Source organism: Ziziphus jujuba, chromosome 2 (genome assembly GCF_031755915.1).
Source record: "Ziziphus jujuba cultivar Dongzao chromosome 2, ASM3175591v1".
Classification (NCBI taxonomy): domain Eukaryota; kingdom Viridiplantae; phylum Streptophyta; class Magnoliopsida; order Rosales; family Rhamnaceae; genus Ziziphus; species Ziziphus jujuba.
The window spans coordinates 33,691,676-33,752,623 of NC_083380.1; the positions used below are offsets into that span (position 1 = coordinate 33,691,676).

General features: G+C 35.8%; 6 protein-coding genes across 20 annotated transcripts; 5 read left to right on the top strand and 1 right to left on the bottom strand.

The window, feature by feature from the left end:
- The first annotated feature begins 26,576 nt into the window (after positions 1 to 26,576).
- On the top strand, positions 26,577 to 35,187 carry LOC107419691 (putative disease resistance RPP13-like protein 1). 13 transcript variants are annotated; one of them, XM_060814850.1, is made up of 4 exons: positions 29,792 to 30,010; positions 30,361 to 33,754; positions 34,090 to 34,226; positions 34,327 to 35,187. In XM_060814850.1, the coding sequence occupies exon 2, from the start codon at positions 30,865 to 30,867 to the stop codon at positions 32,662 to 32,664; it is 1,800 nt and encodes a 599-aa protein (XP_060670833.1). In that variant the 5' UTR covers positions 29,792 to 30,010; positions 30,361 to 30,864; the 3' UTR covers positions 32,665 to 33,754; positions 34,090 to 34,226; positions 34,327 to 35,187. The 13 variants fall into 13 exon arrangements, with proteins under 13 accessions (XP_060670840.1, XP_060670833.1, XP_060670838.1 ...); XM_060814855.1 differs by having other exon boundaries at positions 34,090 to 34,210; XM_060814852.1 differs by having other exon boundaries at positions 34,090 to 34,195.
- Positions 35,188 to 37,137: 1,950 nt separating this feature from the next.
- On the bottom strand, positions 37,138 to 42,686 carry LOC107419710 (pentatricopeptide repeat-containing protein At2g13600-like). Of its 3 annotated transcripts, XR_007241262.2 has the most exons (4): positions 40,490 to 42,685; positions 39,525 to 39,595; positions 39,284 to 39,336; positions 37,138 to 37,955 (listed from the first exon to the last, which is right to left on the bottom strand). XR_007241262.2 is itself a non-coding variant. In XM_048474577.2 (2 exons), the coding sequence occupies exon 1, from the start codon at positions 42,306 to 42,308 to the stop codon at positions 40,509 to 40,511; it is 1,800 nt and encodes a 599-aa protein (XP_048330534.1). In that variant the 5' UTR covers positions 42,309 to 42,686; the 3' UTR covers positions 39,615 to 39,858; positions 40,490 to 40,508. The 3 variants fall into 3 exon arrangements, 1 of the variants encoding a protein (XP_048330534.1); XR_007241261.2 differs by lacking the exon at positions 37,138 to 37,955 and having other exon boundaries at positions 39,115 to 39,336; XM_048474577.2 differs by lacking the exons at positions 37,138 to 37,955; positions 39,284 to 39,336; positions 39,525 to 39,595 and adding an exon at positions 39,615 to 39,858 and having other exon boundaries at positions 40,490 to 42,686.
- Positions 42,687 to 42,981: 295 nt separating this feature from the next.
- LOC107419688 (uncharacterized) lies at positions 42,982 to 45,251 on the top strand. Its single transcript, XM_048473089.2, has 3 exons — positions 42,982 to 43,128; positions 43,665 to 44,153; positions 44,690 to 45,251. The coding sequence occupies exons 1-3, from the start codon at positions 43,020 to 43,022 to the stop codon at positions 44,887 to 44,889; spliced, it is 798 nt and encodes a 265-aa protein (XP_048329046.1). The 5' UTR covers positions 42,982 to 43,019; the 3' UTR covers positions 44,890 to 45,251.
- A 1,430-nt stretch (positions 45,252 to 46,681) lies between these two features.
- Positions 46,682 to 47,913, top strand: LOC132800599 (17.6 kDa class I heat shock protein 3-like). The gene is made up of 2 exons (XM_060814677.1): positions 46,682 to 46,830; positions 47,327 to 47,913. Exons 1-2 carry the CDS (start codon positions 46,722 to 46,724, stop codon positions 47,734 to 47,736), a joined length of 519 nt encoding a protein of 172 aa, XP_060670660.1. The 5' UTR covers positions 46,682 to 46,721; the 3' UTR covers positions 47,737 to 47,913.
- Positions 47,914 to 53,119: 5,206 nt separating this feature from the next.
- LOC107419728 (17.5 kDa class I heat shock protein-like) lies at positions 53,120 to 54,277 on the top strand. Its single transcript, XM_016028506.4, has 2 exons — positions 53,120 to 53,212; positions 53,752 to 54,277. Exons 1-2 carry the CDS (start codon positions 53,164 to 53,166, stop codon positions 54,141 to 54,143), a joined length of 441 nt encoding a protein of 146 aa, XP_015883992.3. The 5' UTR covers positions 53,120 to 53,163; the 3' UTR covers positions 54,144 to 54,277.
- Positions 54,278 to 59,443: 5,166 nt separating this feature from the next.
- Positions 59,444 to 60,629, top strand: LOC107412281 (uncharacterized). The gene is made up of 2 exons (XM_016020025.4): positions 59,444 to 59,592; positions 60,086 to 60,629. The coding sequence occupies exons 1-2, from the start codon at positions 59,487 to 59,489 to the stop codon at positions 60,547 to 60,549; spliced, it is 570 nt and encodes a 189-aa protein (XP_015875511.2). The 5' UTR covers positions 59,444 to 59,486; the 3' UTR covers positions 60,550 to 60,629.
- Positions 60,630 to 60,948: the final 319 nt, after the last annotated feature.

The window sequence follows — 60,948 nt, forward strand, 5'->3', positions numbered from 1 at the left end:
TCTTGTGATGTAATTTTGAGTTGACTCTTATATGGTTGTAAAGTACTCGTCGATACGAGTTCATAGACTAGCGGCACGCTTAAATTGGACATTTGGTTAAAAAGTTACGGACGTTTGAAATTCGCCGGGTACCGTATTATTTTAATATATCTGACTTAAGTGCACAGTAATGCCACGTGTCAGCTTTTTATTGGTCCACGTGGCATGAACAGTGTCATGCAGGGTTTTATTTGTTAAAACACTCGGGGAAGAGAGAGAAAGAGAGAGAGGAGAGAGAAAGAGAGAGAGGAGAGAGAGAGAGAGTCATCGGCCGCCGGTCATTTTCACGTTTTCCGACCTAGTTACTGTACACACACTGGCCAACCAGGTTGCCCACCTCATTTCCGGCAAAACCTCCAAATTTCACGGCGAACGGCCGCCGGACGCGCCCGGATCGGACGTCCGAAGTTTGGCGGCGATTTTTCCCCCTCCACCGCCGGCCACCGCAAATCGGCACTGTTCCGGCCATTTTCTGGCCACACGCGCCTGACAGCCTTGATCCTCTCCTCAAGTCCGGCCTACCCACCAAAAATCACGGCCATCGGACCACCGACGCGCCGGATCGGAGCATTTTCCGGCGAGGGGTCGGAAATCTTCAAACGGTGATTTCTCCGCCGTCCGACCTCCGTTTTGCTCACCGCCGGTCCCGTTGGATTGCTCTCCTCACGATCTACAAGTCTACAAAATTTCACAGCCAACGGCCACCGCACGCACGCGCCGCCGGCGACGGTTGCCGGTGACCGCGGCAGCCCGCCGAAAAATACTGTTCCGGCGAGTACCCGAAATTCCGGCCAGCTCCAGTCCGCAGTGTTCGACCTCCTGAACCCAAATCCGACTTTCGTTTCCGCCAATTCGCGACGGTTTGGGAGAATTGCGGAGCCGAAACCCGAAAAGCTTCCCGATAAAATTCCGACCCCGTCGGGTACGATCATCGGAAATTAAGACCGGATTTGTGATTAGCATCACTCGAGCTTCGATTCGGTATATAATTCGTAAATTTTAGTTATCGTTTGGTGTTCGCTTCCCTGGTACCCATTTAGGGATTACCCGAATAAAATATTAATATTTGTGGTTTTGGTACTGTGGATGTTTTAGGTGCACGTGCGAGTAGCGGAGTCAATCCTGCGAAGGATCTTGATTGAGATACGTGCACAAGGTGAGTGACCCACCTTCAAATTAATTTTGGGAATTTAATTGGTGAATATATAATGTGTGATTTAAATATTTGGAATTTAATTTCTATGTGCCAAATATTTATTTGAATTATTGTGGAATTATTTGTGAATTTATCGGATTTAAGAAAATGTGTATTTCACCAATTTATGCCATGTGAAATTAATTTATGCTTTTGAGGATTTTGAAATTGGTGTGGTTTTAATGTTAAATTGGGCACGATTTGAATTTCAAATATTTCAAGGAAAATATTTGGTTATGTTGGTGATTTCAATTTTTATAAAATATGCCCGTGGAATATTATGAAATTTGATTATGATATTTCGAGAATTTATTTATGCTTGGAAAAATGTGAATATTTGAATTGATGGATTTGGGAGTTGGTGGATTTGAAAATCATGAAATTTATGGTGTTGATTATAAAGAAATTAAGGAGAATTTCCGGGTTCAAGCGGATGGACTATGCCCGCTATGTTTATGAAAAATGTGAAATTTGTTATATAATTTAAACATGTGGATTTTATGATTTTTGGATGCACCGTGCACGTACTGGTGTTCTGTTTATATGTGATATGGTTAGTGTGCACACGGTTGTGATTAGCGCGCAGGTGATGTGATTAGCGCGCAGGTGGGTGTGAGTAGCGCGCGGTTGATATTATAAGGTTGTCCTGTGGATGCCATCGGATGAGGGTAGGCCACCCCCCATGGCCGGGACACCTGGTTAGCAGTGGCGCAGTGGGACGCCATGCGACCGTATGCCGGTTTCTCTCTATAACCTCCTGTCTGGCGGTACCTTGGGACGCTGGGTACTGTTGGCGCCACTGGTATATAGTGGGTGCATCAACTGATTTTTGGAACTGTGTTTTAAAAAAAAAAAAAAAGTTTTAAAGCTGTATTGGAATTAAAATTTATTTATTACTGTTCGGATACTCATTTGATGTCTTGGTTTTTGGGGAATATGAATAAGGGTTTTGTGAAAATGTTTTAAAAAGGGGAACCTTTCCAACTGAGAGAATTGTAAGAGTTTTGAGAGAAAATATTATTTCCAAATAATTATTATTTATATACCTATTACCGTGGTATTATAGTGTATAGTAGTAGGGTCGCTCACTGAGATGATTAGCATCTCACACTCTTAAATTCCGTTCCTCTAGGTACCAGGTTGTCGGTGTTCACTCGGAGCGGACTTGATCTTCCTCGCTGTATTTGTTCGTGCAGTGCCTTGTTCTTCTTTTACTGCAGTTGTAATATTTCTTTCACTTTTGCTGTATTCTGTATTTTGTAGTACTTCATAAAGCTCTGTATACTGTATGGGACACTTATGTATTTGTATTGCACTGGATTACTGTATTTTTATTTTGGAGTGCTGAAATTTATGGAACCAGTTCGTAGTACCGTGGGAGGAATAAGGGGACAATTATAGAAGTGTGTTTTCAGTGCAGGGAATTTTGTGGTAAGTCCATCCCTTAGGGGAGGTTCTGCCGGATCTTCCACAGAAGGGTCCGGTAGGGTTTCCCTGGGATCAGGGCTTGTCTAGGGTTTCGGTGGGGAACTTTGGACGGGTCCTGACATCATCTGTGAAGAAAAGACGTGAAATGATGGAGCTGGTTCGACCAATCTTGATACCATGAATCTTTCCTTCTCTTTCTAGTTTAAACAGGAACCTTGACAAAAAATTATGCAAAGGGGATAAATAAGTGTGGTGAAATTGGATCTCTTTGACGTAAGCTTCTTTCCGTTTTACACTCCCATAGATGCTCCCATTGAGTAAAATTGAAGCACCCAAAAGAATAGCATTGACCTAGAAGTCCAACCAACCTGGCCGAAAAACCAAAAATTATGAGAATGTCATTTAGCATTCCTCAGTTAACATGGTCATAGACTTTTTGCGTGTCGATCTTGATTTCTAGGAGGCTGTTTGCACCTTTAGCCTTTTTCATAGAGTGAGTAATTTCATTAACTAGAATGGAGTTCTCCTCTATCCACCTTCTTTGGATAAATGCCACCTGGTTAGGTGAAACCAACTTGGCAAGCAAAGGCCAAATCCGATTGGCCAGGACCTTCGAGATGATTTTGTACACTTTGTTTCAAAGGCTTATCGGTTGGATGTGATTGAAGTGAGAAATTGAATTCGTCTTAGGAACAAGCACAGTAACTGTTCTATTGATGGCTATCGATATAAGCCCAGAAATGAAAGCATTCTTGACCATTCACACTATGTCATTACCCACAATGTCCCAGTATCGTTGGAAAAATAATGCTGGCATTCCTTCTGGGCCTAGAGATTTTGTGGGATTCATGTTCTTTAAGACCTTCATAATTTCAAATTCTGAAGGTAAAGCTGCTATGGAATTGTTTTCCTCTTTAAATACCAGAGGCTGGATTAGCTCTTCTAAAATGGACAGGGACTCACTTCCTCTTCTTTGAACAGCTCTGAAAATTTCTCTAAAAGGAAGTTTCCTATATTTTCTCTGCTCTCAAGCCAAGTCCCAGTGTCATCCTTAATAATTGCTATAAATGTTCTTCTACGGTTAGGCAGAGTGGATGCATGAAAAAACTAAAAGTTTCGATCTCCAGGTTGAAGCCTTAATTCCCTCGACTTTTGTCTGCTTGTGAGTTCAAGTCTGTACTGCCATTTAATGAGCTGCTGCTTCACTTCATTCTCAAGGGATAAAGTCTCATCCTAGGGGTTTAGGATTTGTAGGAATGCTAGATGGTCCTCTAACTCCTTTAATTTAGAATTAAAAAAAAACTAAAGCTATCTCTATTCCACACCTTTAAAGCTTTCGCTACATAATGAAGCTTCGCATAGTTAGGGAAAGTCTTTTACCCTTTCATTCTCATCCTAAGCCTTATAAATTACCAATTCGCATGATGGATCACGGGTCCAAGCTTCCAAAAAATGAAATAGTCTTGGGGCTCTTTCATGGTCCAAAATGAGGTACAACATGATAGGAACATGGTTCGAAATGATTGTTGAAAGATGGAATACACCGGCACTTTCAATAAGAAATGAATTAGGTGCCATTTCTTTTTCCTTACTTTTCGGTTTTTTTAATCTTCTGTATTGAAAAAAAATGAATTGGTACGTCTATAATTACTAAATGCCAATAGTTTAATTGAAAGTGTAGGGACAAAACCCTTTTTTTGTTTTGGGGGGGTGGGGGGGGGGGGGGAATGTAGTGACCAAATTGACACAACCTTACAAAATGAACTTACGTGGCATGGTAGCCAACCTGTATAAAGAGAATTATATATTATTATATTGAACCAACAATCCATCAAGAACCGATATAGGTAGAGAGAAGATGGATTGCGGAAAACATAGTGGCAGCACATGAATTGGCACATAAAGTTCAAAAGCACAAAGGGAAGAATGGGCTAATGCTGATCAAAATTGATGTGAAAAAGGCTTATGACAGTCTAGAATGGACTTTCATCACTAGGGCCTTGAAACTGTGGGGTTAGAAGACTGATCTTCAACTGCATAAGCTCAGTGGAGTTTGATTTACTCATTAAAGGCAGTAAGGCTAGCACAATCGTTCAAGAAAGAGGGATTCGTCAAGGAAACCCTCTCTCCCTGTTCATCTTCATTCTATGCTTTGAAATTTCTTCGAGACTCATGGAAGCTAATAAAAACATCCAAGGTAACAAAGTTAGCAGAGGAGCTCCGACAATATCCCATTTCCTTAATGCGGACGACATCCTAGTTTCCTGCCAAGCCAACTTTCAAAATGCCAAGGAGATTGGAAAAGTGCTAAATTCCTATAGTCTTTGGTTGGGCCAAGCTCCAAATTCAAATAAGTCCAAAATTCTTTTCTCTAAAAATACTCCTGGATTTACTAAGAAGCTTATAAAAGATACCTTAGGCTTTAAGGAATTGAAAGCAAGTGTCTTATATCTTGGAAACTCTCTTATCGTTGGAAAGCATAAGCATAAGGACTTTTATAAACTCAAGGAAAGACTACAGGGCATTTTAGAAGGCTGGCCAAGTAAATTACTTTTAAAAGCAAGCAAGGCCACCCTAATCAGATCAATTGCATAAGCAATATCGGTGTACACAATGTCGACATTCAAGGTTCCTACGAGCATTTGCAAGGATTTAGATGCTATGACAAGAAGATTTTAGTGGAATGTAAAGGCAAATAAGAACCGATATTTAGCGTTAAAGGAGTGGGGGAGTATTTGTAAGCCTAAGGCTCTTGGTGATCTTGGTTTTAGAAAATTCAAAAACGTCAATATGGCCCTCTTGGCAAAACTAGGGTGAAAAATAGCCAAAGGAGAGGACAGCTTGTGGACACGCCTCTTGGGAGCTAAGTATTTAACTAACAAGATGTTCTTTAGATGCAAACACAAAGCTGGAGACTCCTTCATCTGGAAAAATATTTTCAGCTCAAGAGAAGTCATTAAAAAAGGCTCCTATTTTAAAATTGGCAATGGTTGGTCAATAGACCCTTGGAAAGATCCTTGGATTGTAGGTGTCATTGGCAAGACTCCTAAACTCAAAGAAGGTGCGGACAGCTCACAAGCTAAAAGAGTGGCTAATCTTCTAGATCCCATTTCTATAGGCTGGAACATTTCTAAGCTTCAGGAGCTATGTGATCAAGAGACAATAGAAGCCATCAGTAGAGTAGACATTCACGGGCCTCCACAGAGGACAAGCTGTTTTGGACAAGTACCAATAATGGGAGATTCTTTGTCAAAAGTTGCCACAAAATCCTTGACACCAGTCAAGAAACTAGAGAAACCCTTTGGAAGGAAATTTGGTCTGTAAAACTCCACGAGAGATTAAAATTATTTTTATGGAGGCTGGTCTCAGAAGTTTTCCCCCTAAAGACCGTTATTCTTCAGAGAACAGGATTAGGAGACCCAAGTTGCCCCCTATGTGGTTGTTCCAGTGAGACAACTACTCACTTATTCCTAAACTGTCCAGCAACTAGAGCTGTAGCTTTCAACAACAAATGGGGTTTGAAATTGGATGCTGTGGTATCAAGAAATGCCCAAAACTTGGTGAGATGGTGTGTAAATCCCTCCCTTCAACTGAGCCTCCTGCTAGGAGGTAAGGAATTCACAACCTTGTTGATAGCTTCACTAATGTATATAATTTGGGAATTTCATAATGATAAGATCTTTGAGAATAAGAGCAACATAGATACGGCCACGAAAAGATGGGAGTCCTTAGTTGAGGAATTTGATTTGGTCTCTTTGAAAAAGAATTAGCCTCATCTACACAGAAAGAAGAAAGATGGCTCCCACCACCAAAAGGTAAAATTTGTATTAACACTGATGTAGCCTGCAACCCCTGTGGTTCTGCGATAACTTTGGTTGTAAGAAACGAGAAGGGAAAAGTCTTGCTGTTAGTAGCAAAGCCTATGACAGCTGAACTTGCTGACATCAAAACCATTGAATGGGCTTTGAACCTGATTGAAAATTTTAGTTGGAAAAATGTGGATTGGAGATGTGATGCACAAGCTATGGTAAACTAGTTAAATGAAGAAAATGATCCGTGCCTGTGGGATTCCTCAAAGTTGATCTCTTTAATCAAAGAGAAGCTAAAGTCTAACAACTGGAAGTTTTCTTGGACCTTAAGGAAAGCTAACACATGCACAGACCTTATAGCTAAGATAGCTTTCAAAGAAAATAAATTGTTTTTTTGCTCTAATTCCTCTCTATGTAATTACCCTGCCAATTTCTTGGCTCAAATCCTCTCATAGAAATCCTTGGCTTGTAACTCGGGGTAAATGGTCTCTCCGGTCCCTCTCTTTTGTGCTTAATGCAATCTTATTATTATTATTATTATTATTATTTTTTGTATGTAATGAATGTGCAACCCATAATAATGGTATGAGAACCATTTTATTTATAAAATTATTTATTAAATATAAATATATTATTATTTAATTGATAAAAAATTAAAATAATCTAAATATCTGATTGGCTCTGTGTAACAATCACAATCCACCCTGATGCACAATGTGCAGTGAATTATTTCTTATCCGTCCACGTGCCAGTCTCATCTTTCGGTCAACCGCAACATGCTATCTAGGCATCTTCACGGACGCTGCGTCTAATATATTAGCTTTTGAAATTTCATTTCTCAGAAAAAGCAGAGAGGAAAGTGAAATATATTGCATTTTTCATGGCTGAATCGTCTGCTTCTCTCTCTCGTGACGGTGACCCTCTAACTAAATATGATTTTTTCATGGCTGAATCGTCTGCTTCTCTCTCTCGTGACAGTGACCCTCAAACTAAATATGATTTTTTCATGGCTAAATCGTCTGCTTCTCTCTCTTGTGACGGTGACCCTCAAACAAAATATGATGTTTTCTTGAGTTTTGCTGGCTCAGTTACCACAGGCACTTTCCCAAGACACCTTCTCAGTGCCTTAAATCGCGAAGGATTTGAGGTTCCCTTTTACCCTAGGTTCTTCTTCGACCTAATACAAAGAAAACGCTTTCTTTTCGAGGCAATTAGAGAATCAAAGATATGCATTATTATCTTCTCCGAAGGCTATACATTTTCAGCACGGTTTTTGAATGAACTGGTGGAGTCCTTAAGTGTCGAAAATCATTTGGGCGACTGGTTTGGCCAGTCTTCGTGGGAGTGAAGCCTTCCGAAGTAAGAAACCAGACAGGCAATTTTGGAGAAGCATTTTCTGAATATGAAAAACGTTTTCGGAACAATAAAAAGCTTGCTCAATGGAATGCTGCTTTGACCAAAGCTTCCAATCTATCTGGATGGCATTTAGCTGATGGGTATGTAAATTTGCTTATATTTATGTTCTCAAACACTTCACTGCTTTAAAAACTTTTAGCCACATGAATTTTAGATTAGAACATATAGTTGAAATTATTTTGTGACTAGTACTTTCAATTACAAAATTTATATATAGCCATATATCGTTACTTTCAATTACAAAATTTATATATAGCCATATATCGTTCAAATCTACTCTCTTAGTGATGTTTTCCTTAATGGGCAGAGCTGAATTTCAACTGATCCAAGGAATTGTTCGAGCTGCATTAAGAAAAGTCCGTCCTAGGATACCTCGACATTTAGCCAGGGAAGTCCGTCCTTGGATGCCTCGACCTTTTGCCAGAGAAGTCCATCATAGCATACATTGACATTTTGCCAAACATCCAGTTGGAATTGAAGACCGCTTGCTGGAATTGGAACCCCTAATAGATGTTGGAACTGGAAAGAATGATGTGAAAATCGTAGGGATCAATGGAATTGATGGTGTAGGTAAGACCACAATTGCAAAAGCTTTATTCGATAAATTTGTGGATGAATTTGAATGTTCCAGCTTCGTTGAAAATGTAAGACAAACATCGAAGCAGAATCTTGGTCATATACAATTACTTGACGAGCTGGGGAATAAACATGTGATGGTTGTCAATACTTCTAGAGGTATCGATATCATAAGGGACAAGCTTTGTTCCAAAAGAGTACTTGTAGTTCTTGATGATGTTGATGAACTAGATCAGCAGGAGATATTAGAAGGAGGGCATGAGTGGTTTGGCTTGGGAAGTAGAATCATTATTACTACTAGAAATAAGAACTTGCTAACCACTCATAGAGCTGATGGAATATATGAGGTACGAGAATTAGATCATCGTAGAGCTGTTGAACTCTTTAGTCGGCATGCTTTTAAGGGGGATAAAGATTTAGAAGAAGATTACTTTACACTCTTGCATCATATCGTACCATATATTGGTGGCCTTCCATTAGCTCTTGAGGTATTGGGCTCCTTCCTATGTGGTAAGGAAAAAGATGATTGGGAGTATGTAATAGCCTATTTGGAACAGGAACCCGACAAAAAATTATATCAAATACTTAAATTAAGTTTTGATACCTTAGAGGATTATGAGAAGGCTCTTTTCTATTTTATTGCATGTTTCCTTGCTGGAGAGGACAAAAGGTATGTTTTCTACGAACATATCAACAAACTGATACGAGATGATTGGTATCCTGAGGTTGATAACGAACTGATAGAAGATAATTGGTATCCTCTCCATTATTTAAGCAAACTGATATCAGATATTTAGTATCCTGAACATCGTAGAGCACTTCAAACTTTGTCCAAATTGTCTCTCATAAGTGTAGAGGGTGATAGGCTAAGAATGCATAACTTGATAGAAGAAACGGGTAAGGAAATTTTTCGGCAGGAATCTCTTAAAGCTGCCAAAGACGGTAGATTATGGCCTCCAGATGATTTTTTCGCAAATTTGGTAAGAATCATCTACATGCTCCTTGTAGTTATAACTACTTACAGGATTTTGTTTACATACTGTGCTTCTCATGAGACAATTTGAATATTTTTTACTCTCTAATTACTAATTTATCTTGTGGTCTCCTCTGAACTATTTATCTTGTGGTATTTCAATATGTTCAGGAATCCAATCTGAAGGATGATCAGTCTACTATTGCTCAACCTCTCACAGATGTTCAAGATGATTTCAATGCTACAGAAAATACACAAGAGGAGGTATTTCAAGATGCTCAAGATGCCAATCTGAAGGATGATCACTGTTGCTTGGAGGGGTGATACCGATGATATAAAGAAAAAAAAAAAAAAAAAAAAAGAAGTATCGGATAATGGACCTAAACCTCCCACAGAACTTCAGAACTACAAGCTAAAATATTTCCAAATTGGGGAGGACATGGTTCATTTTCTTGTTTAGTAGAAGTGGATCTTGGTTATTGTAAGAGTTGTTACTGTTTGCCACCACTTGGACAGCTACCTTTCCTAGAAAAGCTTCATATTCAGGGATTTGATAGGGTGGAGAGAATAGGTGAGGAGTTTTATTCCACTACTGATTCTCTTTCCTCAAGTAAACCATTCAAGTCCTTGGAAAGTTTAACTTTTTCACACATGTCGCGGTGGAAGGAGTGGTCAATCATGAAAAGTGGAGTTTTCTCGGATCTGAAGCAGCTTACACTAGACAATTGTAGGAAGCTGGAAGGGACGTGCTTCCCAACTTATCTTCCATCCTTGCAGTCACTTTTAATCTCGGGATGCAAAGAACAAGTGGTGTCTTCACTCTCAAGTGATGGACTTCCGTTGCTGAGTTTCTTGAAAATCGGTCATTGTAAAGAGTTGGTGTCATTTCCAATAACAAAATTGCCTGCAAATGTAGAGACTATTAAAATTATGGGATGCAAAGAACTTGTCTCACTTTCTGAGGATAAATGGCCTTCAAAGTTAAAATCACTTGAAATTTCTAACTGTGAAAAGCTATTCGAGAATAGTTTGGGTTGGAATCTGCGGAGAGTCACCTCTCTTACATCGTTACAAATCATCGACATAGATGAAGTGGTGGATTCGTTTCCGGAGGAATGGCAAGTTCCAACCACTCTGAAGTCTCTCACCCTAAGGCATTTTCAAAACCTCAAATCACTCAATGGCAAGGCCCTTCAACACCATACTTCTCTTCACGAATTGAAGATTGAATTTTGCCATCATCTCCAGTACTTGCCAGAAGAAGGGCTGCCGGAGTCACTTTCTCATTTGGAAATATTTGGATGTGGTTTTCTAAAAAGACGATGCCAGAAAGAGACAGGGGAAGATTGGCCAAAGATTTCTCACATCCTCACATATGGATAGATTGCTAAAACATGTGATGCACATTGCAAATACACGTCCCTTTTCTTCAAAAATTTTAAGGTTCTTCTTCTTTTATACAATTTTTATTTTCAGTTGTGCAGATTATCATAATTTGTTAAAAGTACTTAAGTCGGAGGGGGAAAAAAAAAGTTTCTCCTCTCTTTTCTTACTTAAAAGTAGGTATGCTAACTAGTTTCTTTCATTAGTAAAGCTTGTTATGCATTATAAGATTTCATATACTTTTTTTGTTTTTTTTTTTTTTTCGTTTTTTTGGTGAATTATAGGATGTCAGATTCTATACCCAAATAATGCAGTCTATTTCTCTCTGTTATACATTTTCAATCCTAAATAAAGCAAACCAAAAAAAAAAAAAAAAAAAAAAAAAAAAGGGGAAGTCCAGTTATTATTATGTCAATAAGCTTGTGATAAGGTTTATTTCAAAGTTTTCTCAGCTGCAATTACGATGTTGGAGGTATTATATGCTCTAATCATGTTTCTATTTAATTAGTATCTTCAATAAAACATTAAGCAGTAAACACTGAAAAATCAGTGCTATAATATTCTGTTAATATTGTATAAGTTAGTTGGACCACTTGAACAAACAAATGCTGATAAATATACACATGATATTCTGTTACCATATTACTAGATGTGAATGTGCATAGATACCCACATGATTTGGAATGAAGTTTTATATTTATTTTCTATATAATGAAATCAATCCTAGTCAATTACTTTTGCAAGTTCCTATATATACTTTAACCCGCTACTTCATGAGTTCGATATAAGTTTTCTGACACTGGCAGCTGAACTTCTTTGAGTGGGGAAGACTAGTCTAGGATTGCTCACATCCCTTGAATACATTTCTAATAAAACCATCTTTCTAATTGTTTAGATTGAAAGGTTCAATGTTTAGTTTTATGATGTTCTATGAAGGTTTGGAACACAAGTCTTGTTTCTGGATAGCTGTTTGGATGCACAGAGCTTATGCTGGTAGAATTTTGATGTTTTTCCTATAAGTTATATAGATTGAAGAAGGAAAAAAAAAAAAAATTACAGGAAAATATTTAGTAAAGAATCAAAGTCTCAGATTTATCCAAAAAAAAAAAAAAAGAATCAAAGTCTCAGCATTGGACAAAACCTATAAATCAAACATTGCCTACAAGTTGTGGAATAATGAGAGAACAGAGAGCTACCAAGCATTAACTCTCGCATGATTTCTTTCTCATATTAGTTGACATGATGAATCCAATAAAATAAATAAATACCATGTTAGATGCAAGGGTAAATTTATTTTATTCTGAGGGGGCCATGTTATGATGGTACAATTTGTCTAGATAATACAAGCAATTTTATAAACAAATTCTTCAAAAAAAAAAAAAACAAAAAAATTAAAAACAAATAGATGCCTTTCACAATAGTAATATAGAAATTTTATTTAATTTAAAAATATATATATAAAAGCTACGAAGGTGTGGTTGACAGCAGAGAGAGAGCAGTTTTTTTTATTTTTTTATTTTAAGACAACACTGCTTAATCCCAACCATTTTCCTTGTATAATTTATCCAGCATGGATCCCAGATATTAAATTATCCATGCCGTTTTTTACACCGAACATACAAAGCTCTCACGCAGCCTAATACGGCATAAACTAATCCTCTACCTCATTCTGCTAATTTTTCGTACTTGTAGTTTACTTTTCATTAGCTTTTATGGGAATATTTTACTACAAACAGAGAATTAAGGAGGACATTCTATTAAATGCCACAGCAATGTCTACTTCTCTTTCTTCAGGTTTTGGTGAAGTAAACACATAAACCACATTGAGACTTGCTAGTAGAAAATTCAACTTCTTTTTCCTTCGCTTAAAATTACCACCTATAGAAGTGCTTCAACTTCATAAAGTCGACAGTAAAATCATGAAGAGATGATAATGGCGCCATTTCAAATTAACATCTCAAGAATGTAGGAGAAATATGTGGGTATATAAAAAATGTAGAAGTTGGAGAAGTATGAAAATAAAATAAACTTGAATCTTCTAATACTTCAAGGCACGCTACAATATAGCATTCCTTGAGATGTTATTTGCCTCCACCAATTGGGAGATGTACTAGAGCTGCAAATATGCCTCCAAGATACAATGAAGCTTTGAATTTATGCTTGCACTGTGCATTTAACGAAAGCAACCCCAGATACCTTTGATGTAGCTAGTCCTCCAAGGTTTTATATATTGTTTCTGCAATATAACAATATATAGTGATTTTGTGTGGAATAAAATAATGATAATATAATTTGTACGATAATATAATTTGTACAGGTATGAGAATGATGGAGATGCAGCAACATAGCTCGGCAGCTCGGTATAGCTCGGCAACTTGGCAGCAACTTAGCTCGGCAGCAACATAGCTCGGTAACAGCAACTCAGCAGCAACATAGCTCGGCAGCAGCAGCTAGGCAGCAACACAGTAGCTCGGCAGCAACACAGCAAGCTCGGCGGCAGCAACACAGCAAGCTCGACAGCAGGCTTGGCAGCACCAGCAACAGCACCAGCAGCAATACAGCAGCACCAGCAACAACACCAGCAGCAACAATGCAGCACCAGCAGCAGCAACAGCAAGCTCAAAACAGCAGCAGCTTCATCATGAACAGTAACAGATGCTAAAACAGGAGAGAACATAGTGCTACAGTACCATACAAATGAAACCCAATTTAAATCTTGTGGTCGTTAGCTTGCATGTGCCAAGGTTCACGTGACCCAAATAAAAAACACACCATTTTGATCTTTCTAAAATAATTGTTTAAAACGCAGCGTTTTCATTTTTAGGTTTATATATGTAATAGTTTGCCACTTTTCGAAGGGACAATTTTATCTTCTTCAACATGTGAAATAGCTTGGTGACCAAGCTGAGTTTCCAGCAGCTTCATTTGCTGGTTGTTTGTGAATGGTAAATTCATTTTTCTTGTTTAATTGAAAATTCCTACATCAAATTGGTATCAGAGGTCGGAGATCACCGGGAATCCTATTATGGCCAATTTCGATGAAGAGAGCAGCCGTACCATTGGAGAAGACCAGGATACGAAGGCCATTTTGGCAGACATCCGAGGTGTGGAGCAGCAAATCGAGAATCTTGCCTTAGTCATCCAACAATCCTTGCTTCAACAAACTTCACCACCACCTTTAACACCACCGATTGTTGGATCGAGAGAGCGAGAGCTAGCTCGCCACCCACAGGCACTAATTCGGACCCAAAACACCCAGCCATGACCAGATTTTCCCTTGGCAATAGATCCACCACCACCACCTCACTCTCCGCAAAATTTTTACCCCAACCAACTCCCATTGCCGAACACCGACTCAGATGATGACATTGAGGCAACTCTCTTTGACCAACCACGATGTAGGCTTGGAGATCCATTCCCTAACCACTATTTTGGACAGCCAGGATGTAACACCCCGTCCCAAATCGCACCGGAATCCGTGCACATTGACCAAGGTTGACCGTTGACCGTTGACCGAAGGGGTCAAAGTTGACTTTTTGACTCGGTGGGAATTTCGAGTTGACCAGGGTACCGTGGCGAAGTGCATGACGCCCTGAGTTCGTAGACTAGTAGCACGTCGAAAACGGAGCTACGGTTTGAAAGTTATGGGCAAAACAAGTTGAAGTGTAAACTGTCTAAAAGGTGCCGGGAGTTGACTTTTTCTTGTGATGTAATTGTGAGTTGACTCTTGTATGGTTGTAAAGTACTCATCGATACGAGTTCATAGACTAGCGGCACGCTTAAATCGGACATCCGGTTAAAACGTTATGGACGTTTGAAGTTTACCGGATACCGTATTATTTTAATGTTTTTGGGTTGTGAACAGTAAAATGCCACGTGTCAGCTTCTGAGTGGTCCACGTGGCATGAACAGTGTCACGCAGGGTTTTAATTTTGAAAAAACTCTCGGGGAAGAGAGAGAAAGAGAGAGAAGAGAGAGAAAGAGAGAGAGGAGAGAGAAAGAGAGAGAGAGAGAGCCACCGCCGGCCACCGGATTTTGCCACTGTTCCGGCCGAGTTACTGTACACGCGCCGGACAGAAAAGCTTGCCCACCTCATTTCCGGCAAAACCTCCAAATTTCACGGCGAACGGCCGCCGGACGCGCCCGGATCGGACGTCCGAAGTTTGGCGGCGATTTTTCCCCTCCACCGCCGGCCACCGCGAATCGGCACTGTTCCGGCCATTTTCCGGCCACACGCGCCTGACAGCCTTGATCCTCTCCTCAAGTCCGGCCTACCCACCAAAAATCACGGCCATCGGACCACCGACGCGCCGGGATCGGAGCGTTTTCCGGCGAGGGGTCGAAAATCTTCAAACGGTGATTTCTCCGCCGTCCGACCTCCGTTTTGCTCACCGTCGGTCCCGTTGGATTGCTCTCCTCACGATCTACAAATCTGCAAAATTTCACAGCAAACGGCCACCGTCGGAAATTACTGTTCCGGCGACGGTTGCCGGTGACGTGGCGGCCCGCCGGAAATTACTGTTCCGGCGAGTACCCCGAAAATTCCGGCCAGCTCCAGTCCGCAGTGTTCGACCTCCTGAACCCAAATCCGACTTCCGTTTCCACCAATTCGCGACGGTTTGGGAGAATTGCAAAGCCGAAACCCAAAAAGCTTCCCGATAAAATTCCGACCCCGTCGGGTACGATCATCGGAAATTAAGACCGGATCTGTGATTAGCATCACTCGAGCTTCGATTCGGTATATAATTCGTAAATTTTAGTTATCGTTTGGTGTTCGCTCCTCGGGTACCCATTTGGGGATTACCCGAATAAAATATTAATATTTGTGGTTTTGGTACTGTGGATGTTTTAGGTGCACGTGCAAGTAGCGGAGTCGATCCTGCGGAGGATCTTGATTGAGATACGTGCACAAGGTGAGTGACCCAACTTCAAATTAATTTTGGGGAATTTAATTGATGAATATATTATGTGTGAATTAAATATTTGGAATTTAATTTCTATGTGCCAAATATTTATTGGATTTATTGTAGAAGTATTTATGAACTTATTGGATTTAAGAAAATGCGAATTCTACAAATTTATGCCGTGTGGAATTATTTTATGGTTTTGAGGATTTTGAAATTGGTGTGGTTTTAATGGTAAATTGGGCACGATTTGATTTTCAAATATTTCAAGGAAAATATTTGGTTATGTTGGTGATTTCAATTTTTATGAAATATGCCCATAAAATATTATGGGATTTGATTATGATATTTCGAGAAATTATTTATGCTTGGAAAAAAAAATGTGGATATTTGAATTGATGGATTTGGGAGTTGGTGGATTTGAAAATCATGGAATTTTTGGTATGGATTATAAGGAAATTGTGGAGAATTTCCCGGTTCAAGCGGATGGATTATGCCCGCTATGCTTATGAAAAATGTGAAATTTGTTTTATGATTTAAATTTATGGATTTTATAATTTTTAGATGCACCGTGCACGTACTGGTGTTCTGATTATGTGATATGGTATATGTGATATGGTTAGTGTGCACACGGTTGTGATTAGCGCGCAGGTGGGTGTGATTAGCGCGCAGGTGATGTGATTAGCGCGCATGTGGGTGTGAGTAGCGCGCGGTTGATATTATGAGGGTGTCCTGTGGATGCCATCGGAGAGGGCGGCCACCCCCCTTTGGCCGGGACACCAGGTTAGCAGCGGCGCAGTGGGACGCCACGCGACCGTATGTCGGTTTCTTTCTATAACCTCCTGTCTGGCGATACCTTGGGACGCTGGGTACTGTTGGCGCCACTGGTATATAGTGGGTGCATCAAATGATTTTCAGAACTGTGTTTTAAAAATAAAATGTTTGGAAACTGAATTGGAATTAAAGATATAATTGTTACCGCTTCTGGTATTTAATTGATGTCTTGGTTTCGGGGAATATGGATAAAGGGTTTTGTGAAATTGTTTTAAAAGGGGAACCTTTCCAACTGAGAGAATTGTAAGGGTTTTGAGAGAAAATATTATTTCCAAATAATTATTATTTATACTTATTACTATGATAATATATGGTATAGTAGTAGGGTCGCTCACTGAGATGATTAGCATCTCACACTCTTAAATTTCGTTCCTCTAGGTACCAGGTTGTCGGTGTTCACTCGGAGCGGACTTGATCTTCCTCGCTGTTTTAGTTCGGCAGTACCCTGTTATTCTTTTATTGCAGTTGTAATATTTCTTTCACTCTTGTTGTATTTATTTTGCACTGGATTACTGTATTTATTTTTTTTAAGTACTGCAATTTGTGGAACCAATTTGTAGTTTGTAGGAGGAATAAGGGGATATTTTTGAAGTGTGTTTTCAGTGCAGGTAAATTTGTGGTAAGTAAATCCCTTAGGGGAGGTGCTGCCGGATTTTCCGTTGGAAGGTTCGGTGGTATTTCCCTGGGATCAGGGCTGTCTAGGGTTCCGGAGGAGGAATTCTGGACGGGTCCTGACACAGGAGCTCCACCCAGGTACAATCAACACCGAGATACAGATTATAAAATCAAAATTGATCTGCCTATGTTTGATGGCCAAATTGATATAGAAAGCTTCCTAGATTGGATTCAAAATGTTGAGTCATTCTTAGACTACACGAATATCACCGAAGCACAACAAGTCAAATTGGTGGCTTATAAGCTCAAGGAAGGTGCTTCTGCTTGGTGGGAGCAATTGCAAGCCAATAGAAGGAAAGAAGGAAAGGAACCTATTAGATCTTAGCGTCGAATGAAGCAATTGCTCAAGGCATGGTTCTTGTTAGAGGATTATGACCAATTGCTCTATGAACAGTACCATAGTTGCCACCAAGATAATAGAACTGTGAATGACTACACTACTGAATTCTTTCGTTTGAGCTCCCGTAATAGCTTGCAGCAGACAAAACGTCAGCAAATGGCTCAATATATCCATGGGCTTCAAAAACCAATTAGAGAGAAGCTCCATTTAAGCCCCATTGCTAACCTTAATGCAGCTGTGAATTTAGCAAATAGAGTAGAAAGGCCATTGTCAATCCCGGATTCAGCTACCCGACCTCCCCACAAATGGAAACCTCTCTCAGACTTCTACTCTGATAAACCAAGACCATATCAACAGCACCATAAATCAACCAATTCCACTTCATATCCTACCTATGCCAACTCCAAACAACCACATGAACAGAACACCAAAGTTACAGGGAAAGCACCTTTATTCCAACCCAATTACAACCACCTTTAAGACCATCCAATCACCCCATAAATGCCAATCCTTATGCACCACCATACCCAATCAAATGTTTTAAATGCAATCAGTTGGGACATAGGTCCAATGAGTCTCCACAATGGAAATTGATGCATATGCATGAGGAATTGGAAGAAATTGGTGACAAAGAGGATGAAATGCGTGCTAAATTTGTAGAAATAATTGATGAGGTTAGTGGGGATGACACTGGGGGAAAGCCTGTGATATGCATATTGTAGAAAATGCTCTATTCAGCCAAGAAGCTCACATCTACCCAATGGCATGCACTCTTCAAAACCAAGTGCACCATCAATGGCAAAGTGTGTAAAGTAATCATAGATAGAGGTAACACCAAGAATGTTATTTCAAAAGCATTAGTTAATGCTTTACAATTATCCACTAAGCCTCAGCCTGAACCTTACAAGATTGGTTGGGTTAAGCAAGACTCCGAAATTTAGGTAACCGAAATAAGCAATGTCTCATTTTCTATTGGCAGCAACTATATTGATACTATTAAGTGTGACATAATTCGGATGGATGCTTGCTATATACTATTGGGAAGACCATGGCTTTTTGATCGAAATGTGCAGCACAATGGGAGGCAAAACACATACTCATTCATTTGGCATAAGAAGAAAATTTCCTCTTACCACCAACCCCACCAGGAACAGGTCCACACAAAACTTCCATAGATAAGCTGAGACACTCACATCACAACTTGTTGGGCCAACTTAACACTCCTAGTGCTACACAAGATTCCTCATAGTACAACCACTCTCATGCTTTAATTGCCCTTATTCTCAAGGATGTAGAGATGACAGAGAGTAATATTACTATCCCACCAATCATTCAACCACTCCTTGAAGAATATAGTGACCTCTCACCAACTGAACTTCCAAATGAATTACCTCCTCTTTGTGATCTACAGCATAATATTAACTTACTTCTTGGTGCAAGTCTTCCAAATCTGCCCCATTACCGAATGAGCCCCAAAGAGCATGCAATCTTGCAAGGTATAGTAGATGACCTCTTGTTAAAGAACTTGGTATGTCCAAGCCTTAGTCCATGTGCCATTCCAACCTTCTTGGTTCCAAAGAAAGACAAAACATGGCGTATGTTTGTGGACAGCCAAGCCATTAACAAAATCACCATCAAATATAGGTTCCCAAATCCACGGTTAGAAGACATACTGGATAAACTTGAAAGCTCTAACATCTTCGCCAGATTGGACCTCAAAAGTGGCTACCACTAGATTATAATCCAACCAGGGGATGAGTAGAAGACCACATTCAAAACCTAAGAAGGCTTGTATGAGTGGCAAGTGATGCCGTTTGGCCTTTGCAATGCTCCAAGTACAGTCATGAGACTCATGAACCAAATTCTCAAACCTTTTATTGGGCAATTTGTGGTGGTATACTTTGATGACATTTTGGTGTTTAGCAAATCCAACGAAGACCACTTAACTCATCTAAGAAAGGTTCTACAAGTGCTAAGGAAGAATAAGCTATACCTTAGCATTCACAAGTGTGAGTTTGCCACGGACCGACTTCTTTTTCTTGGCTTCATTATCAGCAAGGAAGGAATCCATACGGATCCTAAGAAGATACAAGCCATAATTGATTGGCGTCCACCCAAGAATGTCACCGAATTAAGAAGTTTTCATGGCCTTGCCACTTTCTATCAGAGGTTTATTAAGAATTTTAGTGAAATAGCTGCACCATTAATAGCAAGTCTTAAGAAGGATGATTTTAAATGGGGACAACCACAACAAGACAACTTTGAACTTTTAAAGAATAAACTCACAAATGCACCAGTCCTAGCATTGCCAAATTTTGACAAAGTGTTTGAAGTTGACACCAATGCATCCAAGGTGGGAATTGGAGTTGTCCTCACTCAAGAAGGCCAACCAATTGAATTCTTTAGTGAAAAACTTTATCCAGCATGGAAGAAATGGTCCACCTATGAACAAGAGCTCTATGCTGTCATTCATGCTTCTGATCATTGGCAACACTACCTCATTCAAAAAGATTTTATTCTCCATAGTAATCATCACCCTCTTAAATATCTCAATTCACAGAAAAAACTCAATGACCGACATGCTCGTTGGCTTGGGTTCCTTCAAAAATTCCACTACACCTTCAACCACAAAGCTGGACATCGTAATACTATAGCTGATGCATTGAGCCAAAGGTATTCACTCCTCACCATTTTGAAATTCAACCTCCAAGATTTCAGCCACCTCAAGGAGTTGTATGCTGAAGATGAAGATTTTTCTTTCATATGGGAGCAATGCCAACTCTACCACAACATGGATGATTATCACATTCTAAATGGCTATCTCTTCAAAGCTAACCAATTGTGTATTCCTAAGACATCACTACGAGAGTTCATAATGAATGATCTTCATTCGGGTGGCTTGGCTGCACATGTTGGACATGATAAGACCACATTGGCTATCACCCAATGTTTCCTTTGGCCTAAAATGACTGCCCAAATAGCCTCTTTTGTTGGCCGTTGTCCCACATGCCAAATTGCCAAAGGGCATACCCAAAACACTGGTTTGTATACTCCTCTGCCAACTCCTATTACAATTTGGGAGGATCTTTCTATGGACTTCATCCTTGGCCTTCCAATGACGGTCAAAAAAGTTGATTCCATTTTTGTAGTCGTTGATTGCTTCTCCAAAATGGCTCACTTTCTTCCCTGTAAGAAAGCCTCAGATGCAAGCTTTGTAGCTCACTTATTCTTCTGGGAGATTTGTTTACATGGTATTCCAAAAACCATCACTTTCGATAGAGATGTCAAATTTGTCAGCCACTTTTGGAAAGTTTTATGGAAGAAATTTGATACCAAGTTGCAGTATAGTAGTCTTTACCATCCCTAAACCGATGGCCAAACCGAAGTTGTTAACCGCACACTTGGTGCCATGCTTCAAAGCTTAGCTTTAGACAAACCAAAACAGTGGGACTCTCTCCTTTCACAGGTTGAATTTACCTATAATAGCATGGTCAATCGTTCCATCGGTCTTCAACCTTTTGCTATTGTGTATACAAAGATACCCAACAATACCATTGACCTCATTTGACTCCCTCTATCAACTCATCAAGGAGCTGCCACCCTTCCTAAAAATTATGCCCAGTTTCATGAGGAGATTCAACATAAAATTGAGAAAGCCAACCTCAAATATAAGGCAGCTGCGGATGCCCATCGTCGCCACAAAACTTATGCTGAAGGTGATTTGGTTATGATTTACCTGCGAAAGGAACGTTTCCCTACTGGTACATACAACAAGCTGAAACCTCGCAAACTTAGTCCTTTTTCATCTCCAAATGTGTTGGGCCAAACGCTTATCACCTTGATTTACCTGAAGATCTTCACATCTCTCCTGTGTTCAACATTGCCGATCTCCATCTATATCTTCCTCAAGATGCTTCTCCTACTCTTTCTTTACAACTTGAGGATGAGTTTTTTGACACCGGGAAGGAGTTGATGGAGGTGTAGCAACATAGCTCAGCAGCTCGGCATAGCTTGGCAACTCGGCAGCAACTTAGCTTGGCAGCAACATAGCTCAGCAACAGCAGCTCAGCAGCAACATAGCTTGACAGCAACACAGTAGCTCGGCAGCACCAGCAACAACACCAGCAGCAACAATTCAGCAACATAGCAGCACTAGCAACAGCAAGCTCAAAACAGCAGCAGCTTCATCATGAACAATAACAGATGCTAAAACAGGGGAGAACAGAGTGCTACAGTACCATACAAATGAAATCCAATTTAAATCTTGTGGTCGTTAGCTTGCATGTGCCAAGGTTCATGTGACTTAAATAAAAAACACATCATTTTGATCTTTCTAAAATAATTGTTTAAAATGCACCATTTTCATTTTTAGGTTTATATATGTAATAGTTTGCCACCTTTCGAGGAGACAATTTTATCTTCTTCAACATATGAAATAGCTTGGTGACCAAGCTAAGTTTCTAGCAGCTTCATTTGCTGGTTGTTTGTGAATGGTAAATTCATTTTTCTTGTTTAATTGAAAATTCCTACATCAAAGAAAGTGAGAGGAAGAGTGATTTCTTAGTTGGTTAAAGATGTACTCAAATGACCATCTTTTGGTCCAATTTATCGAATTCTTGATAACCTTTCATTTTGGTTGCATCTTTAGAATATTAACTCTTTAATTCAAAAGTTGTATCTTTTGAAAAAAAACCTTTACTTCAAAACTTGTGTAATTTAGTTTATATACAAATTCAAAGGGGTTATAACTTTTAATATTGTACCCATTCATTTGGGTTATATATTTTGCCAAGGCACCCAATCAAACTTGGGTTGCAACTTTTAATGAACACAACCATATCACATAGATGCATATTTTAGGTAAACACCATTACATTTTCTATAAACAGTATCATTATTTTGAAAATATCTTTACATATATAATTAATGTTGAGCTCCATTTTTTCCTCAGTTTTAGAAATTTGGTACTTCAATTTTCTTTGCTCTGCCTTCAAAAAAAAAATAAATAAATAAATAAATAAATAAATTCTTTGCTCTGTTTTTGGGTGGTTACCTTTGGAGCACATGATTTCCTCATTTTTTTTTTTTTTTTCGTGGTTGTTGCTCAGTGGCACTCCGAATCATAATGTCGTTGGCACTAGTACTTTAAGGAATATTTTTTTGGCATTTGCACCCCGAGCTCACACATCCACACATCCTAATGTGGTTGGCACTTAACACTTTAATGTTTTTTGGCATGTTGTACCCCGTACTCACACATCCACACATCCTTTACATCATTGATCCATCTGTTAAAAAACCAAACAGAAATGGTCGTGTGCATCTCATATAATGCATTATCAAGTGTAGGGGATGTCATTTCACATTGTCTCTCTTAATTAAAATTAGGGAATAGAATTTTTTTTTTCTTAATAAAAATTCTAATGGAGCACCTTCTGAATTCGTAGTCCACGATGTCAGATTGCTCTAAACTGCCTCCCAATGGCTTTTTTGACGGGCAATGTTGTCGAGGGTCTTCCTATTTTGTCGCCACTCGGGTTGCTCTTTCTCCATGGTTCATCACTTTGTTTGTTTTTTTTCCTTTTTTTTTTTTCTTTTTTTTTTTTTTTTTTAAGTTCTTTTTTGTTTGAATTTTTATGGTGGGTTAGATGGAGATTGCGGAGAGAACTGACGTCCCCATAGGTAAAGGTTGATGAGGTTATATGTATATACACTTAGGCATTTAAGGGCCATGGCACCCCCACTCCTCCCAAATTATATTAACATCAATAGAAAATTATGTATTTGTCTCCTCCATAATTAAGATACCATATTGATTTTCGTGTAATCAATAGTTGCTATATATAAAAATATAAAATATAAAATATAATATTGCTACCATAAAGCTTCTAATTCAAGTATAAATTGTTTTTCCTAAAAGTGAAATGAATTTCAATTATCCTTTAGATACATAAAAAGAAAAACTCAACTAAAATTTGCGCTTTTTTACTTGTAAAATTATAAAAGAAGATGAATAAGTTATAAACTATTTATTTGTGAATTATAGGATGTCATATTCTATACCCAAAAAATGCAATCTATTTCACTCTGTTACATATTTTCAATCCTAAATAAAGCAATCAGAAAAATATAAAAAAAATTAAAAAATACCAGTAATTATGACGTTGACTAGCTTGTGAAAAGGTTTATTTCAAAGTTTTCTCAGCCGTGGTTACAATGGGTATATAAAGTGGTCTATTACATTTCCAAAGGTGGACTTTCTTAATTCATACATGCAAATTATAAATGATGGAAAGAGAGTGAATTTTACACCAGCTTTAGTCTAAGATGACAGTCTTTTCTGCAGGAATTTACAGGATATTAAAAGGTTTTTGCTGCATGCTATTTGTCTAATTGCTCGCTGATTTTGATACTAGGTCTCCGGAGGCTGATCTTTTGCCTCATAGTTGGCTGTAGGAGGAGCATTATGGTTTTTTTGATGGAGTGAGTTTTAAGCTTATTTTCTGTTACTATACATTTGTAATATGCGCGCTAACGTTTTAATTACTTTGAGTTATCTAATGGACGGGCTCTCAAAGGGAGGACAGTTAGTTTCTTTAAGTGACAGACTTGGGGAATAAATATGCAATTTTCATTGGTGGGTTATTTATGTCTACAGTATATATAAAAATAAGATAGTAATTTTTTTTTTTTTTCATGCTAGATAGTAATTTTTTTTTTCATGTTTCATTATTAGATTTATTTGGTTTTCCTTCTAAAGCATTAAAAAAAAAAGTATAATATTAATTTATTTGTCTAATTTTATATACAATTATTTCATAAATATTAAATAATTGCTATGTATGTAGATAAAAAAAAAAACGATAATAAATTATGAAAATACATTTTCGATGTAAGAAAACAAAATATTAATAAATTATAGAAAAGCTATATAAATATCTTCTTTTAACAAATAAAAAAAATTGTATTATATAATTTATAAAACAAACTACCTTATATACAATATTGACATTATGTATGTACAAATTAGTTAATTATTAATTTAAAATTTTAAAATTTAAATTCAAAGTGTTTACCTATATAAATTTTTTATTTCTATAAATTATGAAACTAATTACACATATTGAATGCCCACTAATTTTAAAACTTTAAATTTTCAATATTAGGCTCTTTAAATTTTAAAATTTTAAAATTTGGTTCACATAAATTATTTGTAGATATTATTTTTCAATAATAAATAGTCCATTAATTTAAAATCAACAATTTCATTATAAGGCTATTCAAATTTTAAATTGTTCATATTATTACAATGAGTAATTAATATAAGCAATTAAAAAAATTATATTGAAATATCAATTGCAATACTGATATATTAAATTTTAAAATTTCATAATTTTTGCCCATAAAAAAAATTATTTTTAATCCCATAGCTTTAAAAATGATTTTTTTTAATTGAGTAAAAAAAAATTAAGATAATAAATTATGGACTAACATCTTCAATTAACAAACATTCTTCAATTAATAAATTAAAAAATTTCAATTACTTCATAAATATTAATTGAATACAATTTACATACGATTAATATTATAATTGGTAATTAGGCTGTATTTAATTTCCTTTAAGTTTTTAAATATTGAAAAATAAACATAAAGTTAGCTAAATTATATAAGGCATGTTGGTTCAAAACATCCAAATTATATTTTTCCCTCTTAAACACCCAAATTATGATTTTTAAATAGTAATAATAAATTTGAAAATTGATTGTGAAATTAAAAAAGCTGAATAAAAGCTACTTTTATTTTTTGGAATTCAATAGATGAATCTAAACAATGTAAATAATATTTTTTGAAATAATAATTATTTTTTTGAAGCAAATGAAGCTTGAATAAGGCTAATTATTTATTTTAGAAATAAATAATTTTTTCTCAAATGAATGAGGGCATAAATAATGTTAAATTTATAATGTTAAAAGTGAGAAGGATAGTGATTATACAAGGTCATTTTTTCAAATTGATTCAAATAATAAAAGAAAAAACTTTGATTTAAAATAATGGTTAAATTTTAGAAATTGAAAAAAGTTTGCACTCATTATTCAAAACAGTATTTGTATCCTTATTAAATTTTGAATATATTTTTTTTTATAAATAGACAATGAATTAAGTGATGTTGAAACTTTTAATTAATAAGAAAAATTACTTTGAACAATGTTTTTTCCTTAATTTTATTTTTTATTATAATATATTTTATTTTTAAAAAATTATTGTTATTTTTTGTTGTCTTACTAAATTTATATTTAAAATCCTATTTATTACAAGGCATTTAAAAATTTTTAATTTGTTTATTCTTTACAAATTAATATAATAGTATGATTTTTATAAGGTTTATTTGTTTAATTTTTATTATTTTATTATCATTTATTTTTTATTTTTTAATTGAATTTAGAATAGGACGCCTACATCCATTAAAAAAGTCTAAATTATCATATTTTTGTAAAATTACAAAACAATATCAATAAAAATTATAAAATAATAACAAACTATTAATATTTTTTTTATCTTTACTCATAAAAAATAATATAAATAGTTAATTTAATTTGATTTGAATATATTTAATTATTATAAATGATTCTTAAAATTATTTATTGCTAGATAATTATAAATGGCTGCACGATCTTGTAAATAATAACTATTATCATTATTTCTTTCAATAGCCTTTGAGGAACTCTTTTGAATTGATTTATGTAAAGTTGGGTTTCATTCTTGAATGTCTTCAATACTGAGAGTTCTTGGTGAGATCATACTGAGTGTGCAGCTATTTACAAATGGGCCCCTGAAATCCCACTTTCCCATTTGTAACGTTGCCCAAAAAAAAAAAAAAAAAAAAGGACAGATATTTGTGAATAGGAAGATTCCCTCATGCTGTTCATCAACTACGGAAGACTAGTTAGACTGAAAAACAAAGCTGCTTTGTCGAGTTTCATACTAATATATATACATATATATATATATATATATATATATATATATATATATATATATATATATATTCACTCAGAGCTAGTTTCTCTTTATCTTTCAACTCCCTTCTGCGAAAACCACATTATGGATCCAGCAACGGTGGGTGCACATTTCCTTTCGGAATTCCTTGAGGTCTCTTTTGCTAAGATAGCTAAACCGGCTTTCCTTGTGTCACGGACTTGTTTGTTTACCCTTCAAGCCGTGCGGCCTTAGTTGCTATTCCGACCCTTTGTTGCAACTAAGTAAGCCTTTTGCCCACTAAAAGAGAAAGCTAAGCAAAGAAAGCTAGAGCACAAAGAGAGTTTGGGAGAATGAAAGTATATTACTTGAAAGAGAGCTTTACAAGTATAGATGAGATTTCTTGGATGGTTTAGCCAAATGAGGCCTCCACCTATTTATAGGCACACAAAGTCTAATCCTACGGCTATAATTGCTTTGATCCTACGGTGGAGAATGGGTGTCTAGATCCTTCCCACCTACTTTCCCACCTACTTTACATAAAATATCTAAAGAAGCATCTAGAATGGATATGTACATGGCTTGACCTAGAGTTCTCCACAAGGTTCTAGAGAATTCTACACTACTCTAGGTGCTTGGCCCATTGTAAGGCCCAAAATAGGCCCAAAGTAAATTATAAGGCCCAAAATGGATTGGAAGGCCCAAAATGGAGAGAATGCTCACCAAGTGTTTGATAAAATGCTTCAACCGTGACATTCTCCCCCACCTATGCCGTCGACGTCCTCGTCGAGCTTGTTTCATGGAACCTCTTGATATGATCTTCAAATTGCCAAAGCGCGATAGCAGGTTCCCAACTTGCTTCGCTATCGGGAAGTCCTTTTTCGCGGGACGTGACACTCTCCCCCACCTAAACTCGCGACGCCCACGTCGCGCCTTCTTCCTTGCCCGCCGAATGTGATCTTTGAGTTGCCGTTGTGTATCTTCGTGCTCCCCACTTACTTCACCATCCGGCAGGTCCTTCCCCTTCACCAAGTATTTGGTGTAGTTGGGTATGCCTTTATGTTGACCGACTCGACCCGCAGGTGTGGCTTCAACACTCTTGGCGGGTGAAGTCACTATCGTCGAGGGTGCCCCTTTTGACTTACCTTTCGCTAGGGCCTCCATGCCCCCTTTCCTTACAATGGGAAGTGACTCTTCATAGCGTCGTGCCTTCCCGTCATGTACCTTGTTTTGTTGAGGTGATGGTTTGGCTAAGTTCCCTTCCTTAGCCTCTTCGTGCTTTCTCTTGTCGTCTCCACGACTTGAAGTCAATGCACGCAAGCTCCCTTGGTGCAACTCCTTTGGCACATGTTGTACCTCAGGAGAAGTCTTGGCATGGTTTGAGGCATCCTCATTAGGCTTTTGGGCAGCAGCCAAGTTGATTTGCTTCTCCCTCTCAACTTGCAATGCTGACAAAACCTTGGCCTCCCGCTTGCTAGCTTGTTCCGTAGGCACCACGCACATCGTTCCCCCATCCATGATGCATAACTTGCTTGCAAATGGGAGTGGGAAAGCCTTTACTTGGTTGAAGAAGTCCATACCAAGGACAACCTTGTAGTCATCCATGGACACAACCGTTAGATTCAATTGGCCCTCCCAATCGCCGATGGTGGTTTGCACACCTCTAGCAACTCCTTGGAGTGGCTTTGCATCCGAGTTCACCGCCTTTACGGAGCCCCTTTCTTTGGTTGCCTCGATCCCAAGCCTTTGCGCCTCCTCCACCGATAGGAAATTATGTGAGGCACCCGTGTCCACCAACGCCTTGGTGGGCACCCCATTGAGTTTTGCCTCCACGAACACTAGGCCACTCTTCTTTGTCTCCTTAGGAGCAGCCTTGATAGCATTCAACAGCTGTAAGGAACCTATTTGTGTTTGCTCTTTAGTTTCCCTCTCTTCGAGCATGGCATTTAATGACTTCCTTTTTGGACAATCTCTTGCCCAATGGGGGCCGTCACATAGGAAGCAATTTCTCTTTGGCTTTAGTTCGGGCTTGGCTCCTTCCTTCCAATCTTTGCTAGGTAATGGTGGCCTTCTTTGATGTTCCTTACTTTGGGGAGTTTTATAGAACTTGTCTCCCCCACCTTCCATGCTCACATCCCTCGTTCCTCTCTCTTCTCTCTTCTTAAACTCATCTAATTGAGCTTGCATAAGGGACAAGGTTTCAATTACCTTTGTTTGGAAAGCTTGGCTTTCATGACGCCATGCCTCGGTGTTGGCCTCGTTGGTGTCTTGCATGGTACCTCTAAGCTCCCCCACTTGGCCTTCCACTCGGCCATCGAGCTCCCCCATGCCTTGCTCCACACAATCAAGCCGCTCCAACATGTCGGCAACGGCCAACTCCATCTTGACCACCTTGGTCTCCATGGCGGTGAGAACGTCCTTCGACTTTGAACGCCCACGTCCCTTCCTTGCAGCTTCGGGGATGACCTCCCTTCCCCTTGCTTCTTCAATCACAACCTCTGAGGAAGACATGTTGCTCTAGATGCTAGCTTTAACCTGGCTCTGATACCACTTGTCACGGACTTGTTTGTTTACCCTTCAAGCCGTGCGGCCTTAGTTGCTATTCCGACCCTTTGTTGCAACTAAGTAAGCCTTTTGCCCACTAAAAGAGAAAGCTAAGCAAAGAAAGCTAGAGCACAAAGAGAGTTTGGGAGAATGAAAGTATATTACTTGAAAGAGAGCTTTACAAGTATAGATGAGATTTCTTGGATGGTTTAGCCAAATGAGGCCTCCACCTATTTATAGGCACACAAAGTCTAATCCTACGGCTATAATTGCTTTGATCCTACGGTGGAGAATGGGTGTCTAGATCCTTCCCACCTACTTTCCCACCTACTTTACATAAAATATCTAAAGAAGCATCTAGAATGGATATGTACATGGCTTGACCTAGAGTTCTCCACAAGGTTCTAGAGAATTCTACACTACTCTAGGTGCTTGGCCCATTGTAAGGCCCAAAATAGGCCCAAAGTAAATTATAAGGCCCAAAATGGATTGGAAGGCCCAAAATGGAGAGAATGCTCACCAAGTGTTTGATAAAATGCTTCAACCGTGACATTCTCCCCCACCTATGCCGTCGACGTCCTCGTCGAGCTTGTTTCATGGAACCTCTTGATATGATCTTCAAATTGCCAAAGCGCGATAGCAGGTTCCCAACTTGCTTCGCTATCGGGAAGTCCTTTTTCGCGGGACGTGACACTTGGCTGCCTCGGAATAGCCAAGCTTAAAGCTGAGGACTTCACAAAGATGAAGATGATGTTCTCGTCAGCTAATCTAGTTCTCAATGATGCTGAGCAGCAGCAAATCACAAACCCAATTGCCAGGAAGTGGCTTGATGACCTCCAAGAAGTGATCTATGATATACGGGACTTGATGGATAGGATCGAAGCAGCTAAAATTTATGGCAACGTCGGACTTAATGAGGTAACTAACTTCCCAAATTTTTTTTTTTTCTGGTAAATTCAACTCTCTCTTTTTTCGGGAAAGAAACAAAAAAAGCTTAGGATTTTCATTCTGAAGAACGCTATTAGTTTATTAGTTTTTAGGAACTGAAAAGTTATGATTAATTAAAGGTTGAAAGAAAAAAGGTGGGGCCTTGTTTCCACTCACACACTATCTACTTGTTTCTCTCACTTCTCTGTTTCTTCTTCTCGATTTTTCTTTGTAAGGGAAAGATGCCCTAATTATCACCATGTCACCTATTATTTTTTTTTCAAATAATCATAACATCTCATCCCAACTTAATATACTAATACCATACCCTGACACCACAGGAGATAACGGAGATCCTCATCAAATTAGAAAATATTGCCAATCAAAAGAATCATCTTGGTTTGAAATCTGGTGTTCAAAACACAATTTTACCAAGACCACAAACAACTTCTTTAGTAGAAGATTCTGGTGTTTATGGCAGGGATGCGGACAAAGAAACCATCATGGAGTTGTTGCTATCAAATGAAATGAATGGGAAAAAGATATTTGTAGGTATGAGTGGGATCGGGAAGACAGCTCTTGCTCAGCTTATTTACAGTGAAATTGATAACAAGGTCATGGAGAAACCTTTTGATTTCAAAGCATGGGTTTGTGTCACAAATGAATTTAGCATTTTCAAAATAACAAAGACAATTGCTAAAAGAGTCATTACTTCCCTTAAATTTGAGGATGACGACGACTTGGATTTTATTCAAGTTTAATTAAAGAAGGCTCTGATAAACAAAAAGTTTTTTATTGTTCTTGATGATGTTTGGGTCGAGAAGTATTCTCTATGGAATGTGTTCATGAAGCCTTTTAGCCATGGGGAATATGGAAGTAAAATCATTGTGACGACACAAAGTGAAAAAGTTGCTTCTATGGTACATGATCTTCCACCTTATCACTTAACAACTCTGTCGAGTGATGCTTGTTGGAATTTATTTAAAAAAGTTGCCTTCAACAATTCAAATCCAATTGTCCCTTCAGAATTAGAAGAAATTGGCAGAGAAATCGTTGAGAAGTGTAATGGTCAGCCTTTGGCAGTAAAGTCGCTTTGTAGTCTCTTACGCCATCAATCAAATTCAAAAGATTGGGAGAGCATACGAGACAGTGACATATGGGAGCTTTCCCAAAAAAATTGCAACATTCTCCATGCTCTTTGGTTGAGCTATCAATATTTACCTTCACATCTTAAGCAATGTTTTGCTTACTGCTCAATATTTCCAAAAGGTTTTCAATTTGCTAAAGAAGATTTAATCAAGCTTTGGATGGCAGAAGACCTTTTGCATCCCCAGAAATCAAAGAGGACAGAGGAAGTTGGAGAAGAGTTTGTTCATGACCTATTGTCAAGATCATTATTTAAAAAATCAATAAAACTGGATAAATCAGTTTGTCTTACAATGCATGATCTTGTAAATGATTTAGCTACTTTTATAGTTGGAGACCTTTGTTTAAGGTCATATTGCAGCAGCTTAAATAAGGCTTCGAACAACAAAATCCGTTATTGGTCACATCTTAAAGGAGAAAATGACAATTGCGAGAAGTTTGAGGGTTTGGTTGAAGCTAAGCATTTACGAACTCTACTCTTAACATCAACACGTCATTTCACGGCAAAATTGGAATTGGCAAATCTGTTGCCATTGTTAACATGCCTGAGAGTGTTGTCTTTATATAACACTTCTATCACGGAGCTGCCTGATTCAATTGTGGATTTGAAGCTTCTAAGGTACTTGAATTTATCTGGAACTAGAATCAAAAAGATCCTTAATGGGGTTTGTACTCTGTACAATTTGCAGACTCTACTTTTGCGAAATTGTTCAGAGCTTTTTTTGTTGCCACCTGAGACGGTTAATTTAACAAACTTGCGGCATCTGGACATTGAATGCACAAGTATAAAAGAGATGCCAAAAGAAATGGGTACTTTGAAAGATTTGCAAACATTATCTACTTTTGTTCTGGGCAAAGATAATACCGTTGAGGAGTTGAAAAATCTTCAAGATTTGGGTGGAAGTCTTCATATTTTGCAGCTTGAGAATGTGGTGAAAGTAGAAGAAGTCACAGCAGCCAGGTTAAAGGATATGAAGTACCTTACTGAGTTGGAATTTGAATGGAGCTTGAAGTCTGATGGCGGCTCCCGAAACCAAAACCCTCAAGAGGTACTTGCTGGGCTTCAACCTCACACAAACATCAAGGTAGTCAAGATTAAGACGTGGAGAGGTAAAAAATTTCCAAATTGGGTGGGAGATCATTCATTTTCTGGTTTAGAACACATAGAGCTATTGGGATGTATGAATTGTGACTCATTGCCGCCACTTGGGCAGCTTCCATTCCTCAAACAACTTGTTATTTGTCAATTTACAGAATTCTTGAAAATAGGTGATGAGCTATACGGTGGTTCTGCAGAGGATACGCCGTTTAGATGCTTGGAACTCCTACAAATTTCTCAAATGCCGAAGTGCAAGGAGTGGTCACTTAGTGGAGGACATTTCAAAGGTTCATTCCCTAAGCTTAAGGAAATTGTATTGAAAGCTAGTCCAGACTTAACTGCAGAATCTGCTTACCTAAGACTATGGAAACCATTGAAATTAGTGGATGCCACAAAATAGATCTGAATTTGTCAGAAAGCAATCGGTATAAATCACTTACAAAGGTACATGGCTGCATTTCAATAAAATCCATTTTCCTAGACTGCTTCACAAACCTTAATGAACTTCATTTGGAATGTAAGAATCTGGAGTCCCTTGAACAATCTTGCACTCAACTCTCCTTTTTGAGGTGCCTCAAGTTGACAAAATGCCCGAATTTTAAAAGGTTTCCACAAGGAGGATTGAGTGCCCCCAACTTGAAAGAATTTCAGATCTGCTCTTGCAAAGAGTTGAGTTCACTGCCTCTTCCTTCGTCTCTGCAAACTTTGTTTATATCTGAATGTCCGAAACTGGAGTCATTTTCAGAAGAGAGATTGCCCTCAAATTTAAAACAACTTTCAATTTGTGACTGCAGCAAGCTCTTCGAAGGCCGCTTGAACTGGAATTTTCAAGGCCTTACCTCTCTTTCAACCTTATACATCTCCGACATAGATAAAGAGTTGCATTCATTTCCCGAGGACCAGCTACTGCCGATCACTCTTACTAGTCTAAGCATTGTATGGTTTACCAAACTTGAGGAACTAAATAGCAATGCTCTTCAACAGCTCACCTCCCTCGAACATCTGACAGTTTCTCACTGTGGTGAAATAGAATTCTTTCGTGTAAGGCTGCCCGACTCTGATCGGATTTTGGATATCACCGAGTCTAAAAAGCCAGAAGATCTTTACAGCGATGAAACAGGGGATGATCGGGATAAGGTTTCTCACATCCGTCAAATAATAACAACCAAAAAGCGGGAGAGCCAGCAATGATTCTGACCATTCATTTGCATCAAGATATTCCTCTACAGTTCTTCTCCAATTTTCATCTAGTTCTGGTATATATATATATATATATATAATTATTCTGCACCATTTCATGTCCCCGCATTTCCATTTTAATCGTTGGTTTGATTTATTTATGTACTTCATTTCATGATCAGTTTGACAAATGGCCTAGCAAACATTATTAAGGACCATGGAAAGTAGTAGGAGCAGAGGAGATTCCGGAGACACTATTTGTACCTAAAAAAGATTCTATATATACTTGCAGAGTTGTGCTTTCCTTTTGGGTGAGCTCTTATGCAAACTGTTGTAAGGAACTGAGCAATGTATGAAATGCATCAGGCAGAGAAGATTTACTATGCACTAGTCATGTTTACACTTGATTTCTTCTGAAAAGGATTGAGCAGAATATATTGACTGGTTATGCATAGCCATTATTGCATGAAATTTAGTTTTTTATTTCATTATACTATGTGTCATTTTGTTTTTCGTAATGTTCTACTCACTTGGGAAAGCTAATTTTCATAACTTTGGTTGTTTGCATAAATACCCTCATGACTTAAAAATGTTCATCGATTATCATCTTTAATTGAATTAAGCCCTTTTTAACTTACATTTGCAGGTTCCAATAGTTACACCTCTTCAGGAAGTTCGAAATAAGCTCTCTGGTTGATCTTCTCCCTAAGAAAATTTGGCTGTGGTTGAAGCATCTTGATTCTGCTGGCTGAGTCAGTTTTAAGCTTGTCGTTAACTCTTTCAGTTACTTAATTAACTCATTTATTATATTGTTTTCTATTTCAGTTGAATTTTACTTATGCATGTGACTTTTGTGAATAATTTTATTCCTATAACAGTGCAGGCTGGACTTTCATGGTGCTGGTGTAGATCTTGGGATGGACGCAAACCTAATTTTCTTCTCTTTTCTGGGAATTTTGGACATTTCCTGGATATTTGTCTTTCTAATTGTCAAAGTTGACCGGAATGCATAGGAAATCATGTATTATACATAGTTTGACAAGCAACCTTAGCAAGCACAAAAGTAGTTTGAAAGCAAGGGAATCCAAGGCGATTAATTCAGAAAATTTCCTAATAGTATTTTGCAAGTGGCTACAAATCCTATGCTTCATTCTGCTAAACATTTATAATTGCATTTTACTTCTGGTCCGAGTACTTGAGACATAATTATATGCACTAATCATGTTTCTACTTAATTAGTGTCTTCAATAAAACATTAAGCAGTAAACACTGAAAATTCAGCGCTATCATATTCTGTTAATATGTATAGGTTAATTGGACCACTTGGACAAACAAATACTGATAAATATACACGACATTCTGTTTTCATATTATTAGATGTGAATGTGAATGGATATCCACATGATATGGAATGATGTTTTATATTTATTTTTTATATAATCAAATTAATCTTACTCAATTACATTTGCAGGTTCCTATATATACTTGAATAGCTACTTCATGAGTTTGATACAAGTTTTCTGACACTGGCGGCTGAAGTTTTTTGATTGGGGAAGGCTAGCCCAAGATTTTTCACATCCCTTAAATACATTTCTAATAAGACCATTTTCTAATTTTTTGATGTTTTATGAGGGTTTTTTATCACAAGTCATGTTTCTGGATAGCTGTTTGGATGCACAGAACTTATGCTGTTAGAATTTTTATTTTTACTTTTTTTAAAAACTATATGAGTGTTATTAACGCATGCTGGTGGTATGTACATTGCATGGTTGTGGACAGCAGGACTATTTACATAGAAATCTTCTTTTCAACATGAATTTAGATCATTTGGATGAGTTATTTAGATTGAAGAAGGAAAAAATCACAGCAAAATATTTAGTAAAAGAATCAAAGTTTCAGCATTGCCAAGCATTGATTCTATTAAATTATTACTAATCTTATTAAATCGTTAAAATACAGATTTATTATGTATATTATGCTTAACATTTTTCTTTATTTGAAAGTTAGTTTTTTTAAGCATGTGATATAAATATTAAATTATTATTGATTTTAAAAACTTAAACTATTAAAATACAGATTTATTATATATATTAAGTTATGTGTAATAAATTATCACCAAAATTTCTTTCTCATCATTTCTTTCTTATATTAATTGACATTATGAATCCAACAAATAAATACCATGTCAGAGGCAAGGGTACGATTATTTTATTCTGAGGGGCGCTGTTATGATGGTACAATAATGATGCATTTTTTTATCATCAAAATTTTAAAGATATATTACACTGTTTATATTTAAGATTTTTTTTAATTATAGTAAAATATTTTTATCATGTTATAAAAATGTAAATATAAAAAATCGGTTGTAATAAAAAAAAAAATTCAAAAACATACAGTGTAATATATTAAAATTTTAAAATATTAATTAAAAGCATATCAATAACGTTTGTAGAGCAACAGTTTCTTTCCATACATATGGTGTAGGTATTCAAGCAGTAAATTGTTTATTGTTTCACAATTTTTTTCCTTATATCAACTTCAATAATGGAAAAAATACTGAATTAAACCGTCAGTCCAATGAGAATTCTTTGTCATGCTCCTCTTTTTTATGTATTTTGTGTAGTACATATACATGCACGGACCGACGTAGGGTCCACGTGCACCCCTTAATTTTTTTCTTTCTTTTCTATTATTTTATTATTTTATCCTATTCTTCTTCACAAATGCTCTATGTGCTCCTCCTCATTTTATCTCTATCTAGGTTTTTTTACTTTTTTTTTTTATATATTTTTAAAATATTTTATTCCAATTATCCATTTGTATTCCTTACTTTTCTTCAATATTAATTGTTTAATATAATCAAAATATTTATCTTGTAATGTAATACTTTTTTAGCTTAATTTCGTAATATGTATTTAAATACAATTATATGTAACTAAAAAAAATGCTTATTACTATATTTTTTATATTTATATTTTTTTTTCCCTAAGTTTCAAATTACTTTGGTTAGTTAAATTTTAATAAATTTGTTTCTCCTTCTTTTGCTTTAAGGAGTATGTTTAATTTTTTTAATTAAAATTCAATCAATTTATGATTGCCAAAGCATTTATATTATTATTTTTAACCTATTGTGTTTAGTGAAATTTCTAATTAAGTTTATTATGATATAACAAACAATGTCTCATTGTCTCATTTTATTTAACCAGAGCGTATATGCATTATAGTTTGCAATGATGGATGTCTATAGCTACATTATTTTTTTTCAACTTTTTTTTTTTGGGTGAATTATTTTTCTTCAACTTAAATAAAATACATTATAATATAATCGTCTGAATTTAACATTTTAAAAATAACGAAACTGATAGCAAAGAGGTTGATTTTTAGAAATTTAATGGTGAGGACATGGATCTGGTTCAAGTTGAATGGGCGGGAGCTTTGAAAGGGAAGAAATTTCTCCTTGTTCACGATGATGTTAGGAATGAGGATTACTTTGTACAGGAAGTGGTCAAAAGACCTTTCGAAAGTGGAACATATGGAAGGAAAATTATCGTGACAACATGCAATGAAAGTGTTGCATAAGAGATGCGAAAAAATATCCAGCCTTATCAGCTAAAGACAATGTCTAGTGAGGATTACTGGAAATTATTCGTATAACATGCTTTCAATGATGTAGATCCAAGTGCGCATCCAAAACTAGAAGAAATCGGTAGATATATTGTAGAAAGATGCAAAGGTCTTCCTTTAGTGGTAAAATCACTTGGCAGTTCCTTACATCATCAACTAAATCCAAATGAGTGGGAGAAGATACTAAATAGCGATATGTGGGAAGTACCAAGAGAGAAAAATTGCAGACCCTTCTTCCCTCTCTTGGAATCCTGTCTATATCTAATTTTCCAGAACTGGAGTCATTTCCAGAATGCAGATAGCCCTCTAATTTAAATCATCTTAGTATTGACAAGTGCAATAAATTGTTTGCAAGCCGCAGACAATGTGATATACAAAGACTCACTTCTCTTACAAGTTTATGCATCAGCGGCATTGATGTAGTAGTGTTGGATTCATTTCCAGAGGAGCGGCTGCTGCCCACCACTCTCATTAAGCTCAAAATCAAATCATTTCCACACATTAAAGCCGTTAGCGGAAATGCCTATCGACACCTCTTTTCCTTTCAACAATTGGAGATTTCTAGCTGTGATGAGCTGCAGTGCTTGCCAGAAGAAGGGCTGCTCACGTCTCTTTCGCAATTGTATATCAACTACTGTCCTTTGTCGACACAAAGGTGCCGGAGACAGATAGGAGAAGATTGACCCAATATTTCCCACATCCCTCGCATAAGGAATTGATGGTTTGCCAATATGGTGTTCGTTGAGCTCCATCGAGATGTGTCCACTTTCATTCACTTGCCCAATTTTCTCTCCCAGTAACTACCTTTCATTTACTATTTCATTATTTTGCGTTCAATTTTCAATTTCGTTCTGTTATTTGCTGCTCTAAGTAGTTTGTAAAGTGATCCTATCAAACAAAAAAGTAATTATCAAATATGGGAATCTAAGGGAATTAATTCAGAAATGATACTGAAAAGTAGATTGCAGGACTAGAAGTCAGGCAGTCAGTACTTATAGTATATGCACTAATCATGCTTCTACTTAACTAGTATCTTCAATAAAACGTCAAGAAGTAAACATTGGGTATATGCCTAATTAATATACTGAAATTTGGATTTTTTTTTTCATGATTTTATTATTTTCTAGTTCATGTACTCCAAGTTACATAATATACATAATCCTCTGTTCTCAAATTTACAGTTGCATGCTGGGAATTTTTGGATACGACACGTTTTGAAATTATGTCTGTTGCCAATTTTTTTTACATAGCTAAACTTTCTGAACTTACATTTGCAGGTTACCACTTCATGAGAATGATGATACAAGTTATCTGGTTGATCTTTTGCCTTAGATTTGGTTTTGGGGTCAAGCTGTCTGGTTCATCCTAAGATTGTTTCCATTACAGTTCATGGTATAAATAGTATCTATTTTTGTAGAATGTTACTATTTCGAGTTCCTGGGAACAATATTTCATCTTTATAATATCAAAGATCAACTAGTTTATGTACTTGCTGGGATGGATGGGAAAGGAATTTTCTGTTTGATGCTGGGATTTATCTTTGTGATCATGTTGCAGATTGACTGGTTTAATGTGCTTAATTCTTGTATGCTTGTAATGGTCTGGGAACATACGTTATGTGGCAGGATAGTTTGTTTAGATGGATGGGAAGTAGATGTCATATTAAATGCTTGAGCACCCGCTTGAAAAGTCTTAAACTGCTTGATGATTCTGATAGAAGCTCTTTGGTTGATATTTTGCCTCAGATTTGTCTGTGAGTGGAGCATCAAGGTTATGATCAAGTCACAAGCTTTGTTTATGTTACAATTCATTGTATTGTTATATTCTGTTTCAATTGAATTTTATTGACGAATGTAAATAAATTTTTATCTTTATAAAAATCCAGATTGAGCAGTTTATTTGTGATTTAATTTTAAGAAAAATAAGTGGGTTTTCATAAAAGGTTTTATGGAGGTGCTATACTGGGTCTTTTGGACATTTCCTTTGACTGTTTGTCTTTTATAATATTGAGCAGATATGGTAAATATGCACAAAAATTTTCTTTCATCAGAAATAGCTCTAAAGTACTTCAATTGGATGCGATTAGAGACCAAGTATAGAAACCTCTACTAACAATAAATGCCTATGAATTTGCAGACTGCACATAGTTCTCTATATAAATTCACCATGTGTATAAATCAATACAAAAAATAAAATAAAAAGAGGGATAAGCTTACAGGACCGCCAAAATCTGTAATCCTCTGTAGGACTTCAAGTATGCCTTTCTCACCTATTATATAATTCAAAGTCATAAACCAGGAAATAAAACAAGCAGAACAATTCAAAATTTTCCTTAGAAAGCTTACATTCAAATGCAAGGGCCATTTAATCAAAACCATTGCAAGCTACTTTGTAAAATAATTAAAAGAAGAAGGAGAAGAAGAAGGAGAAGAAGAAGCAGAAGAAAAACACACTAACCTTCTATCTTTGGGGCAAATTAGAAACTTCCAAGAATAAAGCAGCAGTGATGAGGAAGAGAATGCCTCACCCTACAAACAACCAATCTGAATTGTAAATCTGAAATTCTTTTAAATGAAAATGGAATACAGAACTTTCATTTAAGAAACAAAACCCAACAGCTGAAATCCTAATCATCGACTGACAAGGACATTAGCCACAGAGTGAAAAGATTCATCCACAGAAGCAGACATTGTGGTAAATTTGCATGATAAACCACGTTGTGAGCCCAAAGTTAAATGGTCATTTCACAATAAATCCTTTGGCCAGTGACCAAAGGATTGCTTTTATCTACCTGTAGTCAAACGCATGCACTTATTTAGAATGAGGCTGTACAATCACTTAAAATATTTTTATTTAACCATGGGCATCTAACGCCTGCGATTAAGAAGTTGTTCTTGAATGCACTCTTCATTACCATGTGAGACAATAATCCTACGCAGATATAGATAACCATAATCCTTTCCCATATGCATCAAGCTATACTTAATACAAATTATTTTCCTTTACTCATGGGAATATTAGTTTAATATTGTCACAGACTAAACCATGTAGTTGTCCTAGAATAGCCTTCAAAAAGAGAAAATCTAACAGCCATATGATTACTTGATACTATGGAGGTACTATCTTTGAGAAATTTACTTATGTGCATCATTTACTGCCCTGTATTCCATATTAGAAGAGTCACATGATTACTAATACTAAGCAGGCACTATCTCCAAGCACAAAACTTAAGTTGTATCATTTTCCATCCATCAACCCATTTAAGAGCTATATTATCAACCGTTTTTCAGATCTAAACCATTACACAAAAGTCACAGAAAGCTTTTGCAAAGGCATGGTTAAATTTTTTAGATGTATTTTGAACTAATAATAGAGGAGAGGCTACTTACTATCCTAATAATGCAAAAGAAAAAGTAACTTACCTTCTCAATCACCCTTCATTTATGCAGATCCTTCAAGTGCAGATAGCAATCGACTATTTTCTACTTCAATCCAACTGGATCCTGGCATTTTTTGTACATCTCTAATCTCCATCAGTTCTCTCAGCATTCCTGCACCATCCCAATTGCTAATACCAGCATGCATATTTGATAACAAAACATATGTTGATGGGTCTTTTCTATCTAGTTCTAATGCATGCTCTGCTGCACGTTTCCCAGTTTCTGTATCCCCATGAACCTGACAAGCACCAAGTAAAGTTTGCCAAACCAGCACACCTGGTTGAAAAGGCATTTTCAGGATTAATTCCTCTGCTTCTTTTGTATGTCCAGCTCGACCTAGAAGATTTACCATACATGCATAATGATCTTCTCCAGGACATATTCCATGGTCACGAGTCATGGAAGAGAAATATTTCCATCCTTCATCAATAAACCCTCCTTGGCTACAAGCATAAAGTACACAAATCAAGGTGATGTCATTTGGTTCAACTCCTTCCATCCTCATCTTCTCAAAAATCTCAAGAGCTTCTCTAGCTTGGCCATTCTGTGCACAACCCGTGATCATCGTTGTCCAAGAGATGACAGAACGATAATTCATTGATCGAAAAGCATCCCATGCATCATTCATGCATCCACATTTTGCATACATATCTACCAGTGCATTATCAACACAGACATCAATTTCTGTTCCAAGTTTAATTCTCAAACCATGAATTTTCTTCCCTTCTTCCAAAGAAGCCAAATTAGCACAGGCGTTCAGGGCAGTTGCAAAGGTAAATTTGTTGGGCAGTACACCCATTTTCCTCATTTGAGCAACTACATCAAGCGCTCTGCTTGGTTCCCCACATTGAAGGCAGCCAGCAGCCATTTCGGTCCAAGAGCACACATCTCTTGATGGCATCTCATAAAAAGCTTTGAAACCATCAACCAACTTCTGATTCTTAATATACATATCCACCAAAGAATTCCCTATGATAGTCTCAGCCCCAAGGCCATACTTTACAAGCTTCCCATGAACTTGCAGACCCATCTTAAGATCAGAAAGAGCAGCCAACCCAGTGAGAACGCTAGAAAATGTAAAGTGGTCAGGACACACACCCTCATGGTTCATCCGGTACCAGAATCTAGGAAGTTCCGAAAATGAAAACTGAACATAGGCAGCAATCATAGCATTCCAAGACACAATATTCTTATCCAAACACTTCTCAAAAACTTCCAAAGCCTCTTCCAACTTACCATGCCTTGTCAGAGCAGTCAAAAACGAGTTCGTCAAGAATGTATTCCACTCAAATCCCAACCGAACAACAAGTGCATAAATCTGGTAACAAGCTTGAGACATATTCTCATTCAACGAAATGGCATGAAGTGCACCGACGAGCGTGAATTCATTCGGTTTCACCGTCCCATCGCGAAGCATCCCACAGAAGAGAGAAAGGGCATCTTTAGGATACCCATAATGAACAAAACCCGTAATAACAGCAGACCAAGATACAACATTCTTGCTAGGCATTTCTTCGAACAGTTGGACCCCATCAAAAATATCCCCACATTTTAAATACATATTAAGTAAATGATTATGGAGGAAAGGGGAAAATGGAAGCGACCCTTTAAGGAATTTAGCATGGATTGCTCTTCCATGGGGTAAATTAGAGGTTTGGGCATATCCACGCAACAAATCAGTGCAAGTGTCTTCTACCAAGGCCAAGCTGTTGTGTAAGCCTTTTGACAGAAAAAGACTATGAAAAGGAGCAAGAAAAGTTGAAAACCATCCAAACGAACCACGTCTTCTTGGACGAAACATCTAACGTCTCGCTCTCTCCTCCACTTCGCACGCCTAGTTCTCAACGACTTAACGACCAACGACTATTTGGGAGGTAAAGAAACGTTTTTTTTTTTTTTTTTTCGGCGTTTCTAGCTCGTTTTATTTCTTGTCACAATAAAAACGCAAATATTTTACTTCAAATTTATAAAATAATCCTAACAAATTTATATTAAAATATGCATGAAAAATTAAATTAACACTATTTTTGGGTTTATATATATATATATATGCTTTTGTGTATTCAAAAATTAATTTTAGAGAAACTCCTTTTTTAAAATACTAAATTATGTAAGAAATTTGGAAGTACATTGAAAACGAAATAAAAAGGTTTCTATGGCTGTTCCGTGCAAAGAGGGAAAGGATAAGGATCTGTAAAACTGCTTCAAAAAAAAAAAAAAAAAAAAAAAAAGGATCTGTAAAAGGTACACTTCAAAAGAAAGAAAGACTCCCTAAACAGAGAAAGCAATCCCAAAACCCCCCAAAAATTCAAGGGGGGAAAAAAAAAGTTGAAAGAAAGAAAAATATATTCCCTAATTTTCGTAAAGTTGGACAACCAATTAAAGAATATTTTTTTGTTACCTTAGCAAAGCCAACATCTTGTAGTATAAAAACAGATATAAACACTCTTTGATTTACTAACTCTATAGAAATATAAAAGGTTCCAACTACGCAACAAAATTAAATTATTTCATGGAAAACACAGTTGGATGTAAAACTAACCGTTTGTACACGGACTTCGAACCTTATTGCATTTGGCATAAAAAGGAAGATACTAACACTCTTGATGTTCATCTTGAAGGTAAACTTCTCTATATAATATATATATATATATATATTCAATTCCTTTCATTTTTAATATTTGTCAATATATATTTTATCATTTATAATTCTTTTCTTAGAATTCTTTTCTATTTCGATATTTTGAATTTACAATCATATATATGGGTTATTTATTCACAATCCCATATACGGTTACTAAATAAATATAAATCTTGTACACCTACTCGCAAATAACTTAATTTATTTTTTGTTTTATGATATGTTTGGATTTATAATTAATTATCTTGTGAATGTACTTGAAATATTTATTAATTAAAGTTTAAAGAGCTCTATGTTGGATATATATATGTATACATATAATTGTCATGCTTTAGAAACTCTATATATATATATATATATAATTGTCATGCTTTAGAAACTCTATATTAAAAATTACATTAAAAATAAATATATAGAAGTAAACTGAAATAGAAATTGAAACAAAATATTAATTAGAACAATTAATAATTTAATCCAAACAATTAATATTATTAATTCCCTTTTGGCCACGGGCAGGTTTCAAAAATCAACAGCTGAAGGTTGTGATCAACGACGGGAGGATACTAACAATCTCCGGAGAACGACCATTGGACAACAACAACAAATGGAGTCGTTTTAGCAAACAAATCAAACTGGCAGACAACATCAATGTCAACGACATTCGTTCCAAGTTAGCCGGAGGGATTCTCTCAGTTGTGATGCCCAAGAAACCAGAAAAGATCTCTATGTCCATTTCCCTGGCGTCGGAAGTCATCCAAACGGCGACGAAGAATGCAGGTGGTTGTAGGTTGGAGAAGGATAACAATATGGGCATCAAAGTTGGGGTTGTGCTTGTGTTTTTGCTCCTGGGATTTGGAATTTATGTGAAATGTATATGCGGAAAGTCAAATTCTGCCATGAAAAACACAGTTGGATGTCAAACCAACCGTTTGTATACGGACTTCGAACCTCATTGCATTTGGCATAGGAAGGAAGATACTGATATTCTTGATGTTCATCTTGATGGTAAACTTCTCTACATAATATATACACACATATATATATATATATATATATATATATTCAAATCCTTTCATTTTCAATATTTGTCAATTGTAACTTAATTAATACATATATATATATATATATATATCTAATCATTTACAACTATTTCCTCGAAATTCTTTATATGTAGATGTTTTGAATTCACAATCTCATATATAGATTACTAAATAAATATAAATGTTATACATCTCCTCACAAACAACTTAATCATTTTTTATTTTATGATATGTTTGGATTTATAATTAATTATTTTCTGAATGTATCAGAAATATTTATTAATTAAAATTTAAAAAGCTCTATGTTGGATGTATATGTATGTTTGTATATATATATATATATATAATTGCCATGCTTTAGAAACTCTATATTAAAAATTACATTAAAAATAAATATATAGAAAGTAAACTGAACTAGAAATTGAAACAATAATTAATTAGAACAATTAATAATTTAATCCAAATAATTAATACTATTAATTCCCTTTTGGCCGGGGGCAGGTTTCAAAAAGCAACAGCTGAAGCTTGTGATCACCGACGGGAGGATACTGACAATCTCCGGAGAACGACCATTGGACAACAACAACAAATGGAGTCGTTTTAGCAAACAAATCAAACTGGCCGACAACATCAAAGTCAACGACATTCGTTCCAAGTTAGCCGGAGGGATTCTCTCTGTTGTGATACCCAAGAAACCATAAATTCTCCCCATGTCCATTTCCCTGGCATCCGAAGTCATCCAAACGGCGACGGAGAATGCAGGTGGTTGGAGGTTGAAGAAGGATAAAAATATGGGCGTCAAAGTTGGGGTTGTGCTTGTGTTTTTGCTTCTGGGTTTTGGAATTTATGTGAAATGTTTATGCGGAAAGCCGTTTGATCCTTGTGCTGTATTGAAAAGTAGTTGGTGATATGTAAAAAATAGTGGGGTTCCAACTATATTTGGTGCATTTATGAAATGCGTAAACAACCTTTTATGAACGAAGGTTCGAGGTGTTTTATATATGTAATTGTGTTCGGTTCACTATAGCAATCAAATTTCCATCATGCATTTCTTCATTTTCATCCTAGTTATTATGCTACAGAAATAGTTTAATGTATTTGAATTTCTTGTATTTTTTTTTTTTTTCTCTCATTATGATTTGGAAACAGATGTTTAGGCTATATCGTTTATTGTCTTATTATAATTACATGTAAAAATATGGTTATTAGATTATTTAGTTTTAACTGCTGCAATTGTTTGCACAAGGGTATCATCCACACATGCATTAGTTCACGAACTCCATACATGAAGGTTAAAGATTAGAGGTTTTGTTGCTAAGATATGATTAAATTTTTAAAAACTACTTTGGAGTAATACTGGAAAAGTAACTACTTACTAGCCCAATAATGCAGAAGAAGAGGAAACTTGCCCACTCTAAGTCACTTTCGTTCATTCGAACCCTTCAACTTCTGTAGGTAGTAATCAACCATTTTCTAGTTTCCACCATTTCACTCAGCATTCCTGCACCATCCCAATTGCTAATGCTAGCATGCCTATTTGATAACAAACATTGATGGGTCTGTTCCTTCTAATGCTAATGCATGCTCTGTTCCACACTTCTCACTTTCTGGGTCCCATGAACCTGACACGACCAAGTTTGTCAAACCAGCACAATTAGTTGAAATGGCATTTTCAGGATTAATTCCTTAGCTTCTTTCATGTGGCTAGCTCAGCCTAGAAGATTTATCATGCTCATATGTGCATAATGATCTTCTCAGGGAAAGATTCCCTGGAAACATGTCATGGAGGATAAATATTTCCATCCTACATCAATATACCCTCCTAGGCCGTATGCATTAAGCACATATATGAAGGTGATGTCAACTGGTTTAACTCCATCCAGCTTGGCCCTTTTCGCACACTATGTCATTTTGGTTTCATAAACTTGCAAACTCATCTTAAGATCAGAAAGTGCGGTCAATCCAGAGAGAAAGCTAGAAAAAGTAAAGGGGTCAGGGCACACATCCTCATGGTTTATACCGTAATAGAATCTAGGGAGTTCCAAATGCGAAAACTACACGTACCCAGCAAATTAAATTAACACTATCTTTTGGGTTTATATATATATATATATATATATGCTTTTGTGTATTCAAAAACTAATTATAGAGAAACTGCTTTTTCAATATATTAAATTATGTAAGAAATTTGGAAGTTACAATGAAAACGAAATAAAAGCGTACTTCTATTCCTGTTCCGTGCAGAGAGGGAAAGGATAAGGATCTGTAAGCCGTACACTTCAAAAGAAAGAAAGGCTCCCTAAACAGAGAAAGCAATCCCAAACCCCCCCAAAAATTCAAGGGAAAAAAAATTGAAAGAAAGAAAGATATATTCCTAATTTTAGTTAAGTGGGACAACCAATTAAAGAATATTAGATTGTTACCTTAGCAAAGCCATCATTTTGTAGTATAAAAACAGACATAAACACTGTTTGACTTACTATGTCTATAGAAATAAAAAGGTTCTGGCTGCGGAATAAAATTAAATTCTGCCATGGGAAGCACGGTTGGATGTCAAACCAACCGTTTGTATACGGATTTTGAACCTTATTGCATTTGGCATAGGAAGGAAGATACTGATATTCTTGATGTTCATCTTGATGGTAAACTTCTCAATATCATATAGATATATTCAATTCCTTTTCATTTTTAATATTTGTCAATTGTAACTTAATTGATATATATATATATAGATATATGTTTTTACCATTTACAATTTTTTCTTAGAATTCTTTCTATTTTGATGTCTTGAATTCTGAATTATTAAATAAATATAAATATTGTACATCTACTTACAAACAGCTTAATTTATTATTTGTTTTACGATATATTTGGATTTATAGTTAATTATTTTCTGAATGTATTAAAAATATTTATTAATTAAAGTTTAAAGAGCTCTATGTTGGATATATAGATATATATATTATATATATATATATATATAATTGCTATGCTTTAGAACCTCTATATTAAAAATTATATTAAAAATAAATTTATAGAAAGTAAATTCAAATATAAATTGAAACAGTAATTAATTAGATCAATTAATAATTTAATCCAAATAATTAATATTATTAATTCCCTTTTGGCCGGGGGCAGGTTTCAAAAAGCAACAGCTGAAGGTTGTGGTCAACGACGGGAGGATACTAACAATCTCCGGAGAACGACCACTGGACAACATCAACAACAAATGGAGTCGTTTTAACAAACAAATCAAACTGACCGACAACATCAAAGTCAATGACATTCGTTCCAAGTTAGCCGGAGGGATTCTCTCTGTTGTGATGCCCAGGAAACCAGAAATAATCTCCATGTCCATTTCCCCGGAGTCCGAATTCATCCAAACGGCGACGGAGAATGCAGGTGGTTGGAGGTTGAAGAAGGACAAAAATATGGCCGTCAATGTTGGGGTTGTGCTTGTGTTTTTGCTCCTGGGGTTTGGAATTTATGTGAAATGTTTATCCGGAAAGTCGTTTGATCCTTGTGCCATATTGAAAAGTAGTTGGTGATATGTAAAAACATAATGGGGTTCCAACTCTATCTGGTGCATATATGAAATGCGTAAACAATCTTTTATGAACGAAGGTTCGAGGTGGTTTTTATATGTAATTGTGTTCGGTTCACTATATCAATCAAATTTCGATCATGCGTTTCTGGATTTTCATTCTAGTAATTATGCTACAGAATTAGTTTAATGTATTTGAATTTCTTGTATTTTTTCTTTTTTCTTTTTCTCATTATGGTTTGGAAACAGATGTTTAGGCTATATCGTTTATTGTCTTATTATAATTACATGTAAAAATATGGTTATTAGATTATTTAGTTTTAACTGCTGCAGTTGTTTGCAAAAGCGTATCATCCACACATGCATTAGTTCACGAACTCCATACATGAAGGTTAAAGATTAGAGCTTCTGTTGCTAAGATATGATTAAATTTTTAAATACTATTTTGGAGTAATACTGGAAAAGTAACTACTTACCAGCCCAATAATGCAGAAGAAGAGGAAACTTGCCCACTCTAGTCACTTTCATTCGAACCCTTCAACTTCTGTAGGTAGTGATCAACCATTTTCTAATTTTCACCATTTCACTCAGCATTCCTGCACCATCCCAATTGCTAATACAAGCATGCATATTTGATAACAAAACATACATTGATGGGTCTGTTCCATCTAATGCTAATGCATGCTCTGTTCCACACTTCTCACTTTCTGGGTCCCCATGAACCTGACACGACCTAGGGAAGTTTGCCAAACCAGCACAATTAGTTGAAATAGCATTCTCAGGATTAATTCCTTAGCTTCTTTCATATGGCTAGCTCAACCTAGAAGATTTATCATGCTGATATGTGCATAATGATCTTCTCAGGGAAAGATTCCATGAAAACATGTCATGGAGGAGAAATATTTCCGTCCTACATTAATATACCCTCCTAGGCTGTATGCATTAAGTACACATATGAAGGTGATGTCAACTGGTTTAACTCCATCCAGCTTGGCCCTTTTCGCACACCATGTCATTTTCGTTCCTATAAACTTGCAAACTCATCTTAAGATCAGAAAGTGCAGTCAACCCATGAGAGAGAACGCTAGAAAAAGTAAAGGGGTCAGGGCACACATCCTCATGGTATATACCTTAACAGAATCTAGGGAGTTCCAAATGCGAAAATGCACGTACCCAGCAATCATAGCATTCCAAGACAAAATATTCTTATCCAACAAAAACTTCCTAAAGGCTCTGCCAATTAAACATGCCTTATCAAAGCAGTCAAAAATGAGTTCGTCAAACCTAACAACAAATTCATAAATCTTGGTTCCCATCACGAAGCATCCTGCATCTTTAGGATACCAATGATGATCAAAACCCGCAATAACAGCAGATCAAGACACAACATTCTTGCTAGGCATTTCTTCTAACAGTTGGACCCCATTAACAATATCCCTGCATTTTAAATACATATTAGGTAAATGATTACGGAGGAAAGGTGAAAATGGAAGCGACTTTAGTATGGATTGCTCTTCCATGGGATAAATTAGAGGTATGGGCATATCTACGCAACAAATAAGTGCAAGAGTACTCTACCGTGGCCAAGCTGTGTAAGCCCTTTAATAGAGAAAGACTATGAAAAGGATCAGCAAGAGTTGAAGAGTATCCAAAAGAACCACGTCCTCCTGGACGAAACATCTAACGTCTCTCTCTCTCTCTCACCCCCCACCCCCCCCCCCCCCCCCCCCCCCCCACTTCGCACGCCAAGTTTTCAATGACTTAATGACCAACGATAAAGAACCGTGTTTTTATTTATTTTTTTATTTTTTTATGGCTCTTTTTATTTCTCTAGTAAAGAAATAAGTTTATCTATTTACTTAAAATTTATAAAATAATGCTAACAAATTTATATTAAAATGCATGAAGAACTAAAGGAACACTATTTTTTGAGTTTATATATATATATATATATATATACATTTGTATATTAAAAAATTAATTATGGAGTGACTGCTTTTTTCAAAAATATTAAATTATGTATGAAATTTAGAAGTACATTGAAAACTAAAATAAAAGCGTATGTCTATTCCTGTTCCATGCAAAGAGGGAAAGGATCTTTAAAATGCACACGTAAAGAAAGAAAGAAAGACTTCCTAAACATAGAAACCCCTAAGAATTCAAGAAGAAAAAAAAAATTAAAAAAAAAAAAAAGAAGAAGAAGAAGAAAAAGAAAGATATATTCCCTAATTTGAATAAAGTGGGACAACCAAACGAAGCGTAATAAAATTCTTACCGTAGCAAAGCCATCATCATTTTGTTATATAAAAACAGAGATATAAACATCATTTTGTAATATAAAAATAGATAAAACCTTTTTAGATTTACAAAGCTTATAGAATATAACTAGAATACGCAACAAAATTAAATTTTGCTGTCAGGACCCGTCCAGAATTTCTTCCCCGGAACCCTAGACAGCCCTGATCCCAGGGAAACCCTATCGAACTCTCCAACGGAAAATCCGGCAGCGCCTCCCCTAAGGGATTTACTTACCACAAATTTACCTGCACTGAAAACACACTTCTAAAATTGTCCCCTTATTCCTCCCACAGTACTACAAGTTGGTTCCACAAATTTCAGCACTTCAAAATAAATACAGTAATCCAGTGCATAATAAATACAACAAGAATGAAAGAAATAGTACAACTGCAATAAAGAAGAACAGGGTACTTCACGAAGTAAAACAGCAAGGAAGATCAAGTCCGCTCCGAATGAACACCGACAACCTGGAACCTAGAGGAACGGAATTTAAGAGTGTGAGATGCTAATCATCTCAGTGAGCGATCCTACTACTGTACAATATAATACCACGGTAATAGGTATATAAATAATAATTATTTGGAAAATAATAATTTCTCTCAAAACCCTTACAATTCTCTCAGTTGGAAGAGTTCCCCTTTTAAAACATTTTCACAAAACCCTTTATTCATACTCCCCGAAAACCAAGACATCAAATAAATACCAGAACAGTAATAGTTAATTTTTAATTCCCATACAGTTTCAAAACATTTTATTTTTAAAACACAGTTCTGAAAATCATTTGATGCACCCACTATATACCAGTGGCGCCAACAGTACCCAGCGTCCCAAGGTACCGCCAGACAGGAGGTTATAGAAAGAAACCGGCATACGGTCGCGTGGCGTCCCACTGCGCCGCTGCTAACCTGGTGTCCCGGCCAAAGGGGGGTGGCCACCCTCTCCGATGGCATCCACAGGACACCCTCATAATATCACCTGCGCGCTACTCACACCCACCTGCGCACTAATCATATCCGTGTGCACAATATCCATATCACATATACCATATCACATAATCAGAACACCAGTACGTGCACGGTGCATCTAAAAATCATAAAATCCACAATTTAAATTATAAAACAAATTTCACATTTTTCATAAACATAGCGGGCATAATCCATCCGCTTGAACCGGGAATTTTCCCACAATTTCTTTGTAATCAATGCCATAAATTCCATGATTTTCAAATCCACCAACTTTCAAATCCATCAATTCAAATATCCACATTTTCCCAATAGCATAAATAATGCTCAAAATATCATAATCAAATCTCATAATATTTCATGGGCATATTTTATAAAAATTGAAATCACCAACATAACCAAATATTTTCCTTGAAATATTTGAAATTCAAATCGTGCCCAATTTACCATTAAAACCACACCAATTTCAAAATCCTCAAAACCATAAAATAATTTCACATGGCATAAATTTATATAATGCACATTTTCTTAAATCCAATAAATTCATAAACAATTCCACAATAAATCCAATAAATATTTGGCACATAGGAATTAAATTCCAAATATTTGAATCACACATAATATATTCACCAATTAATTTCCCAAAATTAATTTGAAGGTGGGTCACTCACCTGGAGCACGCAATTAACCCATGATCCACTACGGGATCAATTCTACGACTCACCGGTGCTCCTAGAACAAAATTCACAGACAGTCAAATAAATTAATATTTTAATCGAGTAAATAATACCCGGTACCCGGGGGTAAAACACAAACGTTATCTAGAATTTACGAGTTATATACCGAATCGAAGCTCGCGTGATGAGGATCACGGATTCGGTCTTACTTTCCGGTGATCGGACCCGACGGGGTCGGAATCTCGCCGGAAAGCTTTTCGAGTTTCGGCTCCGCAATTCTCCCAAACCGTAGCGAATTGGCAGAAACGGAAGTCGGATTTGGGTTCAGGAGGTCAAACACTGCGGACTGGAGCTGGCCGGAATTTCGGGTACTCGCCGGAACATTATTTTCCGGCGGGCCGCCGCGGTCACCGGCAACCGTCGCCGGCGGCGCATGCGTGCGGTGGCCGTTGGCTGTGAAATTTTTCAGACTTGTAGATCGTGAGGAGAGCAATCCAACGGGACCGGCGGTGAGCAAAACGGAGGTCGGACGGCGGAGAAATCACCGTTTGAAGATTTCCGACCCCTCGCCGGAAAACGCTCCGATCCCGGCACGTCGGTGGTCCGATGGCCGTGATTTTTGGTGGGTAGGCCGGACTTGAGGAGAGGATCAAGGCTGTCAGGCGCGTGTATCCGGAAAATGGCCGGAACAGTGCCGATTCGCGGTGGCCGGCGGTGGAGGGGGAAAAATCGCCGCCAAACTTCGGACGTCCGATCCGGGCGCGTCCGGCGGCCGTTCGCCGTGAAATTTGGAGGTTTTGCCGGAAATGAGGTGGGCAATCTGGATGGCCGGCGCGTGTACAGTAACTAGGCCGGAAAACGTGAAAATGACCGGCGGCCGGTGACTCTCTCTCTCTTTCCTCTCTCTCTTTCTCTCTCCTCTCTCTCTTTCTCTCTCTTCCCCGAGTGTTTTAACAAATAAAACCCCTGTGTGACACTGTTCATGCCACGTGGACCAATCAGAAGCTGACAAGTGGCATTTCACTGTTCACCGACCCAAAAACATTAAAATATTACGGTATCCGGTAAACTTCAAACGTCCATAACTTTTTAACCGGATGTCCGTTTTGAGCGTGCCGCTAGTCTGTGAACTCGTATCGACGAGCACTTCACAACCACACACGAGTCAAAGCTCAATTCCCCATCAACAAAAAGTCAACTCCGACACTCCCTGGACAGTTTGGACTGCAACTTGTTTCGTCCATAACTTCCAAACCGTAGCTCCGTTTTCGACGTGCTACCAGTCTACGAACTCGTGGCATCGTGCACTTCGCCACGGTATCCTGGTCAACTCGAAATTCTCACCGAGTCAAAAAGTCAACTTTTAACCCCTTCGGTCAACGGTCAACGATCAACCTCGGTCAACGTGCACGGATTCCGGTGCGATTTGGGACGGGGTGTTACACTGCCATGGGAAACAAAGCCGGATTGTATATAGACTCGGAGCCTTATTGCATGTGGCATCGGAAGGAAGATACTGATATTCTTGATATTGATCTAAATGGTAAAATTCTCTACTTAATATATATACAATTTTTTTTTTTTAAGTTTATCAATTATAACCTAATATGTATATATATATATATATTTTTTTTTGTTTTGATAATTTACTATTATTTTTTCTTATTTCAGTATGCCAAATCCACAATCTATTTTTTTCCATTCCAATATTTTAAATCTATAATATCAAATATGAGTATGATAATTAATATATATATGATAATTAATATATATATATATATATATATCTTTTAAACAACTTAATTTATATTCTGTTTTATGATATGTTTGGATTTATAATTAATTATCTTCTGAATGTACTAGAAATATTCATTAATTAAAGTTTTAAAAACTCTATGTTGGATATATATATATATATATATATATATATAATTGCCATGCTTTTGAAATTCTACATTAACAATAAATAGAAAGTAACTGAAACATAGAAATTGAAACGATAATGAATTTAGAACAATTATTAATTCATCCAAACAAAATAATATTTTTAATTTTCCTTGGGGCCACGGCTGGCCTGGGCAGGTTTCAAAGGGGAACAGCTGAAGCTTCGAATCGACAATGCGAGGATCCTAACAATCTCCGGAGAACGATCATTGGACGATAACAACAAATGGAGTCGTTTTTGCAAACAAATCAAACTGGCCGAAAACATCAAAGTCAACGACATTAGTTTCGAGTTAAACGGAGGGATTCTCTCTATTGTGATACCCAAGAAACCAGAGATTCTCTCCATGTCCATTTCCCTGGCGCCCCAAGTCCTCCAAATGGGCCAACCGGAAATGACTACAACAACGGAGAATGCAGGTGTTTGGAGGTTAGAGATTGATAAAAATATGGTCGTCGAAGTTGGGGTTGTGCTTGTGTTTTTACTACTGTGGTTTGGGGTTTGTATGAAATGTTTATATGGAAAGTAGTTGGTGATGTAAATATATATATATATATATATATATATATGTATATATGTATATATGTGGGGTTCCATCTATATTTGGTGCATATATGAAATGTGTAAACGACCTTTTATGAACGAAGATTCAGGTGTTCTATATTTGTAATTGTGTTCCGTTCACGATACCAATTAAATATCTATCATGCATGAAGGGGAGAACAGATTCTGTGCTGGGATTTTTTTTCGATATTTCTGGATTTCCATCCTTGTAATTAGGCTACAGAATTAGTTTAATGTATATATATTTCTTTCAATTATTTTTTTTTTAAATTATGGCTTGGAAACAGATAGGTGTTTAGGCTAATAAGTTAATTGTCTTCTTCTAATTAGATGTAGAAATATGGTTATTAGATTATTTAGTTTTAGTTCCCCCAATTGTTTGCACCAGTGTATCATCCACACGCATTAGTTCACGAACTCTATACATGAAGGTTTTCTTTTTTTCTTTTTTTCTTTTTTTTTTTTTTTTTTTTTGGAAGATCCATACATGAAAGTTAAAGATGAGAGCTTTTGCTAAGGTATGATTAAATTTTTAAATATTTTAGAAAATATTTAATTTGCACTCCTAAAGTTGAGAATAAATACAAAAAGTCATTCATATTCTAATAAAATATTTACACTTCTAATGGCAAACTAAATTACTTTTATACTCTTAGTAAAATTAAATTAACTTTAATTGCCTTATTATTTTTTCTCTTTTTGCAAAAATTAATTATTTGACGATTTTGCAAATATTAATTTAAATACTTTAAAGTTTTGTTAATCTGTAATTTTAATTAATTTTATTTAAACTATGTGATAGTTTTTTAACTTTTTTTTTTTAATATTGTGATAATTTTATTCATGTAAGCTTTTTAAATTAAGAAAAATTTTATAAACACTCTCGAAGATTCAGTATAATTTCAAACGGTTTTTGTCTTTTCAAAAATATCATTTATTATCTCTACCATCAGTTGCTTTACATTCAAATTAATAGAAGAATATTGCAATTACACCATCAAAAACCATCAGATGCATTGGAAAGCACACTTTCCCTCTTTTCTTTTCCATTTGAGATCTCTCTCTCTCATGTTTCCCTCTCCAAAAAAAAAAAAAAAAAAAAGAGAAAAAAACAATGGTCTTCTCCTTTCCTAATTCCTTAATCAGTTAAACATTTTCAATTCCATGGATTAGAGGTGGGTAAAAATCAAATCGGAACAACCCAAAAAAAAAAAAAATCTCCAACTGATTTGGTTCGGTTCGATTCAGTTTTTTTTTTATAATCGATTTGGTTTAATTTATATTAAAAATAATACAAATTGAATTGAATAAATATTATAATTTTTTTATTATATTTTATTATAATTAATTACATTTTAATATATTTTTAGATTATTTAATTAAATATATTAACAATATTAAATTTAAATCATTAAAAAATAATTATATTTTCTTAAAAAAATTATTACAAAAGTTTTAAATATTATTAAAAATAAAAAATTTAAAATATTCAGTCCAACCAAAGTGAACCAAACTAAATTAATTTAGTTAGATTTGGTTTTTCTTCATGGTTTGGTTCGGTCTAGTTCGATTTGAAAAAATAAAAAATAAAAAATCGAACTTAACCGATGCCCACCCCTAGTATATGCCATGGCTACCAACATAAAAAAAAGATTTTGGGTGGTCTTCTAGGCAGGTTTGATGTATTTTCTCTTTGGTTTGTCTTTTTCATAGTTGCTTTTATGGGCTTCTTTGGTTGTTTTTTTCTTTATTTTTTCTTTTTTCTTTCCCCTTTTTGGATTTTTTATTTTTTATTTTTGCTGAGTTTTTATGATTAGCAGTGAGAACATTCCATTGAGTTTAGGGTTCTCCATTGTTGATTTAGAAATACTTATGTTTTTGTTGTTTCAATGCTCAGCTTTTTTTCCCCCCTTTTTGGTTAAAAACTTTGTTGAGATTCATTTTCTTTCAGGGATTTACTTGGAATTATGGTTTCAAATAAGGGGTTTATAGGCTTGAAAGAGAATAATTGAAGGTAATGATAAATTGATTTTATTGCAATTTGTTTGGCCAAATTATACCTTTTATCCTTTTCAATATTTTAGGTTTAATGGCAAAGAGCAGGTTAATGTGAGCTGCTAGGGTGCAAATGAGAGAGAGAAGCGAAACATATATAGCTTCTGTACAAGACATGAATTGATTTCTATTTATGATTTTTTTTTTTTTGGATACTAATTTGTGTTTATAATTTTGTTTTGGTTGAAATTTTGTTTATCTAATTTGCTTACCATAATAATGTATGTAAACGATTTCGTCTTTGTTTGATAAGAGTATAAAAATGGATTTCATTAAATATTTTAGTTTCACGTATTTTTATTTTTTAACTAATTTTTTGGGTTTATGATTTCATATAGTTACTCTTATGTTTATTGAGCCAAAAAAATATTTCCGGTAATTGTTTTTTTTAAAAAAAGAATTGTGGATAACCATTAAAATTAAAAATATATATATATATGGTCGTATGGATAAAACTTTGTTTTTTTTTTTATGGGATTTTTTTAATTATTTTTTATAAACTCCAAATCCTAAAAAATTTTATTAATTTTTTATTGTGAGCAAAATGAAAATCTTATAATTGTTTAGATATTTTAAGTTATTATTATAATCCTAATTTTTTCTTATATAATTGATTATTATTACATAACTGTTTAGTATTAACTTCATGATATTTTTTTTTCAAAATAAATACCATAATATTTACCTTTTCAAAAAAAAAATTATCTATTTACAATTTACTATTTAATTATTGTTCTGGTTAACTGATTATTGATTTAGTTAAATAAATTAAATAGATAATAGTATATTGTTTGAGAAAAACCATCTGAACAAAATAATTATTTTTGTTATAATTTTCTTTTATTTTATTAATAAAGTATTGAGGGCATTATGGTCTTTAAAAATTTTTGTGGATGGTAAAAGTAACGGTACATTAAAATAAAGAGTGTTTATGGAATGACACAAAACTAATTTATACTATTTATTATGGGTATTAGCGGAATACTCCCTTTAAACTAAGTGATAATTTATTAAATATATTTGAATAAATATATTAAAATATATAATAATTATCAAATATATTTAACAAAAGGAATTTAAAAAGAATTCAACCTTAGAAGAATATAATGGTAACTTTAGACCACTCTGGAAGGTGTAAATAATTTTTTCAAAACCTAACCGATGTTTTTGTATTCAATCCAAATCTCAAAGTTGAGTGTAGAAGAAATATTCCCCTTTTTAAATACTATTTTGGAGTAATACTGGAAAAGGAACTACTTACTAGCCCAATATTGCAGAAGAAAAGTAAACTTACCCACTCAATCACCCTTCATTTGTTTGAACCCTTCAACTTCTATAAGTAGTAATCAACCATTTTTCTACTTCAATCCAACTGGATCTAGGCATTTCTTTTGCATCCGTAATTTTCATCACTTCACTCAGCATTCCTGCACCATCTAAATTGCTAATACTAGCATGCATATTTGATAACAATACATGCGTTTATGGGTTTGTTATGTCTAACTCTAATGCACGTTTGCTCTACACTTCCTACTTTCTATACCCCCATGAACCTGACACGCATCAAGGAAAAGTTTGCCAAACTAGCACAATTAGTTGAAATGGCATTTTCAAGATTAATTCCTAAGCTTCTTTCATGTGGCTAGCTCACTCTGTGTTAGAAAAAAAAAAAAAAAAAAAGAAAATCCATCTTTCATAAGTTTAAGCTTTTGGGATCAGTAGTAATTTGAAATGAAAGCCTACTTTCCATAAGCTTAAATTTTTTGGATTAGTAATATTTCAATATAATATCAGAGCCAGATATACAAGAGGTTTTAGGTTTAAAATTCAACAACTCCATCTAAAATATATATATATATATATATATATATAAGAATTCAAAGAAAAGGCCAAAAGAGACGGGCCTACATTTGAGGGAAATTGTTAGAGAAAAATATAAATGAAATGAAAACTCACATTTCATAAATTTAACCTTTTTGGATAAGTAGTAATTTAACACCTTAGAAGATTTTTCATACTTAATACATTCACCATGATCGTCTATGGGAAAGATTCCATGGACATAAGTCATGGAGGAGAAATATTTCCATCCTTCATCGATATACCCTCTTTGGCTGTGTGCATAAAGTACACATATGAAAGTGATATCATTTGGTTTAACTCATCCAACCTCATCTCATAAAAAAATCTTAAAAGCTTCTCTAGCTTAGCCGTTTTTGCACATTATGTCATTTTGGGTGCCTATAAACTTGCAAACTCATCTTAAGATAAGTAAAGAACATGGTGTTCAAGAAGAGTGAGATCATGAAACTCTGGGGCTTGATCATGAATCGACATCGTTTGAAGCCGAATCGATGTTTGTGCGTGTTAGGAATACAAAGTAATCATAGATTAATTAGTTAAATTGTCTTGCTTATATGAGTTCTAGAATGTACTGATGTATAGGAATTTCTTTACATGTGGAACAAAGCCAGCCACTGGTTATGTCTTTTCAATATTAGAAAACATTGTACATACTCTATATCCATACAAATAGAAAAGTTTTCTTCTCAACCGAGCTGGGATTTCACGAAGCAATAATTTCCATAAAATCAAAATCTTCACTTGGTATCAGAGCCGTCTAGGCACGCTGTCATCCCCCCCAAAAAAAAAAAAAGAAGGAGGGCAACTCAAAATGTCTTAAAAAACAATAGGAGTATATTGTTTGAGAAAAACCATCTGAAACAAAATAATTATTTTTGTTATAATTTACTCTTATTTTATTAATAAAGTATTGAGGGCATTATGGTCTTTATATTTTTTTGGATGGTAAAAGTAATGGCACGCTAAAAATAAAGGGTGTTTATGAAATGTCAGAAAATTAATCTCTATTATTTATTAGGGATATCAATTAAAAAATTAATTATAGAAAAACTCATTTTATAAAATATTAAATTATGTAAGAAATTTGGAAGTACATTGAAAACGAAATAAAAGCGTACTTTTATTCTTGTTCCATGCAAAAAGGGAAAGGATAAGGATCTGTAAACCGTACACTTCAAAAGAAAGAAAGAAAGCAATCCCAAAACCCTCCAAAAATTCAAGGAAGAAAGATATATTCCCTGATTTTAATAAAGTGGGACAACCAATTAAAGAATGTTAGATTGTTACGCCATCATTTTGTAATATAAAAACAGATATAAAATACTTTTTGATTTATAAAGTTTATAGAAATATAAAAGATCCTAACTATAGAACAAAATCAAGTTCTGCCATGGAAAACAAAATTGAACTAAACAACCGTTTGTATACAGATTTCGATCCTTATTGTATTTGGCATAGGAAGGAAGATACTGATACTCTTGAGGTTCATCTTAATGGTAAACTTCTCTACATAATATATATATATCTATTTATATATTAAATTCTTTTCATTTTAAATGTAAGTCAATCGTAACTTAATTAATATATATAAATATATATTATGATTAACTTAGTCAATATATATGTTTATATATTTTATCATTCACGGGATTTTTTTTCCATGTTATTACCTTGAACTCACAATCTCATATATTAGTATGATAATTAATATATTTTGTTCAAACAACTTAATTTATATTCTGTTTTATGATATGTTTGGATTTATAATTAATTATCTTTTGAATGTACCAGAAATATTCATTAATTAAAGTTTAAAAACTCTATGTGGATATATATTTTAATATATAGTTGCCATGCTCTTGAAACTCTACATTAAAAATAAATATATAAAAAATAAACTAAAATAGAAATTGAAACAATAATTAATTAGAGCAATAAATAATTTATCCAAATAATTAATATTATTAATATCCCTTGGGGACTAGGCAGGTTTCAAAAGGGAACAGCTGAAGGTAATTCGCTTCGACAATGCGAGGACGCTAAAAATCTCCGGAGAACGACCATGGGACGACAACAACAAATGGAGCTTTTTTTGCAAACAAATCAAACTGGAAGAACCACCATTGGACGACAACAACAAATGGATTCGTTTTAGCAAACAAATCAAACTGGTCGACAACGTCAAAGTCAAAGACATTAGTTCCAAGTTCGCCGGAGGGATTCTCTCTGTTGAGATGCCCAAGAAATCAGAGATTTTCTTCATTTCCCAGGTGTTCGAAGTCAGCCAAAAGGCGACGGAGAATGGATGGGGTTGGAGGTTGAAGAAGGATAAAAATATGGGCGTCAAAGTTGGGGTTGTGCTTGTGTTTTTGCTCCTGGGGTTTGGAATTTATGTGAAATGTTTACGTGGAAAGCCGTATGATCTTTGTGCTATATTGAAAAGTAGTTGGTGATATGTAAAAAATAGTGGGGTTCCAACTATATTTGGTGCGTATATGAAATGTGTAAAAAACCTTTTATGAACGAAGGTTTGAGGTGCTTTATACATATATATATATATATATATATATATATATATATATATATATATATATATATATATATATATATATGTAATTGTTACGGAATTGGGAGAAAAACAAATAGCAACGGAAACAAAGAAAGCGAAGAACAAACACACAATTAACGTGGAAACCCTTGACGGGAAAAACCACGGGCAGGGAGAAGCAAATCCAATATCGAAAGATTGGTACAAAAGGTGAGCCTGACTGCGCGATACCTTCTAAAACCCTAATTTCAGCCGAAAACCAAAAATATATAGTACATAAGAAACCCTAAAATTGAACAGGTCC

What these genes read in the sequence shown, in the direction of transcription:
- LOC107419691 (XM_025074270.3), top strand. Translation starts at nt 30,865, where the DNA reads ATGAAGCCTTTTAGCCATGGGGAATATGGAAGTAAAATCATTGTGACG.
- LOC107419710 (XM_048474577.2), bottom strand. Translation starts at nt 42,308, where the DNA reads ATGTTTCGTCCAAGAAGACGTGGTTCGTTTGGATGGTTTTCAACTTTT.
- LOC107419688 (XM_048473089.2), top strand. Translation starts at nt 43,020, where the DNA reads ATGGAAAACACAGTTGGATGTAAAACTAACCGTTTGTACACGGACTTC. An exon ending in TCTTGATGTTCATCTTGAAG is followed by an intron (nt 43,129 to 43,664) that starts GTAAACTTCTCT and finishes GGCCACGGGCAG; the next exon opens with GTTTCAAAAATCAACAGCTG. An exon ending in TCTTGATGTTCATCTTGATG is followed by an intron (nt 44,154 to 44,689) that starts GTAAACTTCTCT and finishes GGCCGGGGGCAG; the next exon opens with GTTTCAAAAAGCAACAGCTG.
- LOC132800599 (XM_060814677.1), top strand. Translation starts at nt 46,722, where the DNA reads ATGGGAAGCACGGTTGGATGTCAAACCAACCGTTTGTATACGGATTTT. An exon ending in TCTTGATGTTCATCTTGATG is followed by an intron (nt 46,831 to 47,326) that starts GTAAACTTCTCA and finishes GGCCGGGGGCAG; the next exon opens with GTTTCAAAAAGCAACAGCTG.
- LOC107419728 (XM_016028506.4), top strand. Translation starts at nt 53,164, where the DNA reads ATGTGGCATCGGAAGGAAGATACTGATATTCTTGATATTGATCTAAAT. An exon ending in TCTTGATATTGATCTAAATG is followed by an intron (nt 53,213 to 53,751) that starts GTAAAATTCTCT and finishes TGGCCTGGGCAG; the next exon opens with GTTTCAAAGGGGAACAGCTG.
- LOC107412281 (XM_016020025.4), top strand. Translation starts at nt 59,487, where the DNA reads ATGGAAAACAAAATTGAACTAAACAACCGTTTGTATACAGATTTCGAT. An exon ending in TCTTGAGGTTCATCTTAATG is followed by an intron (nt 59,593 to 60,085) that starts GTAAACTTCTCT and finishes GGGACTAGGCAG; the next exon opens with GTTTCAAAAGGGAACAGCTG.